We start from the raw sequence: 70,183 nt of genomic DNA, 5'->3' as shown, positions 1-70,183 counted from the left end.
CCTTTCTAAGTATCAAAAAAAAAAAATAGTCCCATGTGATGTTTATCAGAACAACTAATGAAATTTCTTAGTGACAATTGGGGTTTGCCAGAGCTTATCACAGCTAACATACCCAAAGCCTTCATCACCACCACAGGGGGGTGCTGGCTTTTTACCATCCAGCCCAGAAGTCCCCGGCATTTTGGTCAGCTCAACCTGAAGCCCTATATCTAGGGAAGGTCTGATCACTAGAAGTGCTTGTCCCTCTAAACACCAGTCCTGTGGCTTCCCAAGGAGCAAGGGGACCTGTTACTGACCCCAGTGTCTCGTTCCCTGTATCACCTCAGGTTTTCTTCGGGCCCCAGTAGGTGTCCACATCAATTTCCAAGTTTCTAGGTGCTGATGCACCATTCTGTGGCATTTGGGTCCAGCTGGGTCCCCACCAGCATCCCTTCAGCCTGGATGCAAACAGCAGCCACACTCCCGCGCGGACATAAAACCACGATGCTGTGAGCCCTGGCGGTGATCTAAAGTGCAGTGATCAACTGTAGGACCAGGCACGAGGGCACACGTGTAGGTTTTGGTGGATAAATGAGCTGCTTCACCACCAGACCCCGTCCCTGGCACATCAGGCTTCAGGCTGGGGGTTTTGCCTCCACGTGGAGCAGCTCAGCCATCAACAGGGCTGTGCACAACGGCAGGCTGCAGGAGGGAGCAAGCAGAGATCCTCGGCCCCGATCACTGCTGCTGGTGGATTAATCCCTGCCCTGTGCTCCCGGCTGGCCAACAGGGGCTTGCTGAGCTCATTTTGTGTCTCTGGCTTCAGGTTGCAGCCTGGCACCTTAAAATAAACCAGCGCTGAGTTCGAGTTAACTTAAAAAACAGGGTGGTAAGTTAGAGATGGAGAAGGAAAGGAATGGAAGGAGCAAATCCGAACATTTATTGCTCTTGTTGCCATTGTTTCTTGTCACCATTGTTTCTCTTGCTTCTTTTTTCTTGTGAGCCATCCTCTGCCGGAGGAGCAGCCTCCCTGAAAGCTTGGAAGCATTGCGGAGGAAGGGGGAGAATTATTTAAAAACCAACCCCCTTTCTTTAAAAAATGTGAAATTAAAACCATAATCAGATGTTTTCACTGCTCAGGAAATGTGAGGGCAGAAACAGGGGAGAAATGCCTGGAGGGAAGGAAAGCTTTCCCCTAGCTTTGTTGAACGTTGGCACCGGAGCAGACGGACGAAGAAGAAATAAGAAATACGAAAAGGGGAGTTTGAGGAGGGGGCTTGGAGGCTGGTTACTGCTCCTCTGCTCCCTCGGCACACGGGGCTGGCAGCTCCAGGTGAGGTTTGAGCGAGTCTCCCGGCTCTTCTGCCTGTGGCTTTCGGATGTTTCGGAGCCGAGCTGAGGCTGCCAGTCATTTAAAGTCTGCTGTTACGTGCTCAGGCCGAGGAGAGCTGGGCTGGTTGGAGCGAGCGTTACAAAGCCTCTTTCTAGGAAAGGAGCTTTACGCAACAGAAGGCAAAATAGGTCGTCGTCAAGGTTTAGGGCACTCGCAAAAGAAAAGCAAACAAGCGGGTGGGATGGGAGGCCGGCTCGGCGCGGTGCTGGGCAGGATCTGGCCCTGGGCTTGGTGCGAGGCCGTGCGTGCCGGAGGGTTTCCTGGGAGGGAGGTGAGCCTTGTGCCTGGGGTGGTGTGAGTCTGATTCTCCTTGTGATCCCTGGCAAACCAGTCAATCCCAGTGCCCCATCTGGAGGAAAGGGGGAATTGGTGGACCCACACCTGTGTGGGGTGGGATGTGCTGTTGCCATCCCTGCCCGTTCCCCCCAGGAACCTGCCGGGGATCCCATCCGGGCCACCTCCAGCCTGCCCTCTGTCTCTTCCCCGCCACGGTCCCCCTGCGATTAAGACGCAAAAAAACCCAAACCCAAGCCAAAAAAATAACATCCCAAAGCACCGCAGGTCCCTAAAAACGCCTCTCAGCCGTTCACCAGCCAACCCTCCTGGATAATTCCCAGCCCAGGCACCGTCCCACCGCCCCCAGCCCTTCGCGGCCCCAAAGCCTGGGGTCCGGGCTGGGGGGGAAGCCGGGTCGTGCCCCCGTACATCGCCAGGGAACACTCCGTGCTGGCGGTTTGTGGGGCTGCGGGGGCTCCTCTCCCACCCAGCACATCTGCCAGCCGCCTGGCCCCGCCGCCAGCCGCCCAGTACATCTTGTTTGTGTTTTTCCGCGAGCACACTCCCAGCGGGTTATGTCAGAGGTGAGGAATGCAGGGCCACCCTGTGTCATGAGATCAGACTTACAATTTTAGGCTGAAGGCTTTTTTTTTTTTTTTTTTTTTTTTAATACCGTATTTGCTGGGAAGCAGCGCGCCCGCGGGGCCCCGGAGGGGTGGGACAGAGCCCCCTCGCCTCTGTGTCCCTCCTTCGCGGCCCTCGCTCCTCGGGAGGAGAGGATGGGGCCCGGCTGCTGGAACAAGCTCTGCCTCTGTTCCTCGCGAGGAGCAAGAGAGGGAAGGCAGGGAATTGAGGCGGATGAAAAGGCAGCAGTGAAAGGCTGCCGGGCGCCGCGCCAAGCTCTCCGAAAACGCTGGCGGAGAGAGGCGGCAGCGAGCTGCAAGCGGGTTACCCCCCGGGGGGACAATGTCCAAGCACCGGTGCCCCCAGAACGGCATCGTCCCAAGGGGTGAAAGCACCAGGGGAGACCTAAAACCATCCAGGACGGCAGGGAGGCTGGGAAGCTGGGCTGGGAGCTCCCTCCGTGAAGGGTCTGACCCAAAATCCCACATGCATCTGCACCTTCCCCCCACTGCATCGCTGGGAGCCAAGCCTTGCACCCCACCTTTCCAAAATGTCTCGCCTCTGCCCTGCACAAGTCCTTCTGCCCCAGGGAAGGGGGTGCAAGCAGCACTGCTGCTGTCCTGGTGGGCTGCTGCTACTTAGGGCACACACCCTGCTCCCCAGCTAGGGCAGAAAGATTTGGGTCTGGGAACCCACCCGGGTGGGCAGCAGGACTCTGACAGTGCCCAGAGCCCAGCTGGACCTTGGAGCAGGGAAAGGTTCCCTTCTTGGCTCCGACCTGGATTTCATTTCCCTTTTTTTCTCCCCCTTTTCCTGACATAGTTGCGGCAGTCGGTATTCTGAGATAGGAAAGGCAAAAAGCGAGGAGAAACACTTCCTCCAGTCACATCCAAAGCGAGCACCACTGCTAGTTTTGTTTTTCTTCAGTGCTGTTGTTCTGTTTTGCCTTACGGAGGGTTTTGACATGGTGCTGTTTTGTTCTTTGTCAGAAGGAAAACAAACCCTGAAATACCAAATTCTTTCGCACAATGGCCTTTCCTTTCTCCGATCGTCCCTGTGAGATGGGCCTCTTGCAGCTCTCTCCTCTTCCCAGAACGAGAGAACAAATACTAGGAAATCTGGAGAGATGAACTGCGAGGAGCTGGCCGCAGCTGAGGAGCGTGGACCAGCCCCATCCTGCTCAGCACCCCCGCTCCTGGCTGGTCCTCCCGAGGGGCAGATGAGCCCCCAGATAGCCCTGGTGGTCCCTCTGCCACTGGTGGCTTTCTGCTGAGCCCCTGCAGTGATGGTAGGGGACAATTTCAGGCCCTCATCTCTTATCCTGGTCCCTCTGTCGTCTGCTGCCCCCGTTTGCCATGTCACCTCCATGCGCCTTCCCTGAGTCCTTCAGCGTCCCGAGAATCTCGTTGGGAAGTTCATCCTTTTGTGGCAAATCCTGGGTTTGGGGTCCTCTCTGTGCTTGTGGTCCTATGGAGATGATCCCACCAAAGCTGAAGGTGGTGTGCTGAGAGCGAGGGGCTGGGTGCTATCTCACTGAGGGAGGCTATCAGTTTGTGGGGTCCTTGGGGAAATGAGGCTGGTGTAGTGGTTTCGGATGCAATCTTTTCTTTCTTCCCCTCTCTTTGTCTGCCTTCCCTTTCATAAAGTTGGGCTTTGGTAAGATTTCCTGTTCTATTGCTTGGGGTGGAGGAAGGAGTCAGGGGATGGTCGGAGATTGGGTTTCATTTTTGGAGGTGTTTGGAGGGAGAGGAAAGGGAGGCTTGAGGCAGCTTTCAGCACCAGCCCTACACAATGAGCCAGCACCAAGGGCTGGAGAAGGGATTGCAGGTCCATCTGCAACCATCTGATCCAGAAAACATCCGAACTATAAATGCCATGAAGAAAGGAGCTTGGCTGTCATCACATCTTCAGGTGCCCGGCATGCTTTGAGGGGCAGAAATCACCATTAGCAATGATAATATATATTTATACCTGGCTCGCTTCAGCTGCAGGGAACTCATTTGCTTTTGTCACTCTCCTTCAGCTTGGGGGAAACAGACGGACACGGCTCAGCAACCTCGCATCACTTGGCAGCCAGCAGCACCCCTGGAAAGCTGAAGCCTGTCTCAGTTCCCCTGGCCCAGACGGAGACTCCATCTCCCAAACAAGAAGTTATCTGGCCTTGCCATTAGCTTATCTAATCAGCAATATTTTCCCAATTGCAAACAAACGTCCTGAAAAGCGTACTGCTTGACTTCACGGTTGGATTTTTATCCACGTCTCGGGCGGACCCAAGGATCCAGGGCAGCAATTTTCCTCCCTGGCTGACCCGGCGGTGAGATGCTCTGCCCCTGCCAGAGCAGATCCCGTGGGTTCTTCATTTCCCAATTGTCCCTTTTTCGATGACTGCTTCAAAGAGATACGAGGAACAGGGAAAGAATGGTGCTTCCCCTGTCGGGGATAGGGAGGAAAAGGCAGAAAATTGACCGAAAGAAGAATGAGGTGAAAGGCACCACCACAGCCAGGGGCCTGGCTCCGGCCTTGCTTGAAGCAGTGTAAACAGGCAGGTTATAAAGCCTACGAGATCTGACTCAGGTGCTGGAACCCGAACACCAAAAGAATGAGGAAAACTTAATTTAGAGCAATTACCCTGTAGAATATAAACGGGATTTTCCAAGCAGCCAAGTCCGTCAGCATCAGCCAGTGTGGTAGTTTCAGTTTTAGGGTCAGATCTGACGACTAGGGCCGCAAGATCCAGCTCTTTAGCCTGATGTGAAGTGACTCCGTTGGATCACTGTTTTTAGAAGGATTTTCTGCCACAAGCTCTCTGTGCTGCTCCATTACCTCCCTGCTGGGCTACCTCGCAGCCAGCCCAGGCTCATTTCCCCAGGCTCCCAGCTACGATTCTGCTCTCTGTACCAAATACCCACACAGTTATCATCCCCTGACAGCTGCCTTGGGTTTGTCCTGTTCTGCTGGATGCCCACCCAACCTTTCCCAATTTATTTTTCCCTTACTTTTTGTAACCGGCAGCCACGACTGAGCTCTCTGCTGGGATTCACAACGGGGCTGCCCTTGCCTGTGCTCTGCCCTACGAAACTCCCTGGAAGAGCATCCCACACGCTGGGACAGTTGAGCAACTCGCCTCATTTACACAGAGGAACGAGGCAGAGCAGGTCAGTCTGACTGTGAGGCCTAGGCCCCTGTGGAGCAATAGGACAGGGCTTGCAGGGAGCTCTCATTCCTTGATGTTTGCCAGGCAGAGCTGCCTGGCTCGCTTGGGTTCAGCTGTCCCTCCTGGGCACCTCCTACTACTGAGGATCTTGAGGCTATACCTTGGAGGAGCAGCTGGTAATGGATGATCTGTCTGGAGGATATGAGGGTATGAGGGCAAAACCCTGGTGGTTTTGGCTCTCTTCCACTAAGATTCATCCCTCTGCTCCTCCATGCTCTTAGGTCCTGCATGGAAAAGCAGAAGCGGTCCCAGAACATCCCCAGCGATGGATGTAATGTGTAATTCCTTTATGTTAGCTGAGTGTGTGGCCATTGCTGCCTCACGGCTGGCCAGGAGAAATCAGAGGACGCTTGCAAGATGCCCAGGGGCACTTAGTGAACTCCTGAGCAAGCCACTGCAGAAAAGGGGTGTAGGGAGGCTTTTGGGCAGCAGCAGCTTGGTGATTTAATCGACTTCTGCCGGCTTTTTCCCAGGCATATCCTGTCCGGCTTGCATTGAACTGGCTGCCAGCGAGGCGAGTCAGTGGCAGCCAACTTGCAATGACCAAGACTAGCCTCATTTCGCTCCTCGGCAGCTGATTCATGCTTTGGTCTTCTGCCCCACCCAGCCTGCAGTCAGTTCAGCACGTCTTCCTGAGCATCGCCTTCCTGCCTTCCAGGCTCTCCCTCCTTCAGAGATCTTTTCACATCCATGGCCCGGCCCTCTGCCACCAGGCCTCTCCGTTCGCCTGGACTGGACACCACGCAAGGCAGGAGCCAGCAGCTCGTTGGCTTTGCTTCATCATCATCTAGGAAAAACGCTAGCCTGTGCTGGCGGCTCTGCTTCCTCTTGCACCATCTGCTGTTCGGCACGGCCGTCAAAGCAGCCGGGTTTATCTCCATCACCCCTTCTCCTGGCAAAAGGCCACTTTTGGGGTCACTGCTCCTGTATGGCACTGCTGAAGGTGGCATCTGGGAAGTGGAGCTGTGGAAATTGTTGTGTCGTGGCTGTTTTTTTTTTTTTATTATTATTTTTTTTTTTTTACATTTTCTGAGCCTTTCGCTAAGGCAGTAGCTCAGAAACATCAGGCTGTGCTCAGAGCAAAGCCCTCCACGAATTTCTCCACCGTGCAAGGGCGCCCACATGTCCTGCTGTGCTGTGCTGGCTAGCAGAACCTACTACTCGTGGGCACTGCAGCATATACTCTGAATTTGGGGGAAAAAAATAAAAAAGAAAGCATGACCATGGGGTCATGGGAACAGTTGGTATCCCACTAGCTCTGTACCACCGGGTAATGCTCGCGTTTGGTCCTGGTGATATGCCTGTCTATAGCGTGAGCTAAGAATCAAAACCTGATGGTTTCCTGTGGGACCTGGACCTAAACGATGCGAGCATGTGTGGTCCCTTTCCTTAATAACCACCGAGTGGAGCCAAATGGGTTTTCTCCCTGACAGATGGGCTGCTCACAGGTGCTGTTGGAGGCCGAGAGGAGGAAGATCACAGGAGATGCCCTGATGGGCTCTGTCACCAGCTTGAAGAGAAAGGAGCAGATGAGAAAGGGCTCCCTGCTTGTACCAGGCTGTTCAGATGCAGCACAACAACGCAAACATTTATTATTTTTTCCTCTCTCTCTTCTTGCGGGTCAGGAAAATATTATTGCTGCAGCTTAAAGACGGGAGACTGGGATATGTCTTAAAGACAGGAGGCCGCGGTGCGTCCTCTGGGACAGCAAGGGGCTGCTCATGTAGCACAGGGCCCAGAAGAAGCACAGGGTTGTGTCAGAATGGCATTCCGTAAAATAACAGAAAACAAAAGCTTTTCTTTCTCCCTAAATAAATCAGTGCTGTGTTTCCTTTGTGGTTCACTTTTAAGGGCTTGCTGAATTTAAGGAGGATGTGGTCACACGCATTGGAAACTCCAGATGCAAAAATATATAAACACAAATCTGCACTAAAGTCACATTTTGGAGGAGTTAAACCTCATGTGCTTTCACTCTATTTTTCTTGCAGGGTGATGGCAGGCTGCTAGAGCTATCGTGTCCCTCGGAGAGCATTTGCCCACTACATCTGATATCTCCTCCTTCATTTCTTTGTCAGGATCCAGTCTTTTATTATTTACTGATGTCATTGTAGCCTAGGAGAGAAATCAACACGGGAATGAATTATGGCCTATGCTGGTAGGACATTTCACTCTGATTGTTTGATTTCATTGTGAACAAACTCCACGTAATTAAAGATGAGCTCAAGCTACAACACTCACGTCTGGCTTCTGAGTCGCCCTAAGTGGGGAGGAGGCTGAATTGAGAACCTCACGTGTGTCCTTAGGAAGGCGAGATCCTTCAGCAGAGCCTGGACCTGCAGGTAGCTCTGAGTTTTGAAGAAATCTAGTGGTAGAGCAAGGCAGCTGCATTTCCATTCAGGACACTTTTACCAGATTTTAAATCAAAATCAAAATTAAAATAATAAAAAAAACCTCTCAGAATCACTGGGATGTGGCTCAGGTGTGGCTGCATGGCTGCTCCAGGCATGGCATCCTCCAACCTGCAGCACTTTTCCATCCCACCTACTGCCCTGTGCTGCCCAGCACCCGAGGGAGAGGGAAAGCAGCACCCTGCTACAAATAAATAATGAATAGAATAGAATAGAATAGAATAGAATAGAATAGAATAGAATAGAATAGAATAGAATAGAATAGAATAATTAAAGAAAAAGAGTCTTGTTTCCTCATTGAACAACAAAACCTTCTGACTCCAAGCAAAGGCAAAGTTTTGGGGCTTTAGCTCGTGGCTTGCAGCTCCTGCACATCACCTGGGCAAACGCTTTGCTGCCAGATGAAGGTCACTATTTCCATCCAAGTGTTTGATCCTCAGGACGAAGCCCATTCCTGCGTGACTCACAAGGTGAAATCAGCACCACCAAAAGCCCTGGGAGGTGGCTTTTCCCACCAGGAGGAAAGAAGACACAGTCCCTCTTTGGGTGTGACAATTTTGGGGTTGACAGGGTGAGGGGCTTTTGTGGTGGTGGGTGGAATAAGGAAGCCACCGAGATGCTAAAAACAGATAATGAATAAAATGAATATTTATGCCTCTGGGGGGAAAATAATGCAGGAGCTGGGAAAATATTTTCTCTTTAAGTCCTACAGGGCAGTGGTTATTGCACTGGTGGCCACAACTGCTCTCAGGGTGTGTGCACCAAGTGCTTGGACATCTCAGGGGACACCTCGGTCTCCAGGGGCACCCAGGCTCCCAGCAGAGGCACCGCAGCCCCTGGGGGCACCTGGAAATCCCAGTGGGCTCCGAGCATCCTCCAGCCATGGGGGGTGAAGGCCTTGATGTGGTCGATGGCCTGTCCCACCAGAGGCTGGATGGAAAATATGGATTTCCTTTAAGTGCTCAGGGGAGGGACGGACCCAGATGGAGTTGTCTCTTTGCTCACAAGCAGTGAGAGTGGGGACTGCCAAGTCTCAAGCTTGCCACATGCACGCTGACCCCCACAGGCTGAGCACCAAATCTGACATTGCAGCACCCACCTGGGGCCCTCTGCTTGTGGTGGGCTTGGGGACAGAGGGATTACAAGGACAAAAATCCCTCGCATGCCACCTCGAAGGCTCCAGTCAGGCACCAGGAGGTTAACACTGAAGGAAGTCCCCATAACGCACAAGATCTCGTGTTTCTACACCAAACCCCAAGGCGGCAGACCCCTGGCTCCCATGGGGGCCAGCCCTGAGGTGACACCTCCTGCTGTTCCTTCTCCTAAATGCCTTGTCCTTGCTGGAGGAGGTTTCCAAGCCAAGGTGCATTTTGGACCCAAACTTCAAGGCTATGTGGGATCAGGCGCCGAGGCAGAAGAGGCTTTAACCAAAGCGTTTCAATTAAAAGTTAAGCCTTAGTGCTGGAGACACGAGTCATAAATACTGGAATGCAAGGTTGGAATTATTTTTAATAAAAAGCTAAAAAGGCCCTTAATCAATAGGCATTTGAGTTTCCTGAGCTCTGGCACAGCCAGACCTGGGGCCGAGCTACCAGGCAGGTATGACCAAAGGGATGAGGTCCCCGTGCAAGCAAGCCCCAATGTGGGTGCAGGGGTTTGAAGCTAAGTGAGTGCTTGAGCACTGTGTTGGGTCGGGGCCAGGGGTGCAGAAAAGAAATTTCCGGCAAGGAGAAACTTCTAGGAAGAACCAAACCCTAGAGGAAGCTCAGGGTGAGGTTTGCGCTTCCTATTTTGGTCTAAAAAAAGCCCTGTCCCAGGAGGAGGGCGAATTTCAGCAATACCCGGTGTGCCTGCCCAGAAGGAGGCTGGATGCATGCACCCTGTTTTGGAGGGGAAAAAAATGCAGCTCTGTGGAGTTGAAGTCATGGTCGTGCATGCCTCACGCCCTGCATAGTTTGCTGCCAGCCTAAAAATCCCCCGGTGCTGGGAAATGATCTCCAACCTTGTGTGTATGTTGCTGCAGCTTGGCTTGCGTTTGGAGGGATGCAGCTGGCTGTTTGTGCTGCCTGGGTCTGTGAAATGAGCTAGGGGAAGGCAGGCAGCACCGTGAGGAGAAAAGGAAAGGAAAAAAATGCAAAAAAAAGGAAAAAAGGAAAAAAAAGGAAAAAGGAAAAAAGGAAGAAAGGAAAAAGGGAAAAAGGGGAAAAGAAAAAAAAAAGGGGAAATAAAAAATGAAAAAGGAAAAAGGAAAAATAAAAAAGAAAAATAAAGAAGGAAAAAGGGAAAAGGAAAAAAGAAAGGATTTTTTTTTTAAGAGAAAAGAATGGAGAAAAAGATTAAAAATGAAAAAGAAGAAAAAGAATAAAAAGAAGAAAAAGAAGAAGAAAAGAAAAAGAAAAATAATTAAAAAAAGACCCCCCCCCCCCCCACCAAGGAACCGGGTGGGGGCGGATTTGGGGGCTCGGGGCCCCCTTGGCAGGGCCGGTGGTGGCGGCGGGGAGGCCGCGAGGGGCCGCTGCCATCTAGCGGCACCCGCCCGGCGCTGCCTCTGGGGCGTTATTTATTATTTTTTCCCTCGTTTTCCGCCCCAAAAGGAACCCCCGCCCCCTCCCTCCCTCTCTCCCTCCCTCCCTGCCTCCCCCACCCGTTTCTTCCAGGGCTTCCCAGGGGGGAGCGGTCCCCTTGCAGTTCCCCGGCGTGGGCACCCTCCAGGAAGAGCACCCCAAAAACAGGGGCTGGGGGGGGGGGGGGCTTGGCTGCTCTCTGCACCCCCAGCTCCAGGGGGTTTGGGTGCAGCTCTGCGAAGCTGAGGAGCTTCGTGCCTGTGCTGCCCATGATTTTGCAGCCCTATATGTTTGCAATCCCAATGCATTCACAGCCCTGTGCCCTTGCACCCCATGCGCTTACACCCCATGTGTTTGCACCCCATGTTTGCAGCCCCATACATTTGCAGCCCAATATATTTGCAGCCCCATATATCTGCAGCCCCGTTTCTCCCCAAAACGCCGCCCGCTTCCGAGGAGGTGCGGCAGCGAGACGAAAACAGCAATTTGCAGCCAGGCAAAAATACCAATTAATGCTGGCAACAGGGCCGCGCCAGGCAGCCTGCAGATAAATAAATACCCGGGCACGATCGCCAGGAGATCAGGGCTGTAAACAGGGACAGGGAGCAGCCAGAATCCCCTCAGCACCCCAAAATCGCTGCTGGGATGAGCACAGGGTTGTGGCACCTGGTAGATTGTTGTTTTATTATCATTTTGATTTTTTAATTTTTATTTTTTTTCTCTCATTGCGGCACGGGGCAGAGCCACCAGCCCCGGGGCCCCGCACGGCTGAGGGGCGGCCGGGGATCAGGGAAAAGCAAACGGCGGCCTGGGCCAAAACCTACAAAGCTTTCACAGCAAAAACACCGCAGCGGGCTGGAAAACCAACACAGCCCCCCCTGAGCGGCACGCAGCGCTCTGTCAGGGGCTGCCCCATGCTGGGGGTGCAAGGATCCTGCTTTGGGGGTATAGGAACCCTGCCTTGGGGTGCTAGGGACCTGTTTTAGGGTTCAAGAGTCCCACTTTGGGGGTGTAAGTCCCACTTTGGGGCAGCAAGAGCCCAGTTTGGGGGATCCAGGAATTTTAGTTTTGGGGGTTCAGGAGCCCTGCTCTGAGGGTGAAAGAGCCCTGCTTTGGGGATGGAAGGGGTCTGCTTTGGGGTTGCAGGAAACCCACTTTGGGGGTGCAGGAGGCCTGTTTTAGGGGTACAAGAGTCCTGCTTTTGGTGTGCAAGAGCACTGCTTTAGGGGGTGCAAATGTCCCACTTTGGGGGTGCAAAGAACCCTGCTTTAGGGGAGCAGGGGCCCCACTTTAGGGGTCGAAGAGCCCCATTTTTGGGATGCTGAAACCCCACTTTGGGGTGCAAGTACCCCACTTTGGGGGGGCAGGAACCCCGCTTTGGGGGTACAGGAACCCCACTTTTGGGGGCAGGAACCCCACTTTGGGGTACTGAACCCCACTTTGATGGGCAGGAACCCCATTTTGGGAACCCTGCTTTGGGGTGCAAGAACCGAATTTTAGGGGTGCAGGAACCCCAGGTTAGGGTGCAAGAACCCCACTTTAGGGTGCAGAAACCCCACTTTGGGCTGTAAGAACCCGATTTTTGGGGTTCAGGAACTCCACTTTCGGGGACAGAACCCCACTTCGGGAGTGCAGGAACCCCGTTTTGAGGTGCAAGAACCCCGCTTCGGGGTGCAGGAACGCCGCCTTGTGGTGCAAGAACCCAATTTTGTGGGGACAGGATCCCCACTTTCGGGGGCAGGAACCCCATTTTGGGGTGCAGTAACCCCACTTTGTGGTGCTCAGCGCCTCACACGAGGGGTATAGAAGCCCCCCACAACCCTTGAGGCGCCCCCTCAGCGCCCCGCGCATGCGCCCCCTCCACCCCCTCTCCCCGCTGCGTCGAATCTGCCGCACCGCCCTCCAAAAAAAAAAATATTAAAAATTAAAAATAAATAAATAAAAACATAAAAAAGACGAAAGTGCGGCGGCGGAGCGGTCGCCAGCTTTCCCCGGGCGGGATTTCATCAGGCGGGGAGGCGGAGCCCGCTCTCCCCCCCCCCCTCCATTTTCCCCCCGCCCCCCCCCCTCCCCCGCCCATGCCGCGGCCGCCCCTCAGCGCCGTGCCCGCCCTGCGCCGCCTCGTCCCCCTCTGGGCTCTGCCGGTACCGGCACCGGGCCGGGCACCGGGACCGGGATTGGGGCTGGGACGGGTTCAGGTACCGGGAAAGGTACCGGGAAAGGTACCGGCAGCCTCCCTCATGGACGGCCCGGCCGCCGAAGGGGTGCTGGCGCCGCTGCGGCAGGCGGTGCGGCATCAGGTAATGGGGGGTTTTTGAGGGGAATTTGGGGTTTTGGGGGAGATTTGTGGGGATTTGGGGGTTTGGGGTGTGTGGGGAGATATGGGGGGGGAATGGGGATTGAGGGGGAAAGGGGGGGACATGGGGATGTGGGGGGGAAATGGGGATTGGGGGGAAATGGGGGGTATTGGGGTTTTTGGGGGAAGTGGGGGAAAAAGGGGGTTTAGGGGGGTTACGGGGATGGAGGGGTGTAAGGGGGGTGTGGGGATTTAGAGGGGAATAGGGGGACACGGGGATATGGGGAGGGAGGGGATTTGGGGGGAACGCAGGGATTTGGGGGGGAATGGGGAGGCTGTGGGGGACACGGGGATTTAGGGGGGTTTAGGGGGGACACACGGGGATTTGGGGGTATAGGGGATATAGGGAGATATGGGGGAGGCTGGGGGGACGCACATGGGGGTGTGAGGGTATGGGGGCAACACGGGGGGGTGTGGGGATATGGTGGGATACAGGGATGAGGGAGGATATGGGGCATATAGGGATATGGCGGGGGATACAGGAGGGCAGGGAGGACACGTGGATATGGGGGGACACAGAGATATAGGGACACCCACACGGGTTGGGGATGGGACCTGACGTGCCCCTCACCTCCCTGAGGGGGGGGTCCCTGCTGTCCCAGGGGGTCCTGCTTAGGGTCAGGGCTGTCTGACAGCTGTGTACCCCCTCCTCCGTGGCCCCCTGGGTCCCTTCTGCCCCCCCCCCCCCCCCCCCAGCTGTGGGGTCCCCCTGTGCAGGAACCAAAGCATTTCCCCACAGCCTCATAGGGCTCTGCCTGCCCCCATCCCATAATTCAGGATTTGGGGTCACTGCAGCACCCTGCACACCTCCCCCCCGAGCCTACAGTGAGGGCTCCCGGTGGATCTGTCCCAAAACCCCTTCAGTTTTGGGGTCTCTGGGGGTTCCCCATGTGTCACCCACTGGATCCAGGTGGCAGCCTACGGGGACTTTCCTCCTTGTGTCTGGGGCCGGCCCCACCGTGCATTTAGGGCCCCCCACCATGCTTTTAGGGCCCCGTGGCTGGCTCTTGGTGCTTTCTCTATAAAGCAGCCTGCAGAGGTTTCCTCATCCTGCAGGGTCATGTGATGACTTCCCTGTAGAAATGACTTTGTGTTGGATTTTGGGGGGTAATTTACCTTTTTCAATAATTGTATATTTACCCGATACGGTAAGGAATAGTCATTTCTTTGCACGCTGGTTGTTGGATCATCCTTAAACATCTTAAAGGCGGCTGTGCCCGGTCAGCTGGGGCCGCACACCTTTCTCCTTCCATCTCCTTGGCACGTGAAGCTGTTATCTCGAGCGTCCTTCTTACCTGAGGAGGATTTGCTCATCCTCTGGTTTCGTAAGCGACCCTCGATCTCGGCCCCCGTGCTGCGTGCACCTGGGATTTCCCCGTACCTCCACGTGTGGGATCCCCACCGGGCTCCTTCAGGTGGCCGAATCCGTGGTCTTGTGCCCAGCTACGTGTGTGTCCCGTGGGCTGGTGGATTCGTGCGTGTTTCCCCATTAAATGAGTGGATTTACGGCCCTCTAATTACACCGGCGCTTCGGTGAGGTTTTATTATGAATCATTGCGCAGCCTAATGCCTTGGCAGGGGAGCTCCTTGTAAAGAAAATGATGATCCCCGGGACCAGCTGGTGGATTTATTGTAAAATCCTGCGTCGTGGACGCTGCCGTTTGCCCTGTTGGGTACCGGTGCCCCCGTTTTTTTTGTGCTGGTGGGCCCAGATCAGAAGCGTGGGGTGCCAGGGCAAGGTGTGTGGGTGAACACGTTGAGCTGGGGCCGGGGATATTTAACATAGAGCTCACAGCAATATCTCACCGAGGTGTTTGCACAAGAGCTCAGGGAGGAAGGATGATAAGCTGAGACATTACAGCATGGTCGACCCCGTCTGCCAGCCCCTGGAGAAGCAGAGAAGAGGCTTTAATTAAACCAGAGGGACTCTTAACCTCCGGAGAGGAAGGCGAGCTGCCCGTCTTCCTCCTGCAGCAGTGCCTGATGCAATAAGCTGCCGTGATCCAGGGGTGGATCCCTCTCTCTGCTTTACTGCTCCGTGGGACAAAGCTGCAGCGAAATTTGCCACATCGAGTGCTGCTGTGCACTCCTCCTCTGGGCTGGGCTCGGAGCTTTAATTAGATCGAGTCCTGTCAGCAAGCATAATTGCTTGCTTCGGTTGTGTGTGTGTGTTTTTTTTTTTTTTTCTTTCCCTTTCTTCTTGCCTACGTCTGAGGGCTCTTTCGCTTGGGGATCAGGACAAAGAGTTGCTGTGCGCTGCCTCTCGATGCTCAGCCGCGAGCAGGGTGACGGCTCTGAGTCAGCAGCAGCTGCCTTGCTGCCGCCTTGCTGCTTTTTCCACTGCCGACCCCCCCCTTAAGCTCAACAAAGGCAATTTGGACTTACTACTTTAAAAGAGAGAAAGGGGAAAAAAAAAAAAAAAGAAAAAAATCAGATCCCTCCCTCTGCCACGTTACCCAGGAGCGGCGGTGGAAGCCCGCAGTGAAACTCTCACGTTTTGGTGGGACCGGTTAACAGGAAGGAAACGTGCAGGTTGTGCCCCACGGGGCTGGGGAGCCCGGCACATCTCTTAGATTTCTCTTGTTTCCTCGTGTGTGCTTTCATGCACTCGTTTCTTCCGTTTATTAATAAAACCAGCCTTTGAACCCCCCAGTCTTTGAAAGAACCCTTTCTGATCTGACTGGTGTGGATTCTCTTCTCTTTGGGTTCCTGTAATATTCACGGCAGAAGCGGCGACTGTAGGAGAAGGCAGGTGTAGTGGAAATGTTGCAATCTCCTTTTTCTTTCTGTTTCATGGAGGAGTGTAAGGCACGAGAACAGTGCTCAACTCGGAGCATCCCATCCTTAGATCATCTTACTTGAGGTATCGATGTCTCTGTGCTTCTCCTCCTGGGGCTATTTCTTTGTGTCCTTCTCATAATTCAAGGTGCACCTTGGTTTTGGCTGGAGAAGAGTGGACAGAAAGGAAGGCTGAATTAAGGTGAATTAAAGGAAGGTTTTGCTGCTCTGAAATACTCAGGATTTTTTTTTACCCCATTCTTTTCCAAAGCTACTGGTTTTAACAGCAATAGTATTGACAGATAGTGCAGCGTCTTCCCTGCTTAGATGTTAAACTAAAAAGGTTGGTATTCCACGAGGCCTTCTACAAATTTGTGTACTTATTGGGCCATTTTGGCCAGATTTGGCAGAGGAAGTCTAAAGTTAAAATTTGGAAGACAAGTGAAGGGGGTTGAAAGAAGAAAAACCTTATAATGAGAGAGAGGGAGCACAAAGCCTATAGTAACCACCTGGGAATCCACTTGGTACATCCTTAAAGACAGAAAATCAGGGTGTGTGGAAGTCTGTTGTGAAATGATGAACGGCGAAGTGTATTTGCACACGAAGATGTAATAACAGATAAGGGATTTAATGTTTTGGGGTGGTGGGGGAGGTTGCATTAATTGTTCTCTAATGATGTCCAGTTTTGCTAACTCCCCAAGGCATTTCTCACTTGAACTGATTGACTTAAGCCTCTTGAGACCCATGAAGAGTTGGGAGACAGCACAATCTCCTCCTTTTGGGTTGCCAGAGGAGCTGAAAGAAGGAGGGTTGTCGGTGGTGGTATTTGAAGAGAGAATCCACATTTTCTGTTCTTTCTTCTTCTAGGGAGAGCTGGTAAGGAAGCTGAAGGAAGAGAAGGCTCCCCAGGTGGATATAGACAAAGCTGTAGCAGAGCTCAAAGCTCGGAAGAGGATCCTAGAAGCGAAGGTGAGTCTGGAAATTAAACCTGAGCTCTTCGGTTTTGCCTGAAAAGCCTCTCTCTCTGCTTAATGCTCTTTTACAGTATCTATGGATAGATAGAGTGTAGAGTGTTTGAATTCACTTCTGAAATAGTTTAAAAAGTGATCTTTCCAGCTAGCACCAGCAAACTCCTGAAATATGAAAACCCACAGGTCTAAAGCTTCACCTAAAGCTGCTTGGGTCTTGCTAAATTATATTTCGTTGCTTTGATGCAGCTTCTAAAAGAACGAATAAACAAGTACAGCACTGCATGGGGCTGACTCTCTGTGAGAGTGCAGGTATCCAAATTGAAACCCGCTGACCCTATTTGTTCTGAGTGATGTGGGGTGAACAATTAGTGCTCCCTGGGCCTGGCAATGTGGCTGGCTGCATGCATTTAACCCGAGCAAGGCAATATCATTTTTGCTTGGTATTCAGCCCAGAACCGTGCCTTGAAACCATTGCGTGAAACCTGTAAGCGTGGCTAGGCCTTCCTGCAACGAAGGGTTGTGGAGTGCCATCCCGGTTCTGCCACTCAGCCCTCGGAAACCTGACACAGAGCAGCGAGGAGGCGGATCAGGAATTTTGGGAGCCCTTTGAGCCCCACCTTTCCTTTGGGAGAGCGCCTGTGGGATGCCACGGAGCGGCGTGCGTGCCACTTACACAACACGTGTGGGCTGTGTCGCTGTCAGCACACGAATGACCTTGCACACACAGCAAGTTCCTTTGTCAGCACAGCACCCAAAGTGAAGTGCTTTCTCTTGACAGTGTTTCCAGCAATGCATCGTGGTCGCTTGCAATTTTTGCAGGAGGCAGCAGTGTGAATGTTTGGTAGCTTTAGCTGCTGGTGCAGTCGCCAAGTCCTGTGATTCCTGCTTAAAGAGAGCAGGGTGACTCTGAATTTGATGGCTTGAAAAGGACAGAGTAGTGTTTAAGTTCCTTGGCTTTATATTCTCAAACCGTATCTTTTGGAAGGTCAGTAGATGATTCTGTTCCTGTACAGGGTCTTGATGGCTACTACAGGCACTTCTCTACCTTCCATTTATGAATAGAGTTCGAAGCCAGATAGAAAGACTTTCTCTGACTTCTGCACCATTTTGTTCACCATTTTATTCACCATTCTCTCTGGGTTCTGTACCTGCTACAACTCTTCCTGCACTGCTGGCCATTTCTCCCCGCCAGTTCAAAACTGGACTTGTCCCTTTTGTTCTTCTGTCCATCTCTGGGCAAAAGCCACCCTTTCTGTTAAGAAATGCTGGCGACTGTGAAATGTGATTCCGCTCTTTAAGCAGAGTGTCCAATGGATTCTCTCGCCATGCTTTAAAAGTACTGCTGAGGTGTTTGCTCTCCTGTGTGCCCTGTCTGTCTTTCACTCACTTTCCTGCAAAATTACACCTGGGCTTATGCTGATGGCAGCAGCAGAGCTTCTGTGGTCTTAATAGATGGTGGCTGTTTGTATGCGTCTCTAGGGGCTTTAAAAAAAAAAAAAAAAGGTCATACTGTATATATATATAAAGCAGAATACTGTTCAAAATGATGGTGCTAGAGGATCCAAATTCATTTAGTGAACTCCTTGGCTTAATTCTGTTCTAATTGTCAAATTGTCTGTGTTGAAGAAAATCGTTCAATTCTGTTGACTTCTCTGTTGGAGTTGGTTGCAAAAATCCAAATCAGGTAAATTGTTCCTAGGCTATTGATTTAGGGTCATAAACAGTTGTTCTCTCTGAATTACTTTTGTCAGAGATATACCAATGATAAAATAATGTTTTTCTGTGTTAAAACACTCTGTCCTTCTTGAGACAAGCCAGTAGACATTTATATGTAATTGCTCTGCCTAAATGTAGGATTTCAGTTAAAATAGTGTATCTGCTGCAAAACATTTTTGTAGAATTCAGTTGGGGCATTTAGACACTCTGTAACTATAAAATTTGTGTGCTTGTATTTGTAAAAGTCTACATTTTAAAAGTATTCTTTGTGCAAATGGCTAAACACACACCTCTGGCAAAGCACGAGATTGATGCTGTTTATATTTTTTGCAGCAAAAATTCTTTCATGTGCGGAACATTTTAATAAAAGCTTCATCCACACCGCAAGTTATATGCTTGTAGTTTAAGCTAGTCATTTTAGGCTCTCTTTATAGTCAGGAGAGAGAAATAGGTTGGGAGAATTGCTTTGGAAATTGCCATTTTTCTCCATAGATTGTAAAGAGAGCTGAAGGTGGCTAGCTCAGGCTTAGTTATTTGAAAGTCAGGGCAGATGAGCCCACCTCAAGTGTCTAAAACGCCACGTTCAGACAATCATGTTCATCTCAGAGTCCACTTCTCTTTGGAAAATGAGCGTGTTGGCAGGATACTTTCGCTTCAAAATGGTCTTTACAGACTTCTGACTCCTAATGGTGAGCGGAGAGGATTTGTCCTGTCAGAAACTGCAGCTTTTTAACCACTTTTGGTTTGCTTCAATTACAGGAGCTGGCCTTGCAGCCCAAAGATGACATCGTGGACAGAGTTAAAATGGAAGACACCCTGAAAAGGAGGTTTTTCTACGATCAAGCCTTCTCTATTTATGGAGGTACAGATTTAAAGAAATTTAAATTCTAATCCCTTCAGGCTAATGTTCTGGTCTTTCTAGCTATCTGAAATGCTGTTCTCTTGGGATGTTATCTTAATGCAACTTGAAAGATCTTTTTTTTTTGCCTTTAAACTTTCTCCTGCTTGAGTCTGTTAGCCTTTCCAAAAGGTTTCCTTTCCCTAAAGTCTTGGAGGAGAGCCTCATAGTTTCTCTTTTGGTTTCTGAGTGCAAATGAGTGGATGTTACGCTGCAGGATTTGAGCATTACACAGTTGAAGGCAGTTGCTTTGCAGAGGAGTAGGGTGTTTGGAGTTTAAGGGGGGTGAACAGCTTACTTCCTCACAACCATTTTTTGAGCTTTTTTTGGCAAGATAATGCTTAAAACTAACTTGAACTTTAGAACCTGTTACCTTAATGAACTTTATCAATGAACTTTATTGGGCAGGTGAACAAATGTGGCTGTTAAACCTCTTCAGAGAGCTGTTTTGAGGCAGCTCAAGGTCAGCGCAGTGCCTGTATGGTTACTGCTCTTTTATTTTAAGGCAAATAAATACTCGGGGTTGTTTATTAGCTTTCTTTGTTTCATTTTTTGCCTAAACTGGTGATTGGCACACATCTTATTGTTGAAACAGCGTATTGTTTTGGAACATGCGTTACCACCTCATTTGTGTTCAGTTTGCCCCCAACAAAACAGTCCACAAGATATAATCCGTTGGTGAAGGGAGTTTGGCTTTTACAGCTATCAATGTATCAGCTTCACCTTCTGCCACTACCTGATGCCCCAGTGCACCCCACAACTGAACTGTACTTGATAGGGTAGGGTACTGTCTCTCTAGATGCTTTGCAGCATTTACTTTCAGACTTTGTTGTGGGTCTTCATGCAAAAAGCACCCCACAGAGAGCCCACAGTCCTTATTCTGCTTAGCACAGAGCAGTTCATACTCAGAAAATGACCTCAGACTCAAATGAACCCATGGGGACGCTGAGAAAGGAGGCATTTTCCTCCAAACAATGCAGCTTCATACCATCTTGCTCCTACAACGCTTTTTTCCTTTCTCTCCTTGCAGGTGTCAGTGGGCTATATGACTTCGGGCCTGTTGGATGTGCTTTGAAGAACAACATCATCCAGGCATGGAGACAGCACTTTATACAGGAGGAGCAAATCCTGGAGATTGACTGCACCATGCTCACGCCGGAGCCAGTTTTGAAGTAAATACAGATATTTCTTTTTACAGCATGGCATTTCTGGTCATAGCTGCTTTTTACAGGCTTTTGTAAAAGTGACTATGGGGATCTTGAGACTGGGTCACCCAATTTCATCCCCCTGCTCTAGTGCAAAATAATGAGGTATCAGTGCACAGGTCAGTGAGAGAAGGTGTTGTTCCATAAACCTGGGAGAGCAGTGGGACATATGCCTGAGAGCCTAATGTCTTAATGTCTCTTAGCAGTCCCCTTAGGTAAGAAATTGCCGCTATCCTTTTTTCTAACAGGTCAAGAAGATGAGAAAAAGGATGACGTGCCCGTTCTAAAACGGGGACGGCTGGGCCATGGCTTAGAACAGCAGTTTGGATGCTGGACCATCCTTCCCTTCTCTGCAGGGGGATGGCAAAAGGCAGTGTGTTAACAGAGCTCTGAATAGAAATGGTGCTTCTGTAGCCCTCTTTGTATCCAACGCCCAGGTGGAGGGACTGCCTTCAAGGGCGAGAGTGTAGTTCAGGCTCTGGACCCTTTCGCCTCCACATTTCTGCTAAGACTGCCAGCAGGTTTGCTAAAAATCTCAGGAGCTTTTGGAATGAGTCAGAGCTGAGGCAACAGCATTACAGTTTGTGGGTCACAGTATGAGCGTCAGGAGCTGTCATGGGTCACTGGTGTAAAATAGTGGAAATCTGTTTACCTGAACTGCTGAGGACCCCTCACAACTGCCTGTTTCTTGCTTGCTTCAATCACAATGTGTTTTCTAAAGGTAGCTAAGTGTCATCTCACTTACCCACTTTAAGATTTAGCTGTATTGGTACTTTCTCACAGGTCAAATCAGCTGTAGGATGGTACTGCTTAATGGAGATCTGTAACCTGAAGCAAAAGTGAACCTGCAGCTTGGGCACGTGGTGTGAAGGACTTCTCTTTGGTGATGGTCCCTGCAGTGGGCTTGCACCATCCATACCCAGTGCTGTCCAGTGGCAGCTTTCACATTCCTTTTTTATTTGTTGTCTGTTCTAGGACTTCTGGCCACGTAGACAAGTTTGCTGACTTCATGGTGAAAGATGTGAAAAATGGGGAGTGTTTTCGTGCTGATCATCTCTTAAAAGGTTGGTTTTCAGTTAAAGGCAGGTGTGTTTGGGGATTTCTTGCAGTGATTTAACGTGGGAAAATAATATCTTTTTTGGGGAGGGCCAGTTGGTGTATCCAGTCACTCACAGTTGTGTTTATAGTGCATTATTCATAACCTGTTTGCCCATACCAGAGATTCCCTAAGTTCTCAGTCCCACAAAAATGTTGTGCTAGTGTTTTTAAACGAGTTATGGGATCTCTACCAAAAACGTAGCTGGGGCCCTTTTTACAAAATGCTGCATCTTCAGGCCATAAAACATTGCTGTGTTGTCTAAGCTGAGGATTCCCATATAAAAAGGTTCTTATTCTGTGCCATGTTCCAGACATTTCTTGTGTTTCAGTTGCTTTTTGTTTAGAACTGGGAAATGATTTAATGAAGATATAACGGGACAGAGCATGCTTTCCCTATACAAGTGTCCATTACAGGGCTGCTGCTGACCTTTGTATAGCCTATAACTCAGCCAGCTTTTGGGACTGCTAAATAGACTTTAGGCATTTCTTAGGTTTGCAAAGTCCTCACTTTTTTTTTTTTTTCCTGGTTATTGATTTAAATTTGTTTAAAGAAGAAAAAGAAATTACATGAAGGAATCTTAAAAGTAAAAAACTTCTTGTAAAACATTTTCGCGTACAGCTCTGTTGCGAAAGGAAGGATTTTTCTGCTGTAGGTTTAAATGGGTTGTGCTGCTTAGATTTCTAGACCTTTTCTTGGAAGTTACGTGTGTAGAACAGTCTATATCAGCCTTAAACTGTTTTTGTAGTACTCAGTTTGAATCTTCTTTTTGGTGGGGGAAGAACAAACACAGAAGCAGACCATCCAGCCTCTGCCCGCTTTGCACACAGAACGGGCCCACAAACAAGAGTGTCCCTGCTCTCTTCTGCAGCCCATCATTGGAGAACAGCCACCTGCTGTTAGTGCCACTAAAAAGGCAAATTCCTTTTCCAAAATGGCAATGGGAAGTCTTGCCCTCGCTGTTTGCCTTTGTGTCTCATGGAGGATGTTGTGCTTTAACATGGAATGTGGCCTAACCCTACTGTACCAAGTCAGTACGTGCTTCTGAGTGTATTTGGATAAAATTAGCCTTGCTGGCTTGGGATCAGACGTTACTTTTAATTTTCAGTCTTCGTGGAAGGAAAATAAAGGAGAAAGGGGTTACAAAACCATTGCTTGGGTTTACAGGAATCAGGATCAGGAATAAACTAGAGCAGGACCTCTTGTTTTCCCTGTTGCATGTTGGTACAGCAAATTGGTGCAGCTTTTGTGCTGCAAATCAGCATTGCCCTGGTGATGTGAGTGGAATTAACCTGATGGAGACCAGCAGGACAGCTGGTGGGCATACACTTATGGTCATGCTGGAGGATCCTCCTCTACTGTCTACCTTTAGATCGGGGTTGGTGTTAGGTTTGCGATATAAACTCAATGTGTACTTTTCTTGCTCACAGCTCATCTGCAGAAGCTTATGTCTGACAAGAAGTGCACAGCAGAGAAAAAGGCAGAAATGGAAAATGTTATCACACAGGTAGGTGGCTGCGTGAGGAGGTGACTGCTTTAGGGATGCCTGTGCCATAGGGGAAATGCAGTACACAGTAGCAGTTTTCTCTCTGCCTCTCGAAGTGTGTACCTCAGAGATATGTGTTCCTAAATACTGGGAACTTGCTGCCTAATCACATCTTCCTTCTGCACTGGAGAGTTACTGCTGGTGTCTCTTGAACACAGAATTGTTAGGCTGAAGCTCTGTCCTTGGAGCTAGTCTGCTGTGTTGCACTCTACTCTCTGTAGAAAGCTTGTTTCTTTTGAATCCCCCTTTTACCTTTGTTGAAGCCTCAATGCAGGAGTGTGATGCAAAGAAACAGATACAGATGGGAAGTTTTGGCAGGCTTTTCCTGAACCACCTCAGCACTGAATTGATATGGTTCAAGACTTTGAAGCACTTGTGATCTGTTCCTCTGTGTCCAATACCCTGCATTAATTTTCTTCTGTTTACTGTGAAAATAGCTGGGGCTCCAGGCTGGTGTTCTGAGCAGCTGTACAAGCATTTGCCTCTAGATTTTTATTTTTTTTTTTAAAAAAGTTTGTTTTTGATGTTTGTTCTCATGACATGTTCTCATGACTTCTAGGATAACTGCTTCCAGAGCCATGCATAACAGAGTGGATGTTTCCTTCCAGAAGCAGCCACTTTTTCTCTCCAGTGCATTGCATCACTGAGCAGCTGTTATTAGCTTTGTCACACTGCAGCTCTGAACCTTCACTATCCTTTAAAGGAATCCTTCTATTAATTTTTTATCCTGTCTTGAGGCTTCTCTGATACATGAAGATTTGTGGCAGAGTTAGAAACAGCTCATTTGATTATTAGCTTGAGTGTTAAATCATGATTATAATGTGCACTATAGGTCCCTTATGATACTTACATTATAGAAACTACATTTAAATGTGCATATGCAAATGGTAGTGCTTACGTGCTCAGAATAAGGCTAGAATTTGCTGCTCTTGTGTAGTTAAATTACAGTTCTTGTGCTCCTACTGTTTGTTTCTTGTCCTTCAGTGAAAAGTAGGGTTCTGGAAGGGGCTGACATTATGTCACAAGTGAAAGCATCTATCCAAGCTGCTTTTAGAGCAAATGAAAATTCTTTTACCAAGAAGCCCTGTGCTGCAGATTTGCTCTATTTGACTAAAATGCAGAGCAGCTCTAAAAGGGAGTATCAAATGCATGGCTTGAATATGGTGTTTCTTGCAGCAGGAGGAAGAGAAGTGAATGCAGACAAAGCACTGCAGATATTTTAGCTTTCTTTTCCCTCACTGCTGTATTTTTTTTTTTTCTTCTTGACACACTGCTCCCCATGTTTTAGCTGAAACTGCAGACGAAGCCACCAGTGGGTGTTGATGTAGTCCTGATGACTTTTCTTCTGCTTTACACCCACTCTTACCCTTAATGCTTGCAATTCTGTGTAGACTTTTATGGAATGGCTGAGTTGGGGGACCGACATTACTAAAATGAGTTTGCTGCTTCCTGAGATACACTTCTGTCGTTGTTTCAAACAACAACTTAGCTTGCATAAAAAAATTAGGCTAAAAAGGAATATTTTGGGCTGGTGCTTCAGAGCTGTGGATCAGGCTCAGTAAAAGATGAAGAGGATGTAATTCATTCCAGTTAGCTTGTCTGCTAATTAAAATATTTCTCCTTTGTTTTGATATTAGTTGGACAACTATGGCCAGCAAGAGCTTGCAGATCTCTTTGTGAACTACAACGTGAAGTCTCCTATCACTGGGAATGACCTTTCCCCTCCTGTTTCTTTCAATCTGATGTTCAAGACCTCCATTGGGCCTGGAGGAAACATGCCTGGGTCAGTACCAATCACATTCTGCTCCCCCTTCTTCCTAGTTCACTTAGGATTAACGTTAACACGAGGAACATGGAGCTGTTGCAGTCTTAAAAACACTTGAAGCTGCCCGACTGTGCGGATCACAGCTGTACCTTGCTGGCTGGCGTTGTGCTTTCCAGGAAACCAGTTAACTGACGGTTGTGGACCCAAAGTTACCTGGTGCCTGTAGAGAAACTGTTTGTACGTTTCTCAGGATGAAGTTACTTAGTGGGGTGAGGTAACTTCAGCGACAAGGTGTTAGTAGTTTTTGTGGGAGTGTAGAGGCTTTTTTCTTCAGTTGGGATCTCTAAAAGTAAAACTGAACCCCCTCTTCAGAAGCAGAGATTTGATACTCGTGATACTCCTTGTGATAGAAGATCAAGGGTAGGTGTCGTGTGCTTCCCAGTGCAGTACGTGGAATGGTTTGTGTAGGCGTTACTGCCCTCGTACTGTCAGATCACTGTAGGGACACTGAAACCACGGTTTGTGTCATAGCAGAGCTGCAGTCATAGTTTCCCTTCAAAATCCACGTTTGGAAGCAGCCTGGCTCTGCCCAGACCCACGTAGGGCAGGCAAGGAGAAAACACTCCCTCTGACCTCTGTGATGCTGTGACTTTGTAACTGGTTAATACATTGTACTTCATAAAAATACCCTTTCCATCCTTACATCTCAAAAGCAGCCAAGTCATCCAGTTTGTTTTTAGGAGTACCTGTGAGGTTCTGTACTTGGGCCACAGCTGATGTTTGATTGTCTCCCCTCAGCTTGCTGCTTCAGTGTTTTGTGTCTGTAATTAAAAGACTCAAGACAAAAAAAGTTCCTTTAAGTTCTGTAGTAACTGTGTTTTTCTTTTCTCACTGCTTTCCCCACCAATTTTTGATGGTCATTTTTTTTTTCCCTCCTCTCTCCCCTCTGCCCCATCTCCTTTCAGCTACCTGAGGCCAGAAACTGCACAGGGAATATTCCTCAACTTCAAACGTCTTCTGGAGTTTAACCAAGGCAAACTCCCTTTTGCTGCAGCCCAGATTGGAAACTCCTTCAGAAATGAGATCTCGCCCCGCTCTGGCCTTATCAGAGTGAGGTACTGCAAATTTCCTCTTTCAGCAGGGGGTGTCCTGGCACAGGTGGCACCTCCCATTTGTTCTGGTGTTGATACAAAGATTTGTTATTTCACTTCCGTGCTTTATCCCAGCGTGCTCCTGATAAGGTGCCCAGTCAGTCACAGGGTTCACGGGCAAAGAACTTATTTAGTTAAGGTTTTAACTAATGATTTCTCACCAGCCAGGCTTGGAGAGAAGTAGGATCTGTGAAATAGGTGCTCTATTAGAAACACCTCGATTAAATTCAGTTCTGCTAGCAAAATTTGGCTTCCATCATGAACTAAACAAATCATTAAAGGTAGCTGTGTTTTCTACAAGGTGTGCAACTTTGTTTAATTACATCATACTGTTTACTTTAAAGCTAAAATCTGGAATCAAAATGCAATTGACCTTGCAGCAGTGTTTCCTTGTTTCAGTTCTGCAGCTTATTACAGAGAGGAAGTGAGGAGATAACCTGACTCAAGACCTGTGTTTGTGTCCCAGCATCAGTCAAGCCGGAAAGCTCAGGGTTATTACTGAGAATTATTTTCAAAGCTTTCTATCTCAGGGTGAAAGTGATTACTGCACTTCTTTCAGGGTAATCGCTGTATCTTAACTGAATTATTCTGAACAGATGCCTCTGTCTTGATTTGGAACGAGGACTCCCATGCAGTCAGCGTGGTTGTGCTGTACAAACAGGCAGTGTGTATTGCAAACTTGGTAACTGATTAATACAGTGCCTTAAATGTCGCTGAGTGGCAGTGCCATCATTAGCACTAAGGGAACTGTTTGGAAATTTCTCAGTCCTCCTGTTCTCTCACGCATCTGGAAATGAGCAACTTTTGTTATGGAAATACATTTCCAGTCAAAAATAAATTACACGCTTGTGGCACATTTACAGGAGACTGTGTTATTATGCTATCATAGCAAATTATATCCTGATGCCTGTGATTTAAAGTTAGTGATTACGCAGAGGTGTTCTAAAAGGTTCTGGATAACAAGATAATTCAATGTAAACTGATTTCAAGCAAGAAGGCTAAACCAATGCATGAGCATAGATGTATTAGAAACAAGCTCCTCAAACAGGATGTACACCATTGCTGAATGTGGTGGTATAATTATTTTCAAGAAATTATCCTCTCACCCGACTGTTTTAGGTATCTCTGCTACGAGTTAAGACTGCTGAATAAGTCAGTGGATTATTCCTCACTGACTCCACAGGAAACCTGTACTTCTAACATGGGCATTGTGATAGTCTGGAAAAACTACAAAAATTTTGGAGAATTTCCAGCAGTGGTATTCTCTGCATTGATTCAAGGTGGTGATAAACATGGCCTGGATATCTCTCAAGGAGTTTATGGGGAGTTGCGTTAGGAATTTGAAGATGAAAATAAAGCCAGCGTCAAGTCTGGTTCATGTGTTAGTCTGTCCATTGTCTTGGCTCTGGTTTGCTTATGTTTTTAAATGCTGACTTAATTGTGAGAGGCAAAAGCACAATCGTTTATTAGAGGGGTTGTGGCTGATGCACAGAATATTGAGTTTAAGTAGTTGTTGATGTCTCCATTAGGGAATTCACCATGGCAGAAATTGAGCACTTTGTGGATCCCAGTGAGAAAAGTCATCCCAAATTTGAGAACGTGGCAGATCTGAACATCCTCCTGTATTCTTCCAAGGCCCAGGTCAGCGGGCAGTCCGCCCATATAATGCGGCTGGGAGATGCTGTCCAACAGGTAATGTTCCTCGTGTGAGCACACAGAGCTTGCTCTTTTGAATGCTCTTCTGGAGGCTAAATTACAGACTGTTTTGTGGTGTCAGCTGGGGTTTGCTCCCTGATTTAAGACTCAGTCCTCTCAAGTGCATCAGTGTGACCATGATCTAAGCGTGGCCCTTGTTATCACAGAGTGATCTGGGTTGGAAGGGCCCTTAAAGCCCATCCTGTTCCAGTACCTTGCCATGGGCAGGGACACTTCCCACTAGATGAGGTTGCTCAAAGCCCCATCCAGCCTGGCCCTAACCACTTCCAGGCAAAGGTTATCAGAGATAAAAGGCTGCAGGTAGTACTGGGATAGTGGTAGGTATCACTTGGCTGATAAAAGAGTAGTATGGAGTACTAATATCTGCCAAAAGCTGTTTGTGGAGGTGTGATAAATCACGCTTTCCCTTCCCTGCGTATTAATTTCTATGTGTTTTTTCTTCCTGCTTTCTCTCCTTCCAGGGTGTGATCAATAACTCCGTTCTTGGTTACTTCATCGGCAGAATCTACCTCTTCCTCACAAAGGTCGGCGTTTCCCCAGACAAGCTGCGCTTCCGACAGCATATGGAGAATGAGATGGCTCATTACGCCTGTGACTGCTGGGACGCGGAGTCCAAAACATCCTATGTAAGTGGCGAAGTGGAAAGGCAAATGTCCCTGTCACATCTGCTGTTAGTGCAGGCGGAGGCTCCGATGTGCTGCTTGCTTTTTAAAGCTAGGGCTGATGAGCCTGATGTTTCTTTTCGTGCCTGTGTTGGTCTGTACACACTGTGGAGGAATTATTCTGAATCAAGGACGGCTTCAGGGGAGAGGTCAGCTCCCTACAAAGTCTCTGAACTGTTTGAGCTCCTTTGCTGGAGTCTGAAGGCACCTGTGGACTTTGTGCAGGTTGAATTTCATCTGGAATGAAAGGAAAACAAATTTGCCAAAACTGTAACCCCCCAGCAACTTATTTCAGTGGAGGCGTTATTCCAGGACAGATTCTCTCCTGCTAGAAAGCTTTCTCGTCCTTTCCCACTTCCAAGCTGTGAGAATTCAGGCCTGCCAGCTCAGGCAGCTGGTGCTGAGAGAAAAATTTCCTAAGACTATTTATCTCCCAGTTGAGTCACCGAGAGCTCTTCAGTTCAGGCCTTGTTGGAAGCTTTCTTTTTCTCTTATCTTCTTGGCTGGAGTTTGGAGAATTGTAGTGTGTGTTTTTTTTTTTTTTTTTTTTTTTAGGTGAATCAGCAGTAAGTAGCTAGGGGCCAGACTTACCTCATTTTAGATTCTTTTGCTGAGCTTTCAGGCTTTTCAGTGTCAGCCAAAGTGTATCACTTGAAATGATTGTCTTCCAAAATACTTCTTTTGAAACTTAGTAAGTAGACTATCAATTTTGAGTAGGGGAAGTTATTCCTGTCTTCAAGAGTACAGAATCTATTTTCCTGACTTGAATCAGGAAAAAAGAAGATACTTCACTATACATTAAGGAAAAAAAAATGAAATAAGTGTTCTTCCCAGCCTTTCCAAAGAGTTTAGGATATGTGCAGACTCCTGAAAATACCTAGAGAACTCTGTGATCTAATCCAGTAAAGGGTTGAAAGATAGAAGGGATTCTGTGAAGGTCTATAGGGTTAGCCTGTGATATTGCAGGGACTCTGATGTGAGTAGACCCCATCTGTGGTCTCTGTCAGGATAGCCAAACTGGGATCATGCAGCACACAGGTGTCCACAAAGGGCATGGGTCAAGGCATCAGATAGTTAAGGCAGCTTTATTTGTGGGCAGGAAGAACCTCCTGCAAACTAGGGGTGAAGAGGTTGGTGGTTGAAATGAGTGTTTTTTTTTTTTGTTTTGTTTTTTTGTCTTGGGTTGTTTCCCTCTATTCCCTTCTTTTAAGGAGCTGAGACAGGCTTCTCACTCAAGCGATGCTTCATTAGAACCAGTTAGAGAAGTAGCAGCTAAAATTATACTAAAATTAAGATGAGGAGAAAAAAAATGCAGCAGCTTGGATGAGTGATTTGTCGTCATATAGGAAAGCCCTGTAGGAACAAGTGAAGGATTGGCTTCCTCAGAATATAGATAACTGCCATGTATTTCCAGCTTCTCTTCCCAGCCAGCTGCTTGGGAGCCAGCCTAAAACAGGCTGGACATACGTGGGCCACACCATGTAAGTAAGATCAGTGAACTTCGTGAGCCTTGTCCTGGATTAGTACAGCACTCACAGAGCAGTAGGTCTAACAGCCCAGCCCTGAGGTGAGGGCAGCAATCCCAGGAACAGAACAAAACCTCCTTGTGAGCTAGATGCAGATTTTGTTCTGTCACTCAACCATGACCAAAAATATTTATACTGAATTCCAGTACTCAGCAGTAAGTTAACTCCTCTGGGTAGCTTTAAATCCATTCGTATAAAATCGTCATGTTTTGTGTTACCTGAGAAATACCTGTAGTACCCTGTTGGTTATTGGTGTAGTAATTCCCCAGGGTGTTCTGGAACAGCGTGGTTTTCTGAGCATATTCACAGGTGTTCACATACTTTTCCTGACACCCTGCAAACTGGAAAACCACAAAACAGGTTCAGGATTCCTGTCTGTCTGTGCTGATTGTAATTTAGAGAACCCAGCTGGTGGTTGCATTTGCTGCATACGTTGGGAGACTTCATCAATTCTGCATCCATGAATGGCGTTTTCAGATTTCTGCTTGCCATCCATGCTGACGTGTTGAGAGAAGCACTTCCCTTACATGTTATTTGTGTCTTAGTAGCTCATAAACCAGAGTTTTTTGGCCGTTCTGATGTGGCTGGCTGCTTGCTGTCTATTCCATGCTTGCAGAGTGGTAAAACTTTGGAGGCGTGATGTCTTCGTGTAGTACGGGAGTGATAGGACTGTATGCTCTGGCCCCAGCCCCAAGCTGTTGGCACAGTGCTGTGTTCTGCCAAGTCATGTGGAAAACCTGGCCCTGAGCACAGACGCTGGTTAGATAGCTGATCGTTTCCTCTGGAAACAAATGGAGTCATTCAAACGAAGGAGCAAACCGGTGAGCGAGGGCTGCTTATTGTGATAGAGCTAATTATGTAGAAAAAACAGTCATGGAAGCAGGGGGGGGCTTAAGAGCAAGCAAACATAATTTTGACGGTTAAGTGGACAAAAAAGTGTGTTGGTGAAAGCTTCTGCTTCTGTTTTTTCAGGGCTGGATCGAGATCGTTGGCTGTGCTGATCGTTCCTGCTATGACCTCTCCTGCCATGCCCGTGCCACCAAAGTTCCTCTTGTAGCTGAGAAGCTTCTCAAAGAACCTATATCCTTTCAGAATAAACCAGAATCTCTTGAAAAGTCATTCAACCGTGAGATGTCTTGGAGATCTGTGCAGCTCTTTTTCAATTTACATCTGCAAATTTTATCAGGGAACAGATTTAGCAGTTAAGATCAGCATGGCTTTGGGAAGTAACCTGCAAGGAATTGAGCATGGGGGTGATTTTACTCCTGTGGGCAAAGGCAATTTACTGTCTTGGCTTTTATTTTTTTTTCTATCTTAATCTGGGCTCTGTTTTGGCTGTGGAGCGTGGTTTAATTATGAATTTGAAGTTACTCTATTGGGTAACTCCACGTCATTCCTTGATTCTGCTGCTAGTTATACTTTAAAAAGTTGTATTCTTTAAAAATCTGTGACCTGCCTTTCAATGCTTTTTTTCCCCCCTTTCCTCTCTTGGAGGGAAGTTTCTTAACCCAGTAGTGTGCTCTTTGTGGTGTGTAGCAGCTAGCTTTGACGCAGCAGAAGCACCAGACCCTGCTTTCTGTGATCTCAGACTCCTTAACTGCACCGTACAAAACAGTCAACATCGTTCAGTTCGAGGCAAATAAGGGAGCCATTGGCAAAGCTTATAAGAAGGATGCAAAGGTGGTGCTGGAGTTCCTATCCATGTGTGATGAGTGTTACATCACCGAGAGGGAGCAGCTGCTGAATGACAAAGGGTGAGCTGGCTGCTGTGTGGGGTGCCCTTCTCTGACACATCCCATGTGGGTTCCCAAAGTGCTGTGGGATTAATGTGAGCTGCCTGAAAGCACCTTCCTTGTGGGAACCGGCTGGGTGGATCACCTGAAATGCTTTAGTGCTGTCTCTTCCACCAAATCATCGCTGGTCATCCGTCAACATATCTCAGTATGCACACAACCTTGTAGCATGGCATTTAAATGTTTGTTTGTTTGCATGGGAACGAGCTTCTGGCTTCAGTGGGATTGTCCCATAAAAGAGACACACCTCAGAGAAACGGGAGATGTTTGCCACCTTCCCTACTCTGGTTTCAGAATTGACTGGGACTAGCAGATAGTTTTATAGTTAAGCTTAAAATTAAACAGTTGTGAGAGTGATGGAACTCTAAAGATTTGGTTAAATAAGAGCCAGGGCTCTGGTATGTGTGTTCTCCAGTGTTTAGTGACATGCTTTAGCACATCTTACGGTCTGTCATTGGGGCACCAACTTGTATCTATTTCCTCAACCTGCATACCTGTTTTCCTAAAACATGCAGAAATAAGAAACGTAAGAAAACTCAACAGTTGTCAAATTTGGCTGAAGCAGGGCAACAGCTGTGTATGTCATGGGAAGGCGAATGGTGCAGTAATAAAAATAAACTTAATTTGAAATAAACTTAAATTGAAAAGGTGCAAGGTGTGGGAACAATGAATATATTCTAGAATGGTAGCGCTTTTTCAACTTTGTTTAAACAGTTTTTAACGTTCTTTCCCTGATCTAAGAAAAAATAACCACTAACAACAAAAACCACACACAAACGAACAATAGAAACCCAAATCAGTAATGCTCAAAATGAGGAGAGAAACTATTGCAGGATATGGTGACTGTAGACAGAAAGTGAACCCGGGTGATCCAGAGTCCCGCTGAAATGATTCAATGATTTAAAATTATTAAATCATTAAATCATTAATGATTTAAAATTATTAAAAATAAGTAAAAATGATTTAATTGGTGCCGTAGGTTTGAATGGGTAGGGGGCTGCAAGTTGTGACTGTTTAAGTTCAGCATCCCACTGTGGCTGCTCTCAGGGTGAAGCCTTTGTAAGCTCCAGCCCGTTTGGCATTGGGTCCAAACACAAGTGATTAGCACACGCTTTTCCTAAACACATTTTCATTACAGTAATCCTAATGCTTCAGCGAGGCGGGTGGCATAGCTCAGTACAGCCCAGGTTGTCCTCAGCAAGTCATGTGTGCCAGTGGCAAGTCAAGTAAAGGAGCAACAGAAAAATTAGAGGACTGTAATATCAAAAGCTTTGGAAATACGCAAAAAAAAAACCATAAAACTGTGTGTTGCCATATTTATCCTCCCCATTGCTTGGTGTCTGTGAAGATGTAGGGTACCTTTGGACTACTCATTTTGAATGAGAAGTCCATTCCTCTGCAGCAAGTGCCTGTTTCTTGTGCTTTTTTTTTTTCTTTTTGGTTTTTATGCTTTGTTGTGAGATTCTTCCATTTCCTAATTGAGTTTGCCTCAGGCTGTTAACCACAACTAAGTTTGCTGTGATTATGAGAATGGTTGCTTTTAATTTATAAGTAGTAATTTTATTATTAACATAAATTTCTTTTAATGGCTACACCACGTTTCTTTGAGCTCTGGGATTTAGTCTCTGGGACCGTACCTCTTCTTAAAGTCAACCAACTGATATAATCAAGGAAATAAAACCTGTTTATTTATTGGTGTAGCCTTTAAATGCCTTTTTTTTTTTTTTTTTTTTCCTTTGCAGGGAATTCACTGTTGAAACCGAAGGGAAAACTTTTACATTAACAAAGGACATGGTTACTGTGAAGAGATTTCAGAAAACATTACACGGTGAGCTTTTATTTTTGTTTGGCCACCCAAGATAAGAGGCAGTGCAGGATACGCTTTGAACGTGGACTTCATGAGTTCCATTTTCCTGTTAGCATTGTACTGCAGCACGGGAAAAAAGTCAAATGTTACTTTCTTGGAAGTTTGAAAGCTTTTTGAACAGCAGTGGGGCTGCTCAGTAACCTGTGTAATAGGCTTGGGGCTGCTTATTGTGTTCCTGCTGCGTCTTCTGGGGTTTGTAAGGCGGCGTTGAGAACCAGCTGCTGTAGGAAACTGCTGCAGGGGGAACTGGGGAGGGTACACCAGCTTCGGGAGTTCCTCAGAGACATCTTGAGGTCCTCACCTAAGGTTATTTGAGAAGTCTTTGACAGAGCTGGAGCCTGAGGTGGATTTTCCCCCAGCTCATAATGTAACTACTGGATCGTCTTGCCCTGGGCTGGGAGCACGGTGTGTGCTCCTAGGAAGGAGTACAGCAGCTCACAGCGTGTGCAGACTGTATTTGTTGCAGCTGCTGAGCCACTGAGACATCCAGGTGTCTTTTAGCCTGCAAAGGCTGGTGCTGTGCCAAGCTTTGCCTCATCATAACTTCAAAGAGTTGTAACTGTTAGTGACTGTGGTACTGCTAGGGCCCAGCACGTAGAACTGCAGTGGCTGATTTTACTTCAAATTTCAACATTTTGGCAGTTTGGCAGCTGTCTGCAGCAGGAGGCAAAGCTTATGCTTTCCCTGTCTCTTAGCTGTTTGCATCCAGAGATCTGTGACTCTGATTTAGAGCTGCAAAGTGAGGTGGAACAGACATTACAGGAGAAACAGCAGATGTGGGCTCGGCCTGCTGCTCTGACAGAGCTGGTGCTCACCTGTTTCACTGCTTTGCTCTCCATTTTTCTGTATACTTTTTTTTTTTTTTTTGACTGACCAGTGTTTGGAAACTGGTTAGTCAGTACACAAACCAAACGAGATCACCCTTTTGGAAGGTGAAGTCCCACTCGGGATTAGGTGCTTAATTGAGGAGGGTCGGTTCTGTAGGCACACGGAGTGTGCAGAGCTGCAGAGTTGGATTCCACCCTTGATTTTTCTAAAGCAGCCAGTGCCTGTAGTCATTGTTTCTTCTCCAGTTGCTACATCTGAGCTTTCTCTAAAAAGCTGACCTGTCTGAGCAGTGCAGCTGATCACTGAGCTCCTTTCATGCTCAGAAGGGAGAAGGAGGAAGAAGCTTCTTGACAGATGTGTGGCGAGGACAGGGAAGAATGACAGGTATATAATAAAGTACAGCACATCACATCTGAGAACTTTTTGCAAACACTAAGTAGTTAATCCTCGTTCTCCCCTCCCTCCCTGTGACATGTTGTAGAGGAGGAGAACAGGGAGCAGAACAGCATTGAAGCAGGCAGCTGAACGAGGCAGGAACACAAAGGAATTTGAGTCAGATCTGAAGCTCTGTGCTTCTCTTCTCAGGCTGCTGGTTCCTGAAGCTGTGCTGGAACAGTAAACTGAAGTGGACCAGAGCTTAAGCTTTACCCTGCCATCATCCAGGCTGTTTAATTGTTAGCATGGCCTTGGGCACAGTTCTGGTCCATGCCACAGAGTAATCTGGACATAATTTGTGGCCTGGCATTGGGCGAGGACTGTTTGGGGAAGGCCTTGCTGTCATGAAGTGGAAGAGGTTTTATCTGCATGGATGTGAGCTGTGCTGTTTGCTCTCAGGGCCAGGGGAGGGGCCCTGACTTGTTATTTACAGCCTAAATACATTCTGGACGTGGATTAAGTCCAAATTTTTTCGTTCAGGTATGTGTATTTAGAGCAGGAATGTTTAACCTTTTATTTTCATGTGCTTAGCTATGTATAATCAGAACTTCTGAGCAGAAAGGCAGCTGCAGTAAACACTTCTTTTGTGTAAATTCTTTCATGATGATGTGCGTTCTGTTGTATTTCAGTGGAAGAAATCATCCCAAATGTAATCGAGCCCTCATTTGGTATTGGGAGGATCATGTACACGGTGTTTGAGCACACGTTCCGCATTCGGGAAGGAGACGAGCAGAGAACGGTGAGCTTTCCTGCTGCTGGGCCTCAGCTTAACGCCAGCTGCAGGCATTTGCCTTCCCCTAACATCCTAAAATAAGGCTGCATAATGCACAGAGGAGATGAGGAAAACCCAAGTGGGCTGTTGAGTTGCTGTTTTTGCCAGTGTACGTGTCATACGCATGCACCAAGAGCATTTTGGGGCTGTGTGTGTGAGGCTCTCACTGTATTACTGGCAAGGGGGTGAGGAATTCTTCGTTCTTGATTCATGCTTGGTTGGCGCTGTCCCATCATTTAGAGAAAGGCACCTCCTCAGTGTTTTTATTTCCCCTCTCTTTGCTGCTTTTCCTGGAATCGTGCTTCTGTGCAGCAAGAGGGACAGCAGACTTGTTCCCTCAGCCCTCCCTGAAACGCAGCCTTCTGTAAGTCTGGATTCAGGAGCTCAGAGTGAGGCCTCAGCTGACTCTGAATCACAAACTGCTCATGAGATCTAGGATATTGGACTGTACCTTCTCTCCTTTCCAGTACCTCTTTACTTTCTATGGAGCCTGGGCTGCTTTATGTCTAGTTACAGTCCACAAGACCTGCAAGGGACAGGAAATACGTTTTTCCCCCTTTGGGCACCTTTTCTTGTTTGCTTCTGAGGGTATCTGTGGAGGGTGCTGGGTGTCTTTGAGCTGCTTTTATTCCTTGCGTATGCAAAGCCCCTGTGGGAATTAAACAGGGAGAGAGATGATTGGAAAAACTCCTTCCCCTTAGACTGTACATAAGATTAAATATCCTGGAAAAACTCTTCTACCTTTCATTTTCCTGTAATTCAAATGGGGATCTCTTTCTTAGGGAGAGCTCTTGTAGACCTCTGGTTGGAGGTAAGAGTTGGATGTCAGGAAGGAAGAGGGGTTGGACCACAGCTGGAGGAACTCAATCTTTCTCCAGGTGTGTGAGGTGTTTCTGCTGGAACCCTGAAACAGTTTACAGGAGAACATCTGCTCCCCTGGAACAGTCACCCTGCCTCTAGCCTCAGTCAGAGTTTATTTTTACCTCCTAAGAATCTGGTCTAACGGTTAAACTCGTATTTATTTGTGCTTTTTCTATTTTTTCCTCAGTTCTTCAGCTTCCCAGCTGTTGTAGCACCATTCAAGTGCTCTGTTCTTCCTCTAAGCCAGAATCAGGAATTCATGCCGTTTGTCAAGGAATTATGTAAGTGAAAACAGCACTGGGGGACCAATGGTGATGTGCACTGGGAAGAGAGGCTTCTTCCTCAGTAGCAGAGGGGAAAAAATAGCTTTGGGATCATGTGGCTCTCACAGGTGCAAAGGCAGAGTTGATGAACTAAAATGGTTGGGATCAGTTAGCACTGGGTGTCTGCTAGACTTCACAGTCCAGCCTCAAGAAGTGAACTCCCTGCCCTTCCATGTGTTGGTTTACACTGTAAAAAACATTTCTTTTTTTCTTATGGTGTCAAAAAGGAACCTTTCCCACTGTCTGGGCAAAGCCTTCAGAAACAGCGCTTCGTGTATTAGTTTTTTGACCCAAATTGCTTCCTTGGCTCTGGTCGGCCAGCTAATTTTTGAAATCAATCCTCGATCTGCTGTGCACTCTATCACAATTGCCACTCGTATCATCTAAAAGTGAGTCCCTGAAGGACAGGAGCACAGGCTGCCTGTCAGGGCCTTTTGCTGTCTGCATCAGGCTCTGCCTGGGACCTGGTCTCCTCGTGCCAAGCATGTGTGTAAGGCTGGGATGTTCCGGAGCTAAAGCAAAGCTGTGGGACTGTGATGACAAGCTGAAGTCAGTGACTTTTCTGTTTGTGTTGCCCTTTGGGTGAGGGCTGGGTGATGCTGTGTGAGTAGTAATGTACTTGTGGGATGGGTTTGAGTTCGTAGTATTGACGGGAAGTGGAACATTGAATCTCCAGTCAAAATAAAAATGAGAATCTGTGACGCTGCTTGAGATCAGGACACGTGGTGCCTCGCTCCAGGCAGTGCTGTGAAGATGTGGGAAGCCTCTTCTAGGAACACGATGCCTGCTGAGTATGTAACGAGTCCTGGTCATCTCCCCTTCTCCGCTTTTTGCAGCTGAAGCACTCACCAGGAACGGCATCTCTCACAAGGTGGACGATTCCTCCGGGTCCATCGGCCGGCGCTACGCCAGGACTGACGAGGTTGGCGTGGCTTTTGGGATCACGATCGACTTCGACACCGTCAACCGGACGCCTCACACGGCCACCCTGAGAGACCGGGACTCGATGCGCCAGATCCGAGCCGAGGTAAGGGCAGGTGGTTTGGTTTTGCTGCTGACTGAGCCAGGTCTGTTCCGTGTGGGACAGGGGAGAGCTTTAGCTGCTGTATCTGATCCCCCAAGATTTCTGTGGGAGCTGTCTCCAACTCTGGGAGGCAATTTTAGCTGTTCTGAGAAATCCCCGGGGAAGGAATAGTGGTCAAAAAGACGCAGGCCCTGCTGCTAACGTCAGGAGAGGCGTTTGTTTCCCTGGGATGTGGAGGTGGTGTTCTTACATGAAAGCCGTGCTTCAGGCTGATTGCGTTGCTCTTTAGAGTGCCTCTCTCTGAGCAGGGGCTGCTGAGTAAATGTGTTTACTTGTTTTCTTGAGGGCAGGGCTTCTCTGAATCTACAGGCACCAGAGCAGGAGAATCATGGCTGCTGCAGTCTGTCTGACAGGGCACAACAGGAGCACAGTTCCTCAAAGCTTGCCTCCTACCAGTGTTGCCTGTGAAAGCTGGTGAAGCATCGCCCTAAAGTCATGCCTGCCTTAAGCACGCTCTGCTAGGACAGACTGGAATAGGGAATCCCTATAGCGGCATCGTTACCTTGGAGCAAAACCTGCTCAGAGCTGTGGGCGTGCAGCCTTGGTGCCTCTTTTGTGCCTTTCCCTCCTTGGCTCCCACCAGAAGCTCAGTTTGGCTCCTCTAGGAGCAGGAGGTAGCTCTGATCTGCCAGGCCGAGCAGTTCTAGCTCTGCACAGCACAAAAGCACCTGGAGTGCTCGGGGCTACTGAGCTGGATGTGGGTTCAGTTCGGTGTAACAGGCAGGGCCAGCTCCTCGGGGCACCCATCTGTCTCTGTTTCACCTGGACAACCTCTCACTGCCATGTAGCAGAGATGAGATTTGTCATCCCCCATTTTCTGCAAATCTTCTGGTTTCTCTAGCTGATCCTTCCCGCTGTGACTCTACTGTGAGGAGCAAAGAAAAGGCAACTGACAGCTCCTATTGTTCTGGGCTTACAGTAAATAGGGCCTGGCTAAGTCTCGGCTTACAGCATCTTTTGGATGTGTGCATTGTTTTCTTTCCCTTCCAAAACCATAACCTAATATTATGAGGGATGAACCTTGCCGTGGCCCACCACAGTGACAGTTTCACTTCCCTCGTGGGTCACCCTTAGTAGCTAAGCTGCAATGGCACAGGCTTGAGACTTAAGAGGTTTTATTAGCTATTGTTTTTTCTCCCCAAAAATAATCACCCAGGAAGATAATAGTCTTGCTCTCAATCTGTTGCTGTTGTAAAAATTACCCGTTTTCCTCAATTATCCAGCAAATTGAAACTGGTAGCTTCGTGTTTCATATGTCTTTGTGATTTTGTCTGCAGATCTCTGAACTTCCTGCTGTCATCCGTGACCTGGCGAACGGTTATCTGACTTGGGCTGACGTGGAGGCAAAGTACCCACAATTTGAGGGACAAGAGACTGGCAAAAAGGACACAATAGAGGAATAAATAAAAGGAACTGAAATAAAATCCAATCACTTCTCCAGTTTTTACTGTTCATGTTAATATGAAATAAACTTATCGTGTATTATTCGAAGCTGCATTGTTTGTGCACACAGGGACTATTTGTTTTGTTTTTTGTTTTTTTTTTTTTTCCTCAACTGCTGCCTGAATTTAACTTTAAAAGCTGAAATAACTGCAGTCCAAGCTAAAGGTGTTATTAATAAAAACGCCGTTATATATACCTGGTTCTCCGTGTTAAAGCAGCCTTGTACTTTCTCCAGATTTTTTTTTTTAAATGCTGGTTATGGCTGTGCGTGTTACACATTTATCGTGGCCCCTCAAGAAGGTATGGATGACACCTATTATAGATTCTAATCACCTTGGATGCTCGTGTGAGGTGGTACAGGCTGCCTGGCCTCATTTGTAAGGGGATGATCAATGTGTCAGTCCTCTTCCAGTGCTCCAAGCAGCTCCTGGAAGAGACGAGTTCAGCACTTGCTTTTGGCTGTGGGTGTTTAATGATAATTCTGCAGAATTCAGAGCATTTGCCTGCAGGTGAGCAGAGAGGGGGTAGAAAAGCCAGTTCTTGTTCTCGCTTGGCATGGTTGAATTGCTTGGCTAAGGGAGCGAGCAGCTAGGAGTGTGGAGAGCAGGAATGGGGGCAGGGTCTCTGCTTTTCCATTAAATGTCTTCTGGCAGCAAGGATGGAGACTGCCCTGAGCAGGTGAGAAAAGAACCCAGGTACATCTTGATTTCTAGGGGTGCTGGATGTGAACTCAAACCTATCTGCTGTGTGCCTTACCCCAGCTGGAGAGGGGAATGGCACCCTTGTGTTTGGGGAGCACTAAATCCTGTGTGAGCCAGACCAGGTAAGAGACCTAACACCTACTGGTGTTTGTCTCATCCCACTAATGAGGAGAGGCAAGGTCAGCTCATCTTCCACATAATTTCTTCTCAGCCTGTTCAGATGTCCTCTAGCCCGCATGGAGGGCTTTGGTCCTGTTCTTGTAGGGTTTTCCATCCCTGGACTAGAAACTTCTTCCAGGGTTTTCCATCCCTGCTAGAAACCAACCTGACAAAGCAGTTGGGACTGGGGTTGGTGCTGCTGGAGAGGACAAATCCCACTCAGCCGCCTGCCTGTCTGCTCCTGTCACTGCATCTGAACCAGTCACCCTGCGGAGACACTCAGCACAGCTTCCAAGCTGCCTGTCTTTGGCCAAAAAATGCAAAGCAAATCTTTCAAGATGTGACTTCTACAAAAAGATGCAAATTCTACAACCTGAGTATGGCTCAAAGTTGTCAGATTTTTCTTGGGTTTAAAACAACTATTTAGAGTTAAGGTAGGGAACATGAATTCTATCACTGTGCTGGATATGGCTGGCCAGATGTCCTGAGCTGGCAGTTTTGGGGAGCCCTGGCAGTAGGCTCAGATTTCAGCCATCACCTGCAGGCCAGCTCCCAAAGCACCTCTCGCAGGGCTCGGATTGTGTTGCTGCCACGTGGCTCTAGGGGAAGCCAAGCTGGAAATCATTCATCTGAGTCTTCTGCACATTCACAAGGATTTTCTTTAAAAGGTGACTGGAGACAGTGCTGTGCACTGAGATCAAATGATGAGCCAACATGATAAAAAGTTACAAATTCCTCTGAATCACACAGTATTAGGTCGGAAAAAAAATCAAATGCTCTTGAGAGGGTCTAATTTAAGTTCCTTCAGGGGAGAAGTGGGAAGAAAGTGAGCAGCAGAGCTGCAGGTTGCAATTTGCCTGCCTTCCCTTCCCAGTCTGTTGGCTAATCCTGAGGACTGATCTGTGCCTCTCTTTGGCCTTGGTGTGCTTGAGGCATCTGCTGCTGCTGGCACGTGGCAGCTGCAGGTGCATCAACCTCTGCTGTAGCTGCCTCGTCAGAGCCTGGCATCAGCAGGTCTGGTGCTCAGCAAGGAAGGGCTTTAGAAAAAAGGAATGCAGAAGAGGATGCTTGAAAGCATCCATGGACTCGCGTGACTGGAAGCTGCTTTTTCTGTGCTAGCAGCTGATACCTTCCCCAGATCGGCAGGCAAACAATAATTCGGAAACATTTTGGAATAACTTCCTTTAGGTTTAGTTGAGTTTCTGCAGCAGCAGATGGACTGGGGGCATTGGGAAGGGAGGGGCGGGCGCAGGCACTGAGGGTGGGAGTTTCACCATGCCAAAAATCACCGTGCTGCCGCTTTCGTTTTGTTTCGCTGGGCTTGGTTGCATGGCTGGTACTTATAAACTTTGTTATTTAGACCACAAGCAAGCCCTGGAACCGGTTGTGCTGCTGAATCCGCTCCAGTGGGGACCTCAGAGGGCAAAGGATGAGGATGGTTTTGGAGGAGGAGGATTCTGCAGCCCTGCTTGCCACATGCTGACGGGGGTACCAGAGATGGCAAGGGGCTCCAGCCCCTTTCCAGCTCACAGCAAACTGTTTCAAAGGGGGCTCAGAAAGAGCAGACGAGGCTGTTTGGCGCCACCGTGCTAAAATCCCCCTTGGGAGGGTGCTCGGGCACCGGGAAGCCGATGCAAGGTGCAGGGCAGTGAGCAGGGCTCACCCTTCAGCAAGCAGCACTGGCTCCCAGAAGAGGGTGCTGTCAGGCAGAAAATAGCAAGCACCAGGAAGGTATTTGCAGGCTGAAACTGCAGGCTTTATTTTTAACTTTTGGGCTTCGGTTGTGTTGCAGCCCTGGTCCTCCAGCACCGCAATTAACTGCAATTAACGATTCTAACTCTCGTTAATTCAATGGCTGAAAATGCTGCTGAAACCCAGATTTTAATGCAATTGAGACAGTGACTCTCATAAAGTTTTAGAAATGAGGTCTGTTCTTCTTTAGGAGAGTGCACAGCTGGGGTGTAAGAGTGAAGTTTGGACCCCCATCCCCACGAGCTCACAGAGTCGGGGGCGTCCTTGTAATTAAATGCAATTAATTTACATCATGGACGGTTGTAGCCTCCTGATCAGCCTCTACGATCAGCAGAGTCTTGGGGCATGATTTCTCTCAGTTTTAGGCAGGAATCGTGAGCAGGGACCACAAAACCACCTGTTTTTCTTTGCTGATGGATGGGGACACCAGGGCCTCGCCAACACCCCTGATAGAAAAAGCTGAAGGGGCAGGGCTTGTCCTAACGAAGACGGAGCCAACAGATGTACTTTGGAAAGTCAGCTTAAACCTTTTTGATTCCTATCTTGGCTGTGACCCGTGATTCACCTCCTGCACCAGATAGGCAGAGTTAAGTATTTATAAGCGGGCGCTGCTGGGTCTCAATCCAACGCCGCGTCGCGCTGCCACCCTCATTTCCATGTTCCCATCCGAGCCGATCAAGTAACGCTCCCCTTTCTGCTGTAACCTGCAGCTCTCTGCCCTGCGAGGGGATGGGAGAGCATCGCTCATTCGTTTCATCAGGCTGTGAAAAGTGAAAAGCTCTGACAAACCCCGTTGGCCTTCCGAAGCAGTAATTCATCTTGCATCGCGAGGATGAAGCTCTGGCTTCACACGGTGTTCCCTGCTGTTTGGAAGTAGAAAATAGCTGATCATTTTCTCTTCTAAAACAAGGACTTGTGAATATTTAGTAAAACTTTCAGCTTCAAAGTAAGTCCTGAGAGGCAGGATCCCTGTGTGTCGGTGCTGTTCCTCCTCTCTTCCCTTCACACCCTCCGATGGCTGCGTCTGGTCGGTGAAGGCCCGCGCATGGGCTCCCAGGTGCTGGGAGCTGCAGGATGAGCCATAACCTGGTGTCCTCCTTCCCTTTAGCTCGACCCACACGTCCGTCATCCCTCATCCAGCTGCATCCATCCGTGCCCACTTTTAAGCGATCAGAGGCAACTCAGCTGTGATCGTGAGCATGAGGTGCTTCAGACCAGGCCTCTACGTCCTCACTTATAAATTAGGAAGAAACGCAGCTGCTCTGCGGCTCTGAATGCACACCAAGAAACCCTCAGCACCTATTTCCAAACACCCACAGCAGGGAATGCTTGTTGTGCACTTTCCTTTTTGGTTTTCATTTCAGGAGCCAAGCAAAGCTCTGCTCTTTCTTCAAGGGTTTCACGTTAGTTAAAGGCAGCTTACACGGCACCGTTCCTGCAGCTGAATAGGAGACAGTGAATACATCCCCCTGATTCCTCCCCCAGGGAAATAATTCGATATTTCTGAGCTTTATTTAGCTGTGGTGTTACGAGGGAACAGTGATATTGTCAGAAAAGTGCCATCAGAGCTGCCTGAAAGCTGCTGGTTATACCAAAGTCACCGGACGGGTGTTTGGGCATGGCTGAGGCCTCCGGCCTGGCTGCTCTCCCCAGACAAGCGATTCCTGCTGACTTTCTTCTCAGAAGATGTACAAAAACCCCGAAGTCTCGTCCTCCCCTTGTTACCTGTCCCCCCACCTCCGACCAGGAGCCCCTCAGTAATTTTCCAGATCCAAAAACCCCATCTGCAAAAATATGACGGGCAGGAGAAAAGCCCACGATTGAATTTTCTGCCTCTTGTGGGAAATCAGATATGAAATAATAAATATATATTATATCCTCCAGGCAAAACCCTGCTGGCCACTAATGCCTACAGATTAATTGTACTAATCCAGTGTGATCAAGGGGAGATGGTTGGCTACTTGGCACTATTTTGGTCTCTCGCTTATGAAACTCCATCTCCATGTTTGAAAGAAAAGTCTTTACATAACCGTAATCACTCAGATAAGAAAAGGACTAAACTGTCCCGAAACATTTTATCTTCTGCACAGATGCTGCCTATGAATTTTGACATGATTAAATAACACGGCAACATAATATTTTGTTCTGAATAACAAATGGCTCTCTGTAGGAGGGAAGGAACAAGTCTTGATCGGCTTTTTGGTGCAAACAGAAATGGGGATTGATGGAGGTGGCGGTCGAATGATCTGGCAATTGACCCAGTTGGAGAGAATTGCTCAGAAAATAGCTTAGGGACATCAGGAAGAGCCATCCCCGTGTCACCAAATGGACCATGACACACAACTAGGTCCCCAACCAGGCGCCATCCCAAATCTCAGAGCCGCACTCAGGTCTGTGCCAAAGCACCTGAGGGGACCACAAGTGCCTGGGTCCAGCAGAACATGCCAGTAGGTGATTTGTTAAACAAGCATATTTTGTGTCTTTTCTACCACATCACAGAATCACAGAATTTCTAGGTTGGAAGAGACCTCCACCTCCTGCTTCTTAAAAAAGGGTCTTCCTGTGTGCTGAGAAATACGGCACTAGACTGGCACAGAGAGGTGTGATTTTGGGATGTTCATGATGCAACATGTGGACAGGAGCAAGAAAGACCTTACAATAATGACCTGAGGACCAGAGAACCAGGATGCACTGATGCTTGGAGATGAGATTTCTCATCAGCCACAGCTCTCATTTTTATTTTGCCTCTGTTCTGGCTGATACACACCAAGGTGAAGTAAGGACCTTACATGTGCTTTTCCAAGGGTTGTCACAGGGACTTGGAAGGTTAAATTCCTTCTCATCGTTTCATATTGTGAAACCTCAGTCTCACACCAACCCCTGCTCAGACCTTCAGCAGGATGAAGGGCTCAGCTGAGATGAGGATGATGAGTCCTGGTCCCCAGGGGGTGCTCCTGCCCCAGGCCCTCACCTCCCATCTCCACCTCATTCAGGATGATTTGAATCCAACAGCACTGAAGAATGGCTTCGTTTAGTACAGCTTTTGATTAGAAAAATAGGGGCAAATCATTGGCAAATTGGAGGAAATACAACAAAAATCAAAGGGAAAGAGATGATTCTCATAGCTGGAGGATCCTATACAGCAATTTTGTGCTGGTGTGTGATTTTAAAAACAAGGACAAATGCAAAATGTAATTATTTTGCTTCAGAAGAATGAATCCTGTGGAAAACAGTAAATAACATTGGATCCTATGTTAATATTTCAGGGGGTGTCCACAACTCCTGATAGTTCTTCCATCTTCTGCATGGCTACCTTCTGCCTTGTAATAAATAAGAACAAAGTTGTAAAAAATACAGCTGGGAAATAATCCCCTCCCTCTGTGTGAATCATAGCAGCCTTCCACAGCCCTGCCATCCCCACCAGCTCGCTCCCGGGGGAGCACACATGCAGCCAGCACCGTCGGAAGGCAGAGCTCTATCAGCACGGTGCAGGGAGCAAATGGCTTAGGGATGAGATGTTTTTGTGACAGAGGCATTCACAGCGCTGACCCCAATTATGTCTTCTAATCACCGGCTGTGGCAGCCTGTGTCTGTACAGCTGCTGTTCTTTCTCTGGTGAGATAGGCTGCTGTGAGCTAAAATCCCATGGGGATGTCTCCCTCCGAGCCGGCTTTGCTCTGCAGCCCGTGGAGATTAAGACAGGGGGGTCAGTGAAGTCCTGGAGTTTCATCACAGAGTGAATGCCTAAGTAGGGCAAAAAAATCACTTTCTACTTTCTCATTGTTTCTCTCCTTTGATTAGAATGGTGGTAACCAGCTCAGATGCTTACATCTCTGCTATAAACACCTGAATTCAGGGGATATAAGGCCAGCCCCTGCAGCCTGCAGAGCACCCACAAACACTGAGGCAGTTAAGGGTCGATATATCCCATTTTCTTTTATGTTCTCACTTGATATTGGGAACATAAGCAAGTGAGATTAAGAATTCATCTGCATTCAACCTACAGCAGTCAAACTTCTCCAGGAGCTCAAAAACACCGAGTCACTCCGGTTTCCCGAACGAGAGACCAAAGAGGCTGTGGTCATTAATTGTTCATTAATTGTGGTTCTATTAATTGTTCTCCTACATCTTATTTGAAAGATGCTTGGGCAAAGCCTTTTCTTTTTGTTTCCATGCTCTGGTAACATGGTCTGTCACTCGTTGCTCATAATCCTCCCAGCTGGAAAAGCAGTCACCTAATCAGGGCAGTTTTGCCCCACAATGTACGGAGCTGTTTTCAGATCATCCCCGTCTCAAATTTGTTTATATGCAGTGGGATTATTAGCAAGACATAATGTGAGCTAACGAAATAAGGATCAGTTAGAAAAAGGGGAGCCAGGTAATTCATTCCTCTCTGTTACTTAATTCTAGAGAGAAAATCCCCAAATACAGGACAAGGGAGAGGCAGCCGGGCACTGAGGGCTGAACACAGCCCTGTTTCAGCCTGCAGAAGCAGGACAGAGCTGTGCAAGGATTACTGGAGCAAGAACATCTTGTACGAAAAGAAAATTAAAAAAAATAATAATTGAAAATCTTGAAAGGATACAGAGCTTTCAGGAAACAGCAGTCTTCCACCATGGTCTGTTTTCTAGTGAATGATTTAATTCCCTGCTTTTCTTGTAGTAGTTCAGTGTACCATTGTTATGGTCTGTTATCAGTCCACTTAGTTAGAGCTGATGAATTTAGCACCAGGGGAACAGAAACGCTGGATTAAAAGAAAGGAAACATTGAAGGAAACCTTCAAAATCAAACAGACCTGCTGGGGAAAGAGACAAGAAAAAGAAACTTTTCAATGAAATGAAATGAGGTCTTTTCCAGCCTTAATGATCCTATGAAACAGACATTTCAGCCTGCATCCTGGGTAATTTTAAGCAGGTGAAGGGGTCTTCTTGAGCTCCAAAGGCATGTGCACAACTGAAACTCAGCATTGTGTGGACATGGTGCAGTGCCTTGCTGCCTTTGTGCAGTCTCAAAGGCAAAACCTGGCTGCTATGGGAGGTACGGGAGGGTGGAGGGTGCTGCTCTCACCATGGGTGCTCCTGGCTCCAGGGAAGGTGGTGAACATCTTCTTGGTGTTGCTGAAACAAGCTCTGATAGTAACTCTCAGGATGCAGATGCAGCTGAACACCCTTGACATGTCTGAAATGATATTTTAAGTGACTGCTGAGCAAAACCTTTCCTTCTTCTCCCCCAAAACCATTCTCAACAGCAAGTTGGTTGGGCAAGGTGGCCTTGGAGGTGGCCTCCAAGTCACTGAGCTGGGACAGAGATATCCTAAGGGATGGCCCAGCTCCATCCCATACAGCCAGAGTCTCCTACCAGGTGCAGGGATGTTCATCCATACCCATGGTGGGTACAGCCTCTGCTAACCCCTAACTGCTGGGGGGTGGCACACCAGGAGCAGCCTCAGCCTCTTCTCACTGGTGATAGGACCAGAGGGAATGGCCTCAAGTTGTGCCAGGGGAGGTTCAGGTTGGAAATGAGGAGACATTTCTGCTCAGAAAGAGCAGTCAGGCACTGGGACGGGTTGCCCAGGGAGGAGGTGGCGTCACCATCCCTGGGGGTGTTCAAGGAATGGTTGTACATGGTGCCTGGGGACATGGTTTAGTGGTGACATTGGTGGTAGGGGGATGGTTGGACCAGGTGATCTGTGATTAATGATTCTGTGATTCTACGAGTCTAATGCCCACCTTCTTGGTGGAGCAATGGATCACACTTTCTGCTGGTGCCACACCGTGCTTATGGCTGCAAACACATGCCAGCACAGGAGATGCAACAAACACCCTCAACTCCATAAAAAGTGATCCCAGGGATTACCCCACACCACCAAGCTCTGCGTGACGTTGCTATAAATTACCAACAACGCTTTGATATAACCCTTGTGCTGGTTCCCAGCCCGGGCTCTCATTCTGCCTCTGCAAACAGGGCTGCGTGGGTGGGGGTTTGCCCTCCACGAGGAGTGTTACTGACCTTGGTGGCCCTTCTCCCGGTCCTCAGCCCTTTGGCCATGACATCCACCCTTATTTCTGGCTGCAAGTTTCCCATGGGAGCAGCCCCTGTGGCGTGCACATGCCCGGTGCTGGTGTTGGCTGCAGGAGGGCCAGGGACAACAGGGACGATGCTGCTCTGCTCCAGCTCCTGCTGGGATGTCAGTGGTGGCAAGTCTCATAATGTTTGGTGAGACTTTTTTTTTTTGGTCCTTTTTCTAACAAAAGCTCTATCTCTTGGAATCACATGAATCTACTCAAAATCACCGTTTTTTTTTTTGTTTGTTTGTTTGTTTGTTTTTTTTTTAATGAGCTTCTCTGCCCTCCTGCTATCAAATATCATGAAGTACGATCACATATCAGAAATCAAACGAAGCCGCAATATGTATTTACATCCTGCCCTGATCCCAGATCTCACATTTTTGAAGCCATTTCTGACTGAGGCTTGATTCAGGGTTTCCTGCTGACTCAACTCCAGATCCTTGCAGGTTTCCCACTGCTGGCTCCCACTGCACGCCACGAGGAGTTCCCCAGGGAGCAGCACCCAGAGGACTGTGGGTCTGAGTAGGGAACATGGCAAACCCATCCCCAAGAGGGCAGGCTCCAGCCTTTCCCTCCCTGAGCATTCGATCCCTGCCACCATGGGACCTGCAGGCCTCAGCCTTCAGGACCTCATGGTCATTAGCATTGGCCTAAGCCTTCACGACACTTATAGGGCCATTGTGGTCACCCATCGGCACGTGGCTGGTTGCCAGGTCCTCAGAGGGCTCCTCTCCCCCACCAGGAGGGCTTTTCTTCTTGGGATGGTTCCTCTGGTGCCTCTTGAAGCAGCTGATGGTGGTGTGGCTTTCCCCAAGCTCAGAGCAGATGATTGCTGAGGTGGAGTTTCATGAGGGTGGCCTTCTGTGAGAAGCCAGAAGAAGACCTTCTGCCACACTGGGAGCACTGGAAAGGAGCCTTGCCTGTGTGGACCCGATGGTGGGTAGTCAAGATCTCCTTCCTCGTGAAGTCCTTCCCACACATAGCGCACTTGGACAACTAATCTCCATCACAGGAAGGAAATCTCTTCTCCTTCATGGTTTCCACACTGCTGGCAGTGTGTCCTTTGTACACCCTTGCATCTGCTTTTCCTATATGAAGTGTACAGACCGGGGGTGGTGGTGGTGTCTGGAGGCTCTGGAGGCTGCGTGGCTCTGTTCTTCTTCCCAGCTGTCCTCAGGGGAGTGGGCTGCTGTGCAGAGCCAGGGGCTTTGCTGCCAGAGGAAGAGCTGCTGCTCATGATCCAGCCAACATATGCTTTTTCTTGTCTTTATTCAGCTTCATGGAGATTTTCTTTTGGCAGGGGGAAGCTCTCATTTCTGTTTCCTCATCTCAGTCCCTGGCCTGGCTCCCATTTTTAGCATCTCTTTCATGTCACTTCTATTTTCTTCAAACCACCACACTGTAACCTGTTGGGCAAGACATGAAACAGAACTGCACCTCAGTGCCAAGGCTGGAGAAAAAGCATATCCAGAGCTGTGCTTTTTGGAGGAAGTTCTTGAATTGCCCTAGCTCCTTGTTCAGCTCTTAACTCTGGCATCAAGCTATCCCCTCTGCACCTGCTTCTGCATCATATTATTTGCAAGTTTTGCCAGATGTATATCTGCATTTTTATTTTATTTTATTTTATTTTATTTTATTTTATTTTATTTTATTTTATTTTATTTTATTTTATTTTATTTTATTTTATTTTATTTTATTTTATTTTATTTTATTTTTATTATTTTTTATTTTATTTTATTTCTTGTGTGGAGAATGTTTTATTCCCTTTTTCTTTCCTGATCACTACTCTGGTTGCAGCCAACCATGGGAATACAACAGGCTTGGTCACATCGCTGTTGCCCTCTTAGGGCCATGCATGCTGTTATGTCCATCAACAGCATTTATCCCCCGTATTCATTCATCCATGTTAATTTAAGCGCTTAGGAAATCTCAGGAGTTCTTTATTTAAAGCAGACCTGGATGAGTGTGTGGTAGTATCTGATCTGCTGTCAAACGAAGAGCTTATTCCACATAAACTCTAGAAAAATCCCACATTTTCCCACTTTTTTTTTTTTTTTTTTTTTTTTTTTTTTTCTGGAGAAAAAACAAACTAAACAACAGAAAACACCACATGCAAATCTAAACAACCCCTTGAATATCTGTTATTTTAACCCCTCAGTGAAACAGAGCGTTGACTCTGAATGGAAACAAGCAGTCCTCCATCCTTGAAAAATGAAAACCTTTCATCTATTTTTTAAATAAAATGGTTTTTAAACTTTAAAAAGCTTTCCTGGTTTTACAATTAGTTGTCCTCATTTCCCCCTTTTTTTCTGTCAGCTTGAAGTGTTCATGAATTTGTAGTGAAGTGAAAAAATTTCCAGAGGAACAGAAACTTCCTTTCCCCCTTTACTTTCAAATGCTTCTTGGTCCCATGCCAACTTGTGGCCAGAGGGACCTCCAGGATGAATTCAAGCCTTTGGCTCCTTGGCTGGGATTCAGCTCAAAGTCAAGAAGCGTCAATGAGGCACCTAAATTCAAGTGTCTCCAAATGACACGTAGGGAGACAGGAGACCATAGCAGTGGGACAGGTGCTTTAATCCCAATTTAACCTTCTTGCAGGGGAAGCTACTGAATTTTGGGAAGGCTGTCCAAGAAAAGTCATCACACGGTCCTTACCTCCTGGTCACACCTGAATCTTTAACTAGGGAATGCACAAGGGCTGGTGCCTCTGAAACAGCAGCTCCCCAGGGAAGAGGCCAGACAGAAGCAGGAGACGAAAATCAGCTTGGGGTGGAAGAAAACAGTGAGCAGCAGCCTCCCCTGGGACAGCGGTCCTTTTACAAAGGATAGCAGCATGCTGTAATCACCTCCTGGTCAATTAGCAGAGAGCCACAGGCCAGCACTGCCCACCTCACCCACCCCATCTTTGGGGCTGCTCTTATTTCCAGGCTAACTCTGACCCTAGAAAAGGAGGTCACTGATTTTTCTATGACCTTGTTCAGAAAGATTGCAGGTGGGGACCTCTCATACTCTCAGTCTTTGCTCCTTCAAAGCAGACCTCTTAGTGCCAAAGCAGACTTCTTGTGCCTTGTTCCAGCACAAGAAACCTCTTTCAAGGAAGGAGCTGTGCTTTTGGTCAGGAGATGGAGGCAGTGGATCCAGAGGGACCTTGGCAGATCAGCTTGAGAACCTGGTCCTAGCTGCACCACGGATGGCATGAGAGGTGGCTAAGGGGGTGGGAGGTAAATAGTCATTGCCCATGGAGACTGCTCATCATGAGCAAATGAAGGATGTGTGGAAGGGTGTGATGGTGAGTGTCCTGTTGCTCATCCAGTTTTCACAGTCATCTTCTCCCTTTCCTCACTCCCTATCTGTGGGGACACCAGGCTCCCTGCAGCCTGGGATTCTTGAGGAAGTTCTCACGGGAACCGTCATGTTCTCAAAAGGCAAGTAAACATCCCAGGGTACTTATGTGCGAGCAGATGTTTGCTCTGGCCCCACAGAACCTCTCGTTCCCACCATACCATAACGTGCTGAGCACCAAGCAGCTCTATGCGTCCCATCAAAGCACAAAATACACACTCTTGTGAAAGTGCTCCCCAACACAGCCTGCCCCCGTCTCTCCTCCAGGCATGCTGCATGCTGGAGGCAGAATGATGCTGAACTGATACGCACAGCCAGGGAGTCAATGAAATGTTCAAAAAAAACCTCACAGCCAAATTTCTCCCGAAATCTACAGAAATAATGGACATCAATAGAAAAAAGTATGGTGAGTGTCTCAGTACAAGCCCTTCCTGTCCCACTGTGCAACACTGTAAGAGTTCTTTTAAAAAGTCATTGGAGCTTGGATCTCTGACCCTTAACTTGACAATGTTTGCTGTGATTTAACTCCGCTGGCTTCAGCCTGACCACACTGAATTTACTGGGGGCATCCCTTTCACTCAGTGACTGAAACTGCTTAGTGAAAGCTTACAATGTGGTTTTCTGCATAAAATCAGTGAAGTGAAGAATAAAGAAGAAGAAAGTGAAGAAAATCTGGATTTTAAGCATTTTATTATTATCCAGGAGCTCTTTTAATTTAGGGAGAAAAGGAGGAAGGTTATTTTGCTACCAGGGTGGGTGGGGATTTGGCGTTGTTCTGTTCCCAGATAAATCCATTTTCCCTCAGGGAACTTGGATCATTGCATGGGCCTGATCCCAACACCCAACATGACCAGCAGCAGCAGACACCAGACCTGGCAGCCCAAAATGTCAGCAAGGCTCCTCTACGGAGGGGTCCTTAAGGAAGAGATAGTGTCTTGTCCCCTTGTTGGGCAGACCCTGGTGGTACCAAGGAGGTTTTGCTTCCAGCACTGCACTCCCACAGGTGGGACAAGAAGGGTAGAGATTACCTCACATATGAAAATGGCCATATTTAGGGCATCATTTCAGGTTCCAGCACTATAGTGTCATTTGAGATGGTCTCACACATTCTTCCTGACCTCCAGTTGCTCATCCAGAAAGGTCAAGAGCTTCCGTAAGGCCTGCGTCAGTATGTGCCAGCCCTGTGCAGATACCTTATGGCACTTCACATGGTACCTGTGTGTGGGTACGGTGGTGAACTCCCCTGGTCTCCTAAGTTGATCCTTCACCCATAACCCTGCTCAGGCAATAACCATCAGTGGTGGCCGTGATGAACACATCTGGCCTTGAGAGCCAAGTTGGGTTCCAGTTTCAGGGGACATAAATCCAAGGGCTAACCAGATATGGCTGGTGCACAAACAGGATGAGTAGTCAATCATCTTACCCCATAAACAGGGGACAGCCCAAAGCCCATGGAGCCCTCCTGTAATACAGTGGGCTTCATGCTAGTTTCTTTCCCTTTAGCAGGGATGCTCCTCAAGGTTACTCCTTGAGGTCGAGAGATTCCTTACCTATGGCAGATAGCAAGCAACTAATAGCTCGCTTGCTGAAATTTTACAAATGATTTGCTAAGCACACTGAAACTTTGTAATCTTAGCTAAGTGATATAAAGGATTGATTGTGCATATAATCCTTTAGGCAGAAACTGTTAAATCCGGGATTGGGATAGGATCCAGCCATATCTAGACTCCTCGAAGCTTGGATGGCAAAAGGGACTCCATTCTGCACCTTTTGACTCAACAGAAGGGTCTCTGATGCTTTTAGTCTGACCCTATCTTCTATGCAGTAAATAATCAAGTGATCTTGCCATCACGAACCTTGCTAATGTCACATTTACCATTAGATCTTTGTTCAATTGCTGTCTCATTCACAATTAAGCCTGCTAAATCACTATTTTCATCAATAAATATATTGTTGCTTCTGAGAGAAGTACATAATTCCTTTTGTGAAAGGAATGGATCACTGGCTGGAGCCCCAGGGTCTGTACGTTGGGGTCTGAGCTTGCAGAGCAGTTCTTGGAGAGCAGTTCTTGGAGAGCTGGTCAATGCAGTCAGCAGAGCCCATAAGGCTCTTCACAACCACGTCCATTTGGCCACCACTGGCACCCATCTCTCTCTGGCTTTTATTTCCTGGCATATTAAGGGTGGAAAGTAGTGTGGTTCTCTCAGTGACAGCTGATGAAAGCAAACCCACAAATAGAAAAGAGGCTCACTTTGTGTGCTTTGTTCTTTAAATACTTACTTTATTGAGAAGATATTACAAACTTTTAACACGGATTTTCTCCAGAAGCTGGGATACCCACACTGGCCAGTGCAAGACCCAGTGACGGCCAGGAACGCTACTGATGTTGACTCACTGCCTCGTCCAGGTCAAAGGAAGGGCACAATAATACAACAGGAAAAACTCCCATACCAGATCCTCTTGCTGGTAAAATCTTTTACAGCACTACGCTAGACTAAGAAACGGGAAATAAATGCCGTCTGGTGATTACTTTCTCCCCAGTGAAGGGCTCTGATGTACCTCTGCTCCTCAGCAAGCCTAACAGGATCTGTATTGCTTTTCAAGATTGCTTAGCCACATTCTTCCTGAGGAACAGAGATTTCCAACCCATTCTACTAGCAAGGCTGACCCTTGGACTCCACTAAAAGATCCTGAACTTGTGGTTTACCCCTGTATATCTACCTTTTCTGCCCAGAAATGATTCTCAACCAAACCAGAGAGATTTGAGGGGAAGTTTTCAGATCAACCAACTTGGCTATGGTTCACATGCTGAAAGCTTGGATAGAGAGGGAGGCTCCTTCAGAAGCTGAATCAGAGCTTGTCTCGTTGTTTGGAATCGCATCCTAGGCATGACTATATTGAAGGCTGAGAGACTCTAAACACCAAAATTGTGCTGTGCTTTTGGGGTTTGGCAGCTGTATGCAGAGCTGGGCTTGAGCCACCACAACAAAGCACCTCATCACACTGGTGTCCAACTAGGTGGTAGAGGTGAAATGCAAGTACCATTTGTCCTGTTCCCTTCCTAACCTCTGTGCCTCAGTTTCCCTGTCTGGAGAGGCAGCTGCTGTAAAGCAGTCAGTGCAGCCAAACAGTAGTTTGGGTCCAAAGTGTCACAGCAGGTAGCTGCATGACTTTCAGTGCCACCTATATTATGCCATTTGCAAAATATCCTGCAAAGTGGAGGTATGTGCCTCACAGATGGGGAGGGAGCTTCTTTTTTTGCACAAAACCAGAGAGGTAGAGATACTACTTCACCATGGAGCACTTTCCCACTTGTCCCTTGGACTCTACGTATTACAGTAATACAACAAGCCTTAATACGTCTCTTTAATTTGTTGTGCCCAAGTGGCCACATAGCAGTGCTGCAAAGAAATCTTGGGGAGTGGCTCATGGATTCATGGACTCCCTCCACATCCCCACTTCACCAGGGACTTTCTAGACACAAAGATCCCTCTGTCTGGGGAACACTCAAACACCATCGTTGGCAGTAAGTGATAAAGAACTCTCCATGCTTTTGAGTAGCTGCACAGTCCTCTTTACACCAGGGACAGGAAGAGAAAGCATCAAAGCATCTCAACAGGGAAATAGTTTCCAGTTTTCTCGTCCATAGTCTGAAGACCTGTTCAACTAATCCTGCTGCTTTATTTGAATTCCCTAAATAATGCCCAGTAAAGTCAGTATCCTACCACAAGCCTCACAGTGACAGGGAGAGAAGCAGGCAGCTGAGAAGCAGCACCAGTGACAGCTCAAGCTGGTGGTCGCTGATGCCTCTGGGACTTGTAGCAAAGGCAGTCCTGGTTCATCAGAGACATAAAAGCACTGAATGCTAAGAGTCATTCTCAGTTACATCCAAGCAGTGGGGCTGTGGGAGAGAAACCAGAACTCAAACTGCCAGCCTCTGAGCCAGCTTTGAAAAACAGTCATTGATTTTGCTTAACTTACTTTCAGGGACTTGGCTTAAACCAACCTGGGAACCTGGTTTGGGGCATTCAAGGCTTAAAACCCTTGTCTGGTTGGCAGCAATTACTCCCAAATTCATACCACTCATCAACTAGCAATTCAGGTCCATCAGCCCAGTGGGATTCAGGTGTGGATCAGAGCCATGAGAGGGGGAAGAAGAATGTGGACCCCTTCTTTAAGCCCTTGCTTCAATGGGCTAGGATCCCTCCAGCTTTCTCGGAAACACAGTGATATAATAAAAATAAAGCCCTCCTCCCCCCCGCCCCCCCCAGCCCTTCTGGCTACACAATGCCCACGCAAAACAATTTTGGCATCCACAATTTTGGCAGGCCTTAGAGGCACAAGCATCCCAGTACCAAGGATGCCAAGACCTAATCCCTCCATATCCAAGTAGATTTAGATCAGATATTAGGAAGAAATTCCTTCCTGTGAGGGTGATGAGGCCCTGGCCCAGGCCGTCCAGAGTTGCTGTGGCTGCCCCATCCTTGGCAGTGCCCAAGGCCAGGCTGGATGGGGCTGGGGGCAGCCTGGGCTGGTGGGAGGGGTCCCTGCTCATGGCAGGGGGTTGAAATTAGAGGGGCTTTCCGGTTCCTTCCAAACCAAACCATTCTGTGATTCTAAATGCTCTGAAGAGGCTTGGCTTTTCAGCCCTGCCTCACAAAGGGTGAGCAAAGGATACCCTGAGGGCCATCCTCAACAAACAGCAGAAGGAGACCAGTTTCTGTCAGGGCTGTGCCCCCTCAGCCTCACTGTCCCCTCAGGTTACCCACCCCACCCCGTGGTACCACACACACACGGCCGACAGACTTCATCTCCCAATTTCTCAAAGGGTTTTCCCCCAGAAGCAGGTCCCAGGCCCTCTCAGCTCTCCTCTTCACTTTGCATGGGGACCAATGCTCCCTGCTCCATATGGTGGGGCCCACCACCAGTCCTCATGTCCTCCCCGTGCTTTGCGTGGGGGGCAGATCCTTCCCGCGCATGGATCTTCTGGTGCCTCCGCAGGTACTTCTTCAGCCGGTAGCGCTTCCCGCAGGCCCCACACTTGTAGGCTCCCCCTCGGGAGTGGAGCAGCTGGTGTTTGATGAGATGGCGCTTCTGGGGGAAGCACTTCCCGCACTTGGTGCACTTGCAAGGCCCCATGCGGACGTGGATTGTTTGGTGTCGGAAGAGATTGGCCTTCTGGTTGAAGGTCTTCTCGCACTCGGGGCACTGGTAGGGCTCCTCCTTGGTGTGGATCCTCTGGTGCCGAACCAGGTTTGATCGCTGGGTGAAGCTCTTCCCACACTCGGTGCATTTGAAGGGCTCGCTCATGTGGAGCCGCTGGTGCCGGATCAGCTTGCGGTTCATGCGGAAGCTCTCCCCGCACTCGCTGCACTTGTACGGCCCCTCGCTCGTGTGGATCTTCCGGTGCCTGGTGAGGTTTGATTTCTGATTGAAACTCTTTCCACACTCGGGACAGGGGAATATCCGTTCACCTTTGGGAGCTCCTTTCATTGGGAGATCCTTCTTGGACTTGGATTTCTCCTGGGTCTCCAATATCCCCTCTTTGGTGGGCTGACTGCATTTCTTCGGCTTCTCCCTTGGGCTCTGGCACTGCTGGTGGTCAGCCTCCACGCCAGCTTCCTCTTTAATCTGGATCCTCTGGATGGCACTGAAGTTTGGTCTCTGCCTACAGTGGATCCCAAACTCAATGCTTTCCTGTGGCTCTTCCTTCACCTGGAGCACCCTGTTACCTGCTACAGGAACTTCCCAGTCATGCTGCCCATCAGCATCTCCTTCCTTTTTAACTTGTCTTTCCGGTAAAGCCATCACTGGGATCTTTGGATCAAAGAGCTTTCTATAGTCCACATTTTCTTCTGGCTCTTCCTTGATGTAAGGTTTCTGGCAGGCTATCGCAGTAATGTTTTCTGTGTCATCACTGGGTTCCTCCTTTGTCTGGGTTTTCCATGGAGGACTTTTTGGATCAGATGGGTTTCTAGGTGCGCTACACCCCTGGGCTCCACCTCCTTCATAAAGCATATATTCCAACACAGTCTCTTCTGACTTAAAGGCAAAGTCAGACTCCTCTTTAATCTGGATGACCTGGAGAGACACACCATTGATGTGCCCCTCTAATGACTTTTGCTTTGCATGGTTCCTCTGGTGGACGTTGAAGTACCGCTTGGTGCTCAAGCTCTTCCCGCACTCAGTGCATATGAAAGGCCCTCCCCGAAGGTGTATCTTCTGGTGGGCCAGCAGCGTGGCGCTCTGCCCAAAGCACCTACTGCAGTCAGGGCACTTGAAGGGCTTCTCCCGCTTGTGGATCTCCTTGTGGGCGGTGAGCGTCCCCTTCTTCACAAAGCTCTTCCCGCACTCGGTGCAGGCGAACGGCCTCTTCTCCGTGTGGGTCCGCATGTGGATGCTGAAGTAGATCTTTGTGCTCAGACTCTTGCCGCAGCGGGCACAGAGGTAGGGACCACCCTTGGCGTGTGTCTTCTGGTGGGCGGCCAGGCATATCTCCAGGCGAAAGCAGCGCCCGCACTGCCCGCAGCGGAAAGGCCTCTCTCCTGTGTGGATGCTCTGGTGGGTCGTGAGGTGGCCCCGGGTGGTGAAACGCCTCCCGCACTCCCCACAGGTGAAGAGCTCCTCCGCCGTGTGGATCCGCTGGTGTCTCTTCAGGTTGCCCTTCTTGCTGAAGGACTTGCCACACTCCTGACACACGTGTGTCTTCAGCACCACGCTCTTCACCAAGTCCCTCATGGTGGCAGAGCGTTGTGCCCAGTGTGGTGGCACCACAAAGCCACGGAGTGATGGGGACGGACTGCCTGGGAGGGTAGAGAAACCATCAGGACATGCACATCAAAGTGTACTTTTTGTACTTTAATGGATGCATTTTATTCCCCATGGTGGATAAAAGGGTGCTGCCTCCGAATGCCAGCTCTAGGCCAACAAGGAGCGTGTGGTCTTCTTCATTTCTCAGCCTTCTTTCACCTCAGCTGCAGACGCAGTGTTTGTAACTCCATCTCCTTCCTTCTCTGGTCTCCTGGAGAAGCTTCCTTGGCATTTGTGGAGACTCCGACTGCTGGACTGAAAACATAAAGGGAAAATTAAAGCATTATTTTTACTCCACCAGCTTTGTTCACTAGGTAAACACAACGGGTGGCACCTTGGCTTCTCCATGGGGGCCTGAAGCTGAGACCTTTGAGGCCTTAGCTCCGCTGGACTCCAACAGAGACAGCAGGAGCAGGCTAATTTCCCCTGGCAATGAGGGGATTTGAGATGCCCTCATTGCTGCAATGACACTGAGGTTTTGGTTCTACTATTGCTGCACTAGTGATTTACTCTCAGAATAGTTCTTTGGCCTTTTCCCAAGAAGATTTATAAGTAAATGATCAATTTACACACTTTGCAGTAACTGTTGTAATTGTTCCCATTTTTTAAGGAGTGACTGTCCAGCAACCAAAATCCCTCAAGCCCAAGAAAACCAAAGAAAACCAAACTTGACACCAACTGAAAAACTGGAGTGTGCTGCTTGGGGCTGGCAGACCTTCATACAGAGGGGAAGACAGGTCAGCGATGTCCTTGGTGTGCAGCTGGAGAACTGAGTGGAAGAAAACTAAAGCAACTTTGTCCGCTTCACAGAGGGGTCAATCAGCAGCAGGGCCTGTGTCCTATGGATTGCCATTAAAAAATAAATGAGGGCCATGAGAGATGTGAGCAACATCTCCTATCAAGACTGTGAATTCCAGCAGGGAAAGGAGCCAGAAGGACCAAAGGGAGGAAGATATTGATGCTAGAAGTGTCTGTCAATGAAAGTATACATGTATGTGGCTGGCCAGGCTAATACTGATGGCACTGATGGCTGAAGGTGCTGCTGCCAAAATCACCAGATATGGGGCAGGCTGCCAGCAGAGACACAGGCTGCCAGTGGGGTTTGTCCCTGGAGCTCAGGGTGGCTGGGGATGCTGGGGCTGGGAAGATGAGAACCTGGGGAGCCGGTCACTGAGGTGTAGCAGCTGGGAAGTGGGGTGTGCCGTGGGTTTGGGGATAAGCAAATTTGGAGTATAGACATCCACATGCAACAGAAGCGCAGAGTTTGCAGCTGTACGCTCCTCAGAGGAAAAGGCTCCAAGTGGTAAATGAGGAGGGACAGATATTTCTGATTTCAGAGGACAGTTATAATAAGGAAAGTTATTTCAGATTTAGTCACAGCATTTGTTCCCTTCAGGTGACCCAGCTGGCTCCCCACTGATGTCTGGAGGTGGCTCCACCACCAGAGCACAACGATGCCCCTGTCTAAGCTGAACTCACCACACTGGGCAGAAGAACCACAGAAAAAGATAACATGTAAATAGATAAATAAATATAAATAAATATATGTATAAACTCAACTACTTGCAAACTTTCTTGAGTCAGCAGAGACAAAGCACACACACTTGGAGCAGGATTTGGGTCTAAAGTTTGCTAGTGGAGGGCAGGCATCTGGGGGCCAGCCCTCTCCCCGGGTCAGGGAGCAGATATTTGCCCATACAAATTGTTTTAATTCAGCAGACCAAGCCTCATCATTGGCCAGGCTGCAAAAAAGAGCTCAGTAAAATTCAAAAGCACCTTTTTTACCCAGGAAGGTCACCAAGCCCCTGGGCAGGCAGTGGATTCAGCCTCCAGCCACCAAGCACCCTGCAGCTGGGAAATCTGTAACAGTGCTTCACTTGCCTCCGGGTTTGGACAAAAAGCACCAAATTGCAATTAGCATAAACCAAATTGCAATTAGCATAAAAGAAGAAATTCCTCCCCACTTTCTTCCTTTCCTTTTCTTTTTAAGCATCCAGATCCTACAGATCCAAATCCCGCCTTTCCTTCCAGCTCCGCAACCAAGGGCAGCATCAGATCGCAGGGAGGGTCGCTTCGCATCGCATTCGGGCTACCCGGACACATCAGTTGGCCCGAAAAGCATCTTACCTGGGCGAGCCATCAGCCCCTGGCTGGCATTTCTCTCCCGCGGGGCAACCAGGGCCACCGACGCGCTTGCCACTCGCCCACGAACCGCTCTGCGGCCGCAGCTGGGCTGACCTAAAGGAAGTCTGCGGCCAGCTCAGCGAGAGCTACCGGAGGAAGGGTGAAGCTGAACAAAGGCAGGGAGCAGAGGCTGGAGGAGCAGGGGGTGGCCGATGGACGAGGGTTCCCACGCCACCGCTGCACCGCTGCTGGTGGTAGCACTGGGGGGAGAGGAGGAGAGCCCAGCCCCATGAGCATCCCTGTGGTCCCCCGGCAGCCTGGGGCTGGGGAGGGGAATGGGAAGGATTGGGGGAGGATTAGGGGGGTCTCCGTGCTGCCTCCTGGGAGTTGTAGTTCTTGGCCAGGTCAGGATGCGGCCGCTTCTGGCAGCAGCATGATGTGCAGCTGCTGTCTTGGTGCTGAGCGCATCCTTCCTCCCTCCCAGGCTGTGTGTGGCTGGGAGCTGCTCAGGGAGGTGTTGGGGGTGGAAAGATGCGGGATAGGGGGCACTGCTCTGACCCCACCGGGGGAAGCAGCCAGCGAGGCTCCGCACCAGCAAAGGAGCCCTCGTGGTGCTGGCTGAAAGCACGAAGATAACACACAGGTTGTGCAAAGTGGACACTGAGGTGACATGGTCACAAGCTGAACACCCCAAGGCAATCAATTATTCATCTTTAAAAATAAAAAAAAAACATTCAGTACTTAACTTTGCATCAAACAGATGTTTCCTTTGCTCTGATTGTTTGAAATATTCCTAAAACTTAGGAGTGACCCAGCAAAGCAATGAAACAAAATAGAGCACTACTAAATCTGCTATCAGGACATATTTTAATGCAACACTAAGCTGCATGAAATTGTCTTTAATTACAGCAGTAATTATTAAAAAGCAATGATGTTCTTCTTGGATTTGCATCTTTCAAATGGATAGATATCAACAGCAGTTGGGAATTAGCAATTCTCGTATTTCACAGACTGATGTTTGGGCTTGATGATCTTAGGGGTGTTTTCCAAGCTAAATAGTTTTATGTTTCTGGGAATTAGCAGAGCGGTGAGCAGCACCTGGGAGAGGCTGAGCCTCATCAAGACCTCACAGAAAGTGCTCAGACCTTCTGGAGTCTGCCTGGGACTCTGCAGAGAGCCCCAGCCCAGGCTGTTTCTCTCCAAGGGATTTAGGAGCATGTGCAAGAAGGAAAACTGCTTCAGCAGGATGGGTCCTAGGGGCAGGGGGGGTAAAGGATGGCCTGGTTTTGATACTGGACAATAACAAACCACCACCTCCAAGCTTGCTCTAAGTGTGGCACAGGGCTGCAAACATGCTCTTCTCCTGCTCTTTGATTCAGGGAAACTGAGGCAGGAGACAGTGTGAGCAGTGCAGATTCCCCTCCATGCCAGCTGGTATCCCAGTCCAGGCGAGGAGGTAATCATACAGAACTAACCATCTTTATACCACACATACATGGCAGAAGACACACAAATATCAAGTTTGCTACTCAGGTCCTGTTTCAGTGTGTGAGATTGTCCCATAACAGGTCCTAGACTGGCAGTGCAGACCCCGAAGGAAGGCCACAGGTGTGCTGAAGCAAGATCCCTCACATGCAGGGCTCCTCAGGCAACACACCTCCCTTTTTCCATCCTTTCCATGGCCATAATGCCTTCCCACGACCCCTGCCTCTCCCTGGGACCCAACTCTTTGATGATGCCACTCATCAGCTTCATCCAGACTCTGCCTCTGCGACGCACCACTAGATGCCAGTGAAAGCTCTTCCCAGCCTGCTCCCGCTTAGAAAACCTCACACTTTTGGCAATTTGATTTGTTTTATTGTATTTTTCACAAGGTAATCCTTCACTTTTGATCTAATAAGGGCTCCTTGCATCTGGGAATTTGGGTGGTGCACATAAATATATGTATGTGTGTGTGTGCTTTGTGTATCTTATCTCTCTCTCCTTCACTCTGTTTCTCTCTCTGTTTCTTAAATATGTATATTCAATAATTTTGAGGGGGCTATTCTTTAGATAAGAACTCCTTCCCAGTGCCTCCCCAGTGGGGCACTGTGGGAGCCTCCCAGTGGGGCACTGGGGCAGAAGTGAGTTAGGGCAGTAGTGCAGATACCCACTGGAGTACGTTGGGTGTTCAGTGTGAAGGTGAGAAGAATGAAAGCAGTAGGCACTGTAGTACTAGAAACGAAACCCTACGTGGGGAAAGGGTAAAAAGTAGATAAAGCCCAGAGCCTTGTACACCAACAAGCTCTATGCTGCACTTCCCTGCTGTAGAGATCAGTGTAGGTCCAAAACAATCTCACATTTTTACTTTTTATGCCTGGAGTTCTGCACGTTGCAGAGCATCGTCCATCCCAAGTCACCCACTGCTGTCTGAGCGAGGTTTAAGCCTTCAAGCAGCCTCTCGGACTCACATGCATCCCTCTTCCTCACTTGGTCAGCCAAGGTCCAGGCAGACCAGACTGTCCTACGGGCACTCAGAGTGAAAGCAAAGCTCAGCACCGGGCTGCAGGAGGGATGTGTGTGTTGTGTGCATGTCCTTTGTGTGTCAGGCACAGCCACGCTCACTGCAGAGGACCTTCAGGGTTAGGAACATCTTCCCCTTTGGGCAAGACGTGCTTTGGTGTTAGGTTCTCCAGTGCCTCTTCTCGCTCTCTGACATGCCTGATGCTGGTTGCTGTTGGAGACAAGATTCTGGGCTTGGTGGGGTAAAGGTCTTTGGCAATTTCTGTGTTGCTTTCTCAGACAAATCCAACTCTTTGTTTGCCCAGCTAGCTGTATCCAACGAGGCTGCACAGGAGGAGTGAGAACTAAATTTAAGCCTAGCTGTCATATGCTTCAGTGCCTGATTAATTATACAATTAAAGAAAAATGGAGTTTGGCAAAAAAAAGGAGGAGGGGAAGAAAAATGAAATCTTCACCCTGCTTTACAAAGGAAATATCGCTGCAGGTTTTATTAAAGATGCCACAGTTAATCACATCAGGAGGCTCAGAGGCGCGGGCTTGCTCGTGCTGGGTACACACCATGCAGGAGAGCTGGACGATGCAGCAAGGAGAGATAAGGGAGCAGGAAGCCCAAGCAGTTATTTGTTCAGGTGAGCCCGTGATTGTTCCCAAGATTTGCAAACACGATAGGTGCCAGCTGAGGCTGAGGGGGCCCAGTGCTGCCTCATTACACTGTAGGTTGTCTTTATTAATTTAGGAAACAACTCTCTCAGTAAGGTAAGCGTGATAAAGGAGAATAATGTTTAAATGACAAGTGGTTTTCCATGCTTTTTTTTTTTTTTCTTTTTTTTCCCCCACCCTGCTTTCCTCTAATTGCCTTTGAGCATCTGATTCAGAAGGAAAGCTTTTTTTTTGTTTTGTTTTGTTTTTTCAGCCCCCACCTCCTACAGCTTCATTGTGCAGCCCAAGCCCACGTCTTCCCATCCTGCAGCCATGAAAATAATTAAGGTGTCTGTGTCAGCTTCCATATCTACCACACTCAGCTGATAAGGGTCAGAAATGAAAAACTGGTTTAAGCACAAAAATCCTGGCACTGATTTCAAACAGGTCCAGGTAACAGTAACCCACCTGCGTGCCCTGCAGGTCCAAAGGTGGCTGGGGCTGGTTGGAAGGGGGCTCTTGGCCACCAGCATGTTTGGTGGCTTGGTCTGGCTGCCTGGTGGCTGTCACCGTGGTGGTACCAGCACGAAAGCGATGGGCTTCTTCTCCAGGGGCACAGTGGGAGGGATCCAAATCTGCCATGGGAGCTGCATGGGGGATATTTGCTTTCCTTCACCTTGCACCTCTTTAGCCAACCTGTATCCTGGAGAGCTTGTCTGCCTGTGCAGCAACAGTGCTATTTATTTGGCATTCTCTAAGTGATGCAGAAAAAGAGCTCCTTGTCCCTAGAGGGACACTTATTGGCTCTTTTTCAAACACCTCCTTAGTCAGCTACATCCTAATTCACCCCTATGTTTAGGGACTCATCAGTTTTAGACTTGAGGAGCAGCTGGTAATGAGCTCTGCTCTGGCCACTTGTATACCTTCCCTGTACACCTCCTACTTAACACAGCCACTACAGCCACTTTCCCTGTGCCTTTCCAACAAACCCTCCAGTCCTCTTGCTCTCCTGGCTTCATCCTTCCTGGAGAGAGCAACCCCTTAGGCCCTCCCTGCCCATAATCACCTGAAACCAATTTGCAGATGCTACCTGCCCCCTGATGTCCTTCATTCACCACATCCCACTGAGAGGCAGACAACCATTTAACCCCAGGTCTCACAGGTGTCTTCCAAGCCCAGATTATTAAAGCAGAACCTGGGCATCAACCTGACTTGTGCTGGTGCCTCAGTTTCCCTATGTGAAGGGCAGCGTGGGCAAAGTGCATGGGGCTGGGAAAGGGAAGCCTTTTTCACACACTTACAGCAGAGCTGGGCTCCCTGGTGGTGAGAGGAGCTTGTATTCAGTGGAAAAAGTTCACGGGCATGATTCATCTCCTTCAGGCTGAGATGAATCCCACCCCAGCTGGGTTCAGCACAGATGTGCCCGTGTTGCCCTGTAGATCCTGCTGCCTGCCCCAAGGACCCAGCCCTGCTGCGCTGGCTCCCCTCTTCCCCTGACTCCTGCCAACCCTGATCCTCTCCGAGATTCATCAGCAGAGGCTAAAGGAAAGAGGCAGGTGTGAATTTACCCATGGGGAGGCCATGAAGGTGTTATCTCTCCTCTGATGCTGCCTGTGTCACAAGATACAAGGCTTGAGGGAACCCCAGCACACCCTGCTGCACACGACTGTTAACATCCACAGGAGAGCTGCTAATAGATGTGTAACTACATCCCTTAGGCTGCCCTGCTGCATCCATCTTCCTCTTCCCTTGTCTTCTATGATGAAGGATGTTTTCTCCATCCTTCCACTGCTTCCTAGGTATATCCTCCACATGTAGTAACAACACAGCCTGGGAGGGGAGCAGCACCCACTCTCTGAAGCACAGAAAATAACAGCCCTGTGCTGAAATGTTCACCCCTATCTGTGCTTAGAGGCTGCGATCCCTTTGGCATGTGGTGATTGTTTCTTCTTTCAACAGCACTTCAGTTCAGTTTTGTCTTTCTGACCCCTCTACCACCCCTCCTCAGACCCATCCACTCCCCCTCACTTGAGAAGGGACAGTCAGGATTTCTATATACAAAGTTTGCAAGGCTTAATGAGGGTAATAAAGACATTTTCAGAAGGTGGGAATACCCACAAGCTCAAAGTGTTTTTATCTACAGGGCAGAGACCAATTCTCTGGTGAAGTGGAGAATTAAAACAAGACCATTCATCAACTTTTCTGACTTCCTCAAATGCCTAGAGAGTAGTTCACAAATTTTCCTGTTTTAAATGATGTGAGAGGCCGGTGGAATTAAGGTCTTTTGCATTGTCCTTCAAAGCCTAGCCTCTCTCGTGCTCAGGGTGTGCTCTAAGCCAGCATAGCCAGAAAACCCCTTGGGATTCAAGACATACAATCTTAAAAAACAAACCTACAGTTGAAGAAAGGGGGTCTTGTGGGGCTGCAGAAGCATGGAAGAAAGCCAATATGTAAAGAAAAATGTCTGGGAGCCCTGCTGGTCAAGGACATTTAGGGCCAGTAACTCCTATGCTCCCAGTGATTTGGGCACCCAGGGCTTTATTGGGATTTCTGAGTTCCCAGGGCTTCACTTCTCTACTGGCTGGCCATGATAAAAGACCCAGCAAGGAAGACTCAACAGCTGTGTATAAATATTTAGCATCCTGCCCAGGTGTCATGGTTAAGTGTCCACATTTCCAGAGTGCAGGAGCTTGCAGTGTGAGCTTCCAGCATTCATGGGGATATGTTGGGTGCCAACTCGGGAGAAAAGATTTTTGACATTTTCTAGTTTGTTGTCTTGTTTTCCTGCTCTTTTGGAGGTGGAGAAAACGAGTGGCATCCAATTTCCTGTACTTTACATGATACTTCAAAGGAGAGGGTGCTTCAAGGGTCAGAAAACAGGGCTGGAGATGGGAAGGAGCTGTGTTTCCTTGTTAGCTGTGCTGTCAGCATGGGCTGTGACATGCTGCCAGGCAGCCCCAGCTCTGCACAGCACTCGAGCACCAGCGCACTCTCGCTCACGCTCTCCCTGTTTTCTTTAAAGCAAACCAAATCCTTTATTTGAAGCAAAACCTTGAGCAAGCACCGGCTCTCAAAATAGACAAAATAATGACATTCAACGCCAATCCTTTGCAAGCACGGAATGGATGTGAAAACAACCTGAGTAGCATTGCTCTGGATGTGTGATTTCATTGACCGGGCAATCAATTTGAAGCTCCCAGCATCAGCTCATTTGCTGGCATTGTATTAGAGCAAGAAGCCTGTCATTATCTAGCAGCAGCAGCAAGAGAAGAAATGGTTTTAGTAACAATCTGCAGCGTGAGGCCTCATGTCATTAGCCAGAGAACCAACATTAGTGTCTGGCTGGCAGCCGGAGACGAGGGGAGTGCCTGAGGGCTGCTGGTGGGTCTCATGTCCTCCTGCATGTTCATGGTCTCTGCTCCACAGGAGCAACAGCCTACCTGCAGAGGCCGTGCAGTCTCCATTCCTGCAGATTTTTGAGATTTTCCTGGATAAAACCCTGAGCAGCCCATTCTGCCCTCATAGCCCAGCCTCCTGTGAGCATGAGGTTGGGCTGTACAACTCCAAGGTTCCTTCCAGCCTGACCTGTGCTGTGATCCAAGGTCCTATGACCTAGGTAAGGGGAAGTTCATGGCATATCCACAAACTGCAGATTGTGAAGGGTAGGTGTGGCATTAGGAAAAAGCTTTTCCCATCTCTCTGGGACAGTAAATGCTGAGGATATTTCTTCTGCCTCACTGCAAAGGAGCCCTGTAAGGTGGTGTTGCATCTGAACACACAGTTAGTGTCTGGCTGGGTCTTTCTTCCCCAAGAATCTGATGTCACACTGAGCTGAGAATTCAGAGTAAGGTTTGTTTTTCTACATCTTCTTTAACCTTTTTCATAGTTCAAATGTAGATTTAATCTGTGTGTGTGCACAAAAAACCCTGGGGAGTCCAATGTGATATCCAATTTCCACCATTAGAAGTGATGACATGGAAATGTTCCTCAAAGAGAAGCTCTGAGTGATCACCTGTCTCCTACAAAGGCATCCAGTCCTGACTGCAGTTCAACAGGCAGTTCATTCCTGTACTTAAAGGCATTTCCCAGAATGACAGACTGGTTGAGGGTGGAAGGGATCTTGTGAGGTGATCTTGTCCAACCCCTTGCTTGAGTGAAGCCAACTGGCCAGGACCATGTCCAGAGTGCTTTCAAATATCTCCAGTTTCTACAGATTCAAGTAAAAAATAAAAATAAGACTTCTGACACAAGCCCAAAGCCTTGGATGGAAGCTAAACGCCCTGTTGCTTCTGAAGGAAGGGGGAGCTGTTAGTCCCCTCTACCTGTATGGGCGACCTGTTGTGGTTTTATTAACATGGGTTACGGCCCTAGAGAGCAAAGTGCTGTCAGCAAATCGGAGGCTGGCTCCCCTGTTGAAAGGAATTAATGGTGCTTATTAGCAGGATAAGCACCATAAAAGAAACCTTTGAAGTGCCAGAGCTTTGTTGTTCCACTACTCAAGTCGATGAGAACTTTAATACTGGCTTCAGCGGGAGCACAGCGGAGCTCTCTGCATTGAAGCACATACTCAGGCAGAAGATCTGATCTTTTAGGCTCTGATCTTTCAGTTCCTCAGACCTGCTGAGGTCAGAGCTCCTCTGTCATGGAAAAATGTGTGGGTGTCCTCATGATTTTTCAGGTAACCTCCATTTGCACAAGTGTCTGCCTCAAAAGGATCTCCCAAAAGGATGCCCATGCTGATCCTGCACCCAGCGTGGTGCCAAAGGTTCAAGAGGGCTGTGGGACATCCTCCCTGGGCAGCCCTTGGGGTCCCTGCACTGCAAATCATCAGTGCCTGGGGGAGCTTCCCTATGTTCTTGCCCTCTTCTCGGCCTTTGGCCAGTAGCTGCGGTTGAGGGCAGGTTGCTGAGCTGAACAAACCTTGTCTGCAGTGGTACAGATGTTGTCTTTCAGAGTAACAGAGAGAGAAGGGAAATTTGCCTATGCACAGGAGACATTTTTCATTTCCCTGGTTCAGCAACACGTCGAGGAGAGACCTGTGAGTTACAGGGCCAGCTGGTGGAAGTGTTCCCTGTGTGAGACCACTGCGTGCTGCTGCATGAGACACCCTGGGGACAGTACATTTCTCTGTGCCACTGTGACAGATCTACCCTGGAGGCTCTCCGGGGTAAAGAGGCAGTACTAGGAGTGGTACTGCAGACCACCACAGTCCTCACTCACCTCTGAAGCCTTTCTGAAGCCCTTGCAGGGATGCCCCATTCTCACTGCTCCCTGACAGGGGGCTGGGAAGTGAAGGTAAGTGCCAGTGCCTCCAGTTTCTCCAGTGGGGAAACCAACAGACAGAGCAGGGAAATCATTTTTTCTCCATGTTGTGAAGTATTAATACAGTGCTGGAAATTAACACCAAGTTTCCATCCACTGTCCCCATTGTGTATATGGGGAAGGACAGGACACCAAAGCTATAGTGCTTTAATTCACTATAAAATAGATTTTTAAAATTATTATTATTATTATTATTATTATTATTATTATTATTATTGTTATTATTATTATTATCATTATTATCATCATCATTATTATTATTATTTACTATTTTTGCTAGTGACTGGTTCTTTCTGAAAGGCTGAATAGAAATTGGCGACTCATCCTGGCTAGAAGCATCCTTCTTTTTTGTGTTACCTTGGAATATTCCTGCCCTGTAAGCAGTGCCACTACATTTCTTTTGCATCCAGGTTTTTGCAGGAAGACAGCTTCATAAAAATTATATATATATATATATTTCCCCCCCTCCCCCCCCCCCCCCCATGAAATGGACTGCTTGTATTATGCTGGGTTGTCTAACACTTGCTTACAAACCTGCAGTGATGGACAAACTCTTGCCTCCCAGGCAGCAAATTCAGGAGGAAGACTTCCCAGTCTTTCTAACAGAACCTTATCCTGGCCATTAGGAAGAGTCTTCTTTCCTAATGAATCCTATTTTTCTGACCCTCTGGTGTCATTAACCATGCAGTGGAGCCCTTTTTCTGTGGTCGCTCATGGTCTTGCTCTCCTCTATGGCATTGCACTGTGCATGATTTTATTTGTGAGTGGCTGGTGTAATCATACTGAGCAGCATTCAGTTGTACAGAGCAGTAGGTCACTGGTTGGGCAAAGAAAGTTAATTACAAAACAAACAGGCTTCCACCCAGAGGCTAAAGGCTTTGCCTGGTAATGAGCTCCTGAATGTTCTCTTTGTGGGGAGCACTGGGTTGTGTCCATCTGGTAGGGAATATTTCAGTGTACTCTTGCAAAGTGAAAGCGTGGTGTTTCTGGAATGAACGGGGCTGTTTATCAAACAAAGTTCCACACAGGTGGCACAACCCCAGCCACGTACTTGTAGACTATTTCATCCTCCATGTTTTCCTTTCCTGTTGCCTTGCCACCTTCTTCCATGTCCACTGAGTCTTGCTGCACGGGAGATCCAATAACTTTGCTCACCCTGAGCAATGCCCTGGGATGCAGACCACCCGAGCTAACCTCAGATTTCTGAGGCAGTCTTGCTCTAAATAGTCATTAACCTCCCTCTATTGCCAAAGGAAAAATAACCCATCCCAAAGTAACTTGTCTGAGTGGGCTGAGATATTCTGCAGAGCATCCTTTTTCTCTTTGTTGACCGAACAGGGGCCCTAGACATCTGGCTTAGGCTAGACCTCTATGACACCAAAAGGAGGTGAGATAAAGTCCTACCCTTGGTCTGAAAAGGGTCTCATTTACATCTGTGAGGCTGCTGTAGGACAATAGTGTAGTCTTTGCTTAATGGATAAACCATGAGTATCTCATGTCTCTTGAGATGCTTG

At 48.3% G+C, this 70,183-nt stretch overlaps 2 protein-coding genes across 2 annotated transcripts; one reads left to right on the top strand and one right to left on the bottom strand.

Annotated features, from left to right (window-relative positions):
* Positions 1 to 12,551: 12,551 nt before the first annotated feature.
* GARS1 (glycyl-tRNA synthetase 1) lies at positions 12,552 to 39,451 on the top strand. Its single transcript, XM_032182416.1, has 17 exons — positions 12,552 to 12,758; positions 16,460 to 16,561; positions 19,039 to 19,141; positions 20,208 to 20,349; positions 21,358 to 21,446; positions 22,909 to 22,985; positions 24,662 to 24,807; positions 25,755 to 25,904; positions 27,470 to 27,632; positions 28,118 to 28,282; positions 30,817 to 30,924; positions 31,453 to 31,598; positions 33,380 to 33,465; positions 35,397 to 35,506; positions 36,588 to 36,681; positions 37,560 to 37,750; positions 39,085 to 39,451. Exons 1-17 carry the CDS (start codon positions 12,699 to 12,701, stop codon positions 39,208 to 39,210), a joined length of 2,058 nt encoding a protein of 685 aa, XP_032038307.1. The 5' UTR covers positions 12,552 to 12,698; the 3' UTR covers positions 39,211 to 39,451.
* Positions 39,452 to 56,090: 16,639 nt separating this feature from the next.
* LOC116486364 (zinc finger protein 260-like) lies at positions 56,091 to 58,069 on the bottom strand. Its single transcript, XM_032182541.1, has one exon. The coding sequence runs from the start codon at positions 58,008 to 58,010 to the stop codon at positions 56,133 to 56,135; it is 1,878 nt and encodes a 625-aa protein (XP_032038432.1). The 5' UTR covers positions 58,011 to 58,069; the 3' UTR covers positions 56,091 to 56,132.
* Positions 58,070 to 70,183: the final 12,114 nt, after the last annotated feature.

The sequence above is a fragment of the Aythya fuligula genome, chromosome 2 (assembly GCF_009819795.1).
Source record: "Aythya fuligula isolate bAytFul2 chromosome 2, bAytFul2.pri, whole genome shotgun sequence".
NCBI lineage: Eukaryota > Metazoa > Chordata > Aves > Anseriformes > Anatidae > Aythya > Aythya fuligula.
This window is presented reverse-complemented; position numbering and strand designations above follow the sequence as displayed.

Coding starts and splice junctions, on each gene's coding strand:
- GARS1 (XM_032182416.1), top strand. CDS start 12,699: ATGGACGGCCCGGCCGCCGAAGGGGTGCTGGCGCCGCTGCGGCAGGCG. Junction 12,759..16,459: donor GGCAGGCGGTGCGGCATCAG/GTAATGGGGGGT, acceptor TTCTTCTTCTAG/GGAGAGCTGGTAAGGAAGCT. Junction 21,447..22,908: donor TGCTGATCATCTCTTAAAAG/GTTGGTTTTCAG, acceptor TCTTGCTCACAG/CTCATCTGCAGAAGCTTATG.
- LOC116486364 (XM_032182541.1), bottom strand. CDS start 58,010: ATGAGGGACTTGGTGAAGAGCGTGGTGCTGAAGACACACGTGTGTCAG.